Source organism: Lepus europaeus, unplaced genomic scaffold, assembly GCF_033115175.1.
Source record: "Lepus europaeus isolate LE1 unplaced genomic scaffold, mLepTim1.pri SCAFFOLD_3_1, whole genome shotgun sequence".
Taxonomy (NCBI): Eukaryota; Metazoa; Chordata; class Mammalia; order Lagomorpha; family Leporidae; genus Lepus; species Lepus europaeus.
In genome coordinates, this window is record NW_026909276.1 from 7,898,676 (window position 1) to 7,956,542 (window position 57,867).

General features: G+C 49.8%; 2 protein-coding genes and 1 pseudogene across 2 annotated transcripts; 2 read left to right on the forward strand and 1 right to left on the reverse strand.

Moving 5' to 3' along the window:
- Nucleotides 1-5,821: 5,821 nt before the first annotated feature.
- On the reverse strand, nt 5,822-7,457 carry LOC133755167 (ankyrin repeat and MYND domain-containing protein 2-like). Its single transcript, XM_062185411.1, has one exon. The coding sequence runs from the start codon at nt 7,455-7,457 to the stop codon at nt 6,495-6,497; it is 963 nt and encodes a 320-aa protein (XP_062041395.1). The 3' UTR covers nt 5,822-6,494.
- A 31,191-nt stretch (nt 7,458-38,648) lies between these two features.
- On the forward strand, nt 38,649-41,990 carry LOC133755308 (sodium-dependent neutral amino acid transporter B(0)AT1-like; the record flags this gene model as incomplete). Its single annotated transcript, XM_062185459.1, is given in 7 exon segments — nt 38,649-38,785; nt 38,845-39,001; nt 39,528-39,732; nt 39,816-39,944; nt 39,947-39,974; nt 41,325-41,487; nt 41,787-41,990. Coding segments are annotated over 7 exon segments (1,023 nt in total), but the record flags the coding sequence as incomplete, so codon positions are not given.
- Nucleotides 41,991-44,468: 2,478 nt separating this feature from the next.
- On the forward strand, nt 44,469-53,607 carry LOC133755168 (sodium-dependent neutral amino acid transporter B(0)AT3-like; annotated as a pseudogene).
- The last annotated feature ends 4,260 nt before the right edge of the window (nt 53,608-57,867 follow it).

Sequence of the window (57,867 nt, forward strand, 5' to 3'; positions counted from 1 at the left end):
ACTTTTTTTTAAAAAAAAGTTACTGTAAAACAGTATTCCCTGTTACCCAGGCAGCAGCCTCACGCATCCGTGTGTTCTATTCCTTGATTGCAGTAAGAGGCCACATGGCGTGACTGACCTGTATAGTTTAGTTTTCTGCAAGTGCCCTCTGCGGTGTGTAGCTGACAATGACATCATTAGTCCCCCATTCAGATTTCTCGCAGTAGCTGATAGGTTTGATTTCATATCTTCTTCCTTACTGTATATTTTACTACATTATATCTATTGTTTTCCGTGCTTTTCTTCTTTTCAGATTTCTTCCAGATTAATCAGGACATTCGTTTTTAACTAATTCTCTCTTCCTGTCTTCCTCTCAAGCAATAAAAAATTTTTATTTCATATTTAAAGATCAAAGTCTCTATGAATGTACATAAATTCAGGGTCACTTGGATTCCCTGAAGCTTTTTTTTTTATTAATTTATTTTATTCGAAAGGCAGAGTTACAGACAGAGAGATAGAGTGAGAGATCTTCCATCTGCTGGTCCACAAATGGCCACAACAACAGAGCTGGGCCAAAGCTAGGAGCCAGGAGCTTCTTCCAGGTCTCCCATGTGGATACAGGGGCTCAGGCATTTGTGCCATCCTCCACTGCTTTCCCAGGCCATTAGCAAGGAGCTGAATCAGAAGTGGAGCAGCTGGGACTCGAATTGGTGCCCATTTCTGCTGCCAGGGCTGCAGGCAGAGGCCTAACCTACTAGCCATAGTGCCAGCCCCCTGCCTGAAGCTTAAACACCATCACTCCCACTCTCTCCCTACCTTGGGAGACAGAATGTGTTTGGGTTCTCATATATTTTCCCATTCTTATCCTCTATATTTTGTTAATTAAATTAATAATTTATATGAGGATTCAAAAAGTTCATGGAAAAGAAAGTTTAAAGATAAGTTTATTTTGGTGCAAAAAAATTGTGTAGTGCAGTTTTTAAAAACAATATGCAGGCCAGCGCCGTGGCTTAACAGGCTAATCCTCCGCCTTGCGGCGCCGGCACACCGGGTTCTAGTCCCAGTTGGGGCGCCGGATTCTATCATGGTTGCCCCTCTTCCAGGCCAGCTCTCTGCTATCGCCCGGGAAGGCAGTGGAGTATGGCCCAAGTGCTTGGGCCCTGTACCTGCATGGGAGACTAGGAGAAGCACCTGGCTCCTGGCTTTAGATCAGCGAGATGTGCCTGCTGCAGTGGCCATTGGAGGGTGAACCAACGGCAAAAAGGAAGACCTTTCTCTCTCTCTCTCTCTCTCTCTCTCTCTGTCTCTCTCTCTCTCACTATCCACTCTGCCTGTAAAAAAAAATGCATTTCCCATGAACTTTTGGATACCCCCTCATTTAGGGAGTTTATAATTTTTTTGAAAACAACTCTAAAATTGGGGAAATTAAAATAGCACAGAGAATATCTGCAATTACCTTCACTGTGATTTGTCAATTATTATTAACATTTTACCCCATTAACTCTGTTATTGGCTTTCTTTTTTTTTCTTTTTTTAATTTAACAGATGTATACCAATTGTACATATTTGTGGGGTACTATATTTTGCTAGATATATATAATGTATAAAGTCCAATCTGGGTAAATCTATTTATCCTTTCAAGCATTTAACGTTTCTTTACTGTGAAATCATAAAAAAAAACCTATCTTCTAGTTCTTTTTAGAGAAATACACAGTAAATTAATATTATCTAACTTTACTCCTGTTTAGGTATAACCTAGTACCCCTCCCACCCTCTCTCTCTCTCTCTCTCTCTTTCTTTCTCTCTCTCTCTCTCTCTCCCTTTCTCTCTCCCTCTCTCTCTCTCGCACACACATACACACACATGTATACCATCTGAGGATAAATTACATGTGTGTAATTGTACTATCCCTCAACACTTCAGTGTGAACTTCCTAGGAAGAGTGACATTCTCTTACATAGTCACAGTGCGGTCATCAGTTTCCTAAGTCTACACTGGTAGAGTATTTTAATCTATGATCCATATTAATATTTTGTCCTTGGCCTACTGATGTCTTCTCATGTTCCCAAGTTCTCCTGCCTTAGTTGTCTGTTTCCAGTCTTCTGTAATCAGGAACTATACACAGCCTTTCTCTCTCTCTCTCTCTCTCTCTCTCTCTCTCTCTCTCTTTTTAGGATTTATTTTATTTTTTTGAAAGAGCTACAGAGAGAGGTAGAGACAGAGAGAGATATCTTCCATCCACTGGTTCACTCCCCAGTTGGCTGCAACGACTGGAGCTGGGCCAATGTGAAGCCAGGAGCTTCTTCCAGGTCTCCCACGTGGGTGCAGGGGCCCAAGGACTTGGGCCATCTTCTACTGATTTCCCAGGCCATAGCAGAGATCTGGATCAGAAGAGGAGCAGCCGGGACTTAGAACTGGTGCCTCTATGGGATGCCAGCACTTCAGGCCAGGGCTTTAACCCGCTGTGCCACAGCGCTGGCCCCACATAGCCTGCTAGCACATACACATTCTTCGAGAATACAGCTCCCCTGCCATCTTTACAGTTGGATGTTGTTTGATTCTGTGTGATTCAGTGCATGTCTTCTCACTCAAGCTCATCAAGGAGTGTTTTCCTCGGGGTGGCCCACTGGAGGCGCCAGGGAAATCTTTGTCCTCCCCTGGGAATATTAATGTTGATCATCTGATTTCTCTAGCATGATGGCTATGTTTTTCTCCCTTGCAATGAATGAGCAGTCTGTAGTGGTTTATCATGTTAACATGCACGTATATGCCAAGTTCCCTCCCAGATTTACACATTGATGCATCTTGTTTGACATAATCATTACTAATGATGTTTGCAAAATAATGGTTTCCCATCTCCATCGTTCCCAAGAGATTTGTCAGTCATCTCTTGCCATTCAACCAGAAGCAAGAACCTGCTGCCGTCTAACTCTCTCTCTCTCTCTCTCTCTCTCTCTCTCTCTCTCTCCTAAACAGTGGCTTTGGACTGGTGTCCTCTAAGCTCTTCTGGCCTGTCAGGTGGTGGCCCTGTGGGGATCCTGCTAGCTCTGGTTGAGTTGTTCCAGCAAGTTCAAGGTCACAGTGCCTGTGCTGTGGCTCTCTGAAGCGCCTCCTACAGACTGCAGTGACAATGACCTTCTTCAGGCCGTTTGCGGGGTTCGCTTTGCATTGCCGGTCTGTGGCTCACCAACCAGAGGGTTGATGTCTCCAGAGCTGCTCCCTTAAACTCAGGGTCAGTGATGCCTCATTATGCCTGAGTGGCCCTGGAAGCTGGGAGCCCCGCAGTCACGGTGCTGCCCTGGCTGTGGAGTCACCAGCCCTTGCTTCCCAAAGCGGCCGGAGGACCTGCAAAGAAGGCCTGGAAGCCTTAGGTCTCTGATGGACACAGAACCTCCGCTCCCGCCCACACCTGGGAACCCAGAATCTGCCTGCTCAGTTATGCAGGAAGTACATCCAGGGTCGCTGATCCCCCTTCCTTGTCCCTGAGCGTGACAAGGGCCAGGTCTCGGGATGGCTGAACCTCCGCTGAGTGCGCTCCATCGCAGCAGGGGCCTCAGGGTCCAGCCACTCCTCCCCACTAAGGAGCTGAGGAGCTGAGGAGCAGCCCGAGCCCCTTGCCCTGCAGGTCTTCGCCGGGAGCCTGAGGCACCAATGATCTCTATCCCTTACCCCATGTCCGCACCCCGGCAGTGAACAAAGCGCGTCCCTCGGCTCCATGCAGCCCGCGCTTTACTCGGGAGAGCGTAGCTCCATCCTGGGCACCAGCACGGAGCTCGGGGTCCCCGGTGCCTTGTCCCCTCCCGGGCCTTGTGCGCTGGCAGCGTCGGGGACTCCCGCGCAGGCGGTCAGAGCAGCGCTGCAGAGGCCACACACCTGGCTCTGCAAGGCGCAGGGGGCGCGGGCTACCAGGTGCTGTGGGGCCGGTAGGCGGAAAACTTGGGGTCCCTGGCGGCCAGCCCACGCGCATTCTGCCCTCGCGTGGCTGGCGGTCCTGTAGGGGACGCCCTGGATGCGGGAGGAGTCGGTGCCCCAGCCCCTCTTCTTGCCTCTTTCCCAGACTGCAGGTGTGCTAGGTGTTTTCCACTCCCTGCGTGTTCGGCAGGTGGAAAGGGAGCTCCTCCAGATTCCAGTGCCCAGCAGCCAAAGGTGGGTCAATGGGAAGCCAGGAGCCAGGAGCTTCATCCGGGTCTTCCATATGACTGCAGGGGCCCAAGCAGTTGAACCATCCTCCATTGCTTTCTCAAGCACACTAGCAGCGAGCTGGACCAGAAGTGGAACTGCCGGGACTCCAACCCAGTCCACATGGGATGCGGGCACTGCAGGCACCGTGTTAACTTGCTCCATGACAGCACCGGCCCCGCTAACTCAGTTACAGTTAAAGCTCCGGCAGGTCACTTACTTCCAACTCAGTTCCCATCTCTGAGACTGGGCTTGGGATTTAAAGATCAAACACATCCAAAATAATGTGATTAATAGCTCTTTGTCATGTTTAGAATTTGTTTCTACCTCCACAAGTGCAAGTTATGGAACCAAACTTCCCTTGCACATGAAACATAGGTTCTGCAGCTATAACTTGATGAGAGGTACAAAGTCAAGTGCCCTGCTGGAGCCGGATTTGCTGGATCTCTTGCTGTTCTCGGGACCTGGCCACTACAATGGTAGGGTGTTTTTAATATGCATGGAAGACAGTTAAAGTCACATGCTCTCTCACAGCAGACATAAGCCCCTTGCTTTTCTGGAGCTTAAACCTAAAACTGGATTATCTTTAAATGTGTAATTAAAACCTGTACGGCTTGGTAGAAAATAATGTGCTTAATGGGAACAAGAGAGAAACAATCTATAAATGCTGCTGCCTGATATCATGGAGACTTTTAAAACTTTCTATGAAACTGAACACATAGACTCATAAGTGCTACTTTTTCAACTGAAGCAAATCCCACAGGTTTGGCCAAAAAGAGAAGCCTGCAGGGCAAGCAGACACTGCGTCTCCAAACTGTGAGCTCTGCAACTTCCAACAGCAAAAGCAGAAGCATTGCTACAAATAACTGATTATAATTGTAATATTTTGTCTTAAAGAATGTGTGATACTTACTGCTATGAAAGTCATTCCAATCTCAAAGTAAAACATTTAGGCATGAATAGCTTTTTTTTTTTTTTTTTTTTTTTTTTTTTTTTTATCAGTAGGCACAATTTATTTTAAAATGAGCACGAAAGCAGCCTCGGAGACACAGCACTATCTTCAGACGTCACATTCTAACTCTGCTCAGACACCAGGTCGGCTACACGTGCATGGTGGCATCTTTTTTTTTTTTAATTAATTAATTAATTTATTTTTGACAGGCAGAGTGGACAGTGAGAGAGAGAGAGAGAGAGAGAGAGAGAGAGAAAGGTCTTCCTTTTGCCGTTGGTTCACCCTCCAATGGCCGCCGTGGCTGGCACGCTGCGGCCGGCGCACCGCGCTGATCTGATGGCAGGAGCCAGGTGCTTCTTCCTGGTCTCCCATGGGGTGCAGGGGCCAAGGACTTGGGCCATCCTCCACTGCACTCCCTGGCCACAGCAGAGAGCTGGCCTGGAAGAGGGGCAACCGGGATAGAATCCGGCACCCCGACCGGGACTAGAACCCAGTGTGCCGGCGCCGCAAGGCGGAGGATTAGCCTAGTGAGCCGCGGCGCTGGCTGGTGGCATCTTTTCTAAATGAGCTGTCAGTCAGTCTCTGGACGGGAGGATCCCCCTGAAAAGCTTGCAAGGAAGACAGAGTTGGGCAGAGTATGGCACAGGAATTGCTTTTACATTAATTGTGTACATACTGTTTAGTGCATTAGTTAATCAGAAGGTTCAGGAACAATTTTTTTTTTAAGCACATGCTGAGACATCCTGGTGAGGCCTTCTTTCTTTCTGAAGCATCTGACATTTCTGAAGGCCCCGATGCTAGGAGCCGCCTCAAGTTAGACTGCCCAGGATAATTTCCATGGAAACTAAAATTAGCTTGGCTGTGGCATTGACGCCTCCAGCTCTGCACTATCTCGCTGTGTCTTACAAAGTAGAACCTTGCTCCTGTGAGCGCTCTTTATGTGACCTTGATCCACATGTAAGTTACAGTTTTCCAATGTTCCATCTCAGGCTTAGTGCCTCTGCGTTTCCTGAAAACCTCCTCTCCCCCACGTCCACTCTGCTGGTCCCTTTGTTCCCTGAAGGTGACATTTTCATCTTACAGGGGATTTATTTTCCTTTGACAGCCACAGCTGGGGAGCCAGCCTCCAAAAGGGCCTAGACATGGTTTCTCTGGGTTTTGAAAGCAAATGTTTTCCATAGGGAATATCTGTTGTATCGTAGAACAGCCACGAAGCGGACGTGAGGATGAGGCCAACAGGCTACCAGAGAAAGCCTCTATTCTACGCAATGTGGAGTCCTGCCTGGGGCCATGCAGGTGTCATGGGCATCGAGGACACAGTCACAAGAGTTTCCGGGCTGCCAGCCAGGGTGCAGGCCATCCATGCAGACACCTGCGGTGCGTTTCACTCCTCAGACGCCTGTGGATCTGCGGGGGCATCCCGTCCGCCTTCCACCCCAGCCTCACTCGGGCGAGGCTCTTTCTCCCCGTCCACACAGTCCTTCAGACTGGGATCCTCCTGGGGGACTCCCGCTGCGGCTTCTGGCTGCTCTTCATCCACACAATTGGAATTGACGTCAAGTTTGCCATTGATCTCCTCTCGACTCTTCTCTTTGGCAGCTTCCGATTGTTGCTTCTCGTAGACGTCCTTCAGAGTCTTACAGATTTTCTTATGTGCAAACCAGTGTGTCTTCTGGCAGGTTTGATCACAGTAGATTACCATTTTGCACACTGAACACCGTTTACTTGCTCCTTTTTCTCCACAGGTGGTGCAAAATTCAACATCCACAAAACCCACCTGCCCGGTGATGGCTTGGGTGAGGATGGAGAATGCAGTGGGATGGGAGCCAATTTCCACAGGGGCGATGCTCCGCACCAGCTGCTGCAGGAGCGTGGCTTCGCAGTACGGGAACTTCCTGATGCTCTCTCTCACGACTTTCTCTTGATACACTGGGAAGCCATCAGCAGCGCGGCCCCTTAGCAAGCTCTTGATCAAGGTGTCCAGTTTGTTCTCTCCATCTTTTAGGAAGTTCATGCATTTCTGAAAGATGCAGCTGAGGTAGTGCATTTTCATGGCTAACACTTCGTTCATGTCTCTCTGCTTCATGCCCTTCTCACAGATCAGGTCCATCACTCTGTAGCACATTTTCAGGGCCTCTTCTTCCGCCAGCAGGGGGTTCTCATTCACCAGCATCACGATCTTGACAGGGTGAAGGTTCGTGGTGGTGATGACCTTATGCAGCGGGCCTGCCAACTTCAGGGGCAGCTTTGGCTCTTTATCCAGTCCCTGGGGCTTGGTGTAATAATCCAGTCTCTCTCGTGGGAAGAAATTGTTGATTATGGTCACACAGTCATGTTGAAAACGCATTTCTTAGGCGGCCATTGGGTTTGTTATTTATAAATAGGTTTTAACATTTTACGTCAGGTCTACACAAACCGGAAAGATCACTTTAACTTTATCCCACACATCTTTCTTGGACTTTCTGGGACTTCTTGCTTCTCCATCTGTCCCTCCACACGTGTCTTGGCGCAGTCACAGATGGTGGCCCCCGCTGAGCAGGCCCTCGCGTGTGGGCTGCCGAGTTCTCTGCTGACGACAGCCCTCTGAGGTCCACGATGAGACCAGGGCAGGGCGGGGCTCAGGAGGAGGCCCTGTGTCCACGGTGAGACCAGGGCAGGGCGGGGCTCAGGAGGAGGCCCTGTGTCCACGGTGAGACCAGGGCAGGGCGGGCTCAGGAGGAGGCCCTGTGTCCACGGTGAGACCAGGGCAGGGCGGGGCTCAGGAGGAGGCCCTGTGTCCACGGTGAGACCAGGGCAGGGCGGGCTCAGGAGGAGGCCCTGTGCCGCGGCCTGGGCTCCTTCTCCTCGCCGCACATAACCACAGTGCTTTCAGGCAGTTCCGCCCTGGCTGCCGACAGCGCGCCGAGCACACGGCTGTCGCGCGGCGACCAGCACAGTGGGGGACCCTGTGGCCGCTGTCCCCTCCAGCCCAGCTGTGTCCTTGTCGAGGTCTTTCCTTAGGAAGGCCCGGAGTCGGCACGTGGCTCCAGCAGGTGCCAGCCAGGGCTGACTCGGCTTTCCACGTGACTGCACGGTGAGGGACGGACAGGTGTCAGCCCGGAAGGCCCAGGGCCCTGACCTCCGAGGCTTCCAGGCTCCCTTCTGTGTGACAGACCCCAGGGGACCCGGCAGGCCTCCGCCGCGCCGTGAAGCCCCGCCCCCTCCCGGGCCTTAGGGACGGTTACGTCAGCAGTCTTCCTTTGCTTCAGTTCTGTTCGGTCTTTGAAACTGACAATCTTTAAAATGTGAATACTGTAACGATATGTTTCTTGGATTGTTGTCTTTAAGTGGATTTTTGTGAAGCAATTGATCTATCAAATCAAAAAAATTAAAAACAGAAACAAAAAAAATATATATATATGTTGTGTAAAAGTTAAGATATTTTGAAAAGTGATATGATAATACTCCTTAAAGTAAATAAACTTAAAAGACCGAGTTTAAACCATTGCTTAGAAAATATGGAATAAATGCATGCCAAAACAATACACAGATCTAGTTTTTCCACCACCCTGATTTTTTTTCTGAGTCTTTTTACAAAAACTACAATAACACAAATACTGTAGACTTCTATAATTCAAACAGCAAATAGCTCAATATGGACAACATCCATGTGCTACAGCTAATTTTAGACACCAACTGATGGCTTCAAACATGCTCTTTTAAAATAAGAATATGCCACTTCTCCAAATCTTAATTTGGTTAAGTTTTCTTTGTCAATAAATTAAAATGTATGTAATGTGCATATGTATATACAACATCAGAAGAGTGTATGTTGTGTATACACTTATCTGTTACACACACACATGCACACACACAAGTATCTACACAAATCCCTGAAGAGGATTCAAATGTTCTCTCTGATTTAAAAGGCCATTCCCTACTACAAAATTACATTCAACACCATTATGATCTCCTTTCTGCTATAGGTAATTTGCTACATTTATGCTGGATGTTACTAGAATCATGAACCAAGAATTATACAGTAATTTCTAACTCAAAGTAAATGAAATGGTCCTATTTAACATGCCACTGAAAATTATAATAGTGCCAGTGTAAAAATGAGCAAAGTTGGGGCAAAGAAATTGTTTCCTCTTTCTGACTCAGTGTTTAGGTAAAAGTATATTTTATAAGTGGAAAAAAAAAAACTCCATCTAGACCAATGATTATACTCTATCCAGTTAACACTAAATTGATGGATCCGAAAGGTCACAAGGTCACAACTCTGTGTCTTATTCTGCTTTTAAACAATCTCTAAGATCTTTTGCAGCCTTGTTTTGTAAAAACCTCCCTATGTTCAAATTAATGGTGGGAAAACAGAAAAAAATTGATATTATATTAAAAGTTGAGATGAGTCACTCTGGAAAAAAGTATAAAAAGAGTGGACAAAAGTGACCCCTTTGACAAATTCTGCTTCAAAAAAAAGGAATAATTTACAAAAGCAAAGTTTCTTCTTAACAAGAAACAATTTGACATCACACAATCACTGAACCAATAAATGTACTATTACATTCAACCAGAGAGACAAAGGTTCAGAGTATGAGAAACAACCAACCTTTTCAACACTCCAAATATGTGGGTATCAGTAATGAAGTTACATTAAAAAAGAAAAGCAAGTTCTCACTTGAGTACAGAGAAGAACCAAGTAACCCTGAGACAAATTCTGATGGGTAATAAAAATGAGACATGATCTGGAAACTGAGATTGAATTCTAAAGCCCCAGATTGGTGTGTGACACTGGCAATAACCACTATCAGTCACAATGGAAAGAGGCCTACAGGTATGCACTGAGTTATTCCCCCACCACTCACTTTTCCCCAGCCCATCTCTACACCAAAGCACCAAAAATTTGAATAAAAACTATTACTTATTGAAAAGCATTTAAAATTGCAATAAAAAACCCTTTAAAATCTTTTGTTCTTCTTGTTTTTAAATATTTATTTATTTATTTATTTATTTATTTTAAAGTAAGAGTTACTGAGACAGAGAAGCAGTGAAAGAGAGAGACAGAGAGGTCTTCCATCTGCTGGTTCACTTTCCAAATGGTCACATGGCTGGGGCTGGGCTAGACCGAAGCCAGTAGCCAGCAGCTTCCTCCAGGTTTTCTATGTGGGTGCAGGGGCCTAAGCACTAGGCCTTCTTTTACTGCTTTTCCAAGCAATTAAAGCAGTTGTTAGCAGGGAGTTAGACTGAAAGTGGAGCAGCTGGGTCTCAAAAAAGCACTCATATGGGATGCCAGCATTTTACCTGCTACACCACAGCCCTGGACCATTCCATCTTCCTTGTCAGGTAAAAAGATTGTGGCAATCTTCCTGTGATACCAGAGCTATCAGGATTTAGGAGGCATCAGCACATTTGCAGTCACCAACTGTGTTGACAAACTAGGTTTCAGAGAGCTCCAATTCTGGAAATAATGGAGGTAAAATGAAGTGGTAGAGAGCAACACAGATTCTCAAAAAAGGCAGGTTATCCCTCCAGTGATGGCCATACCTTCAATAACTTTCTAAGTACCGCTTCCTAGATCCTTGCCTGTCCTCAACCCACTCACATATCTCTTCTAAAAGCTTATACAAACTTTCCAACATCACACTATCTTTGATAGCTTATGGATTAGGTGAGGTATCATCACTTAAATCTTAAATCACTCTTGGCATTAGAGTGAATAATTAATAGCTTGGGCCATGCAAAGCTATGAACTTCACCCTTCTAGGATTTCCTTGCCTCTGCTGTGAAGAACTATTGAGAACATTTGGGCCAGAGGGATGTTCCTTCAGGTGAAATCCCTATTCATGGAACCCACTGCTTCACACACCATTAGCTACTTTGTTCTACTAAACAGGATCAGGGCCAGCGCTGTGGCACAGAGGGTTAACACCCTGGCCTAAAGTGCCAGTATCCCATATGTGTGCCGGTCCTAATCCTGGCTGCTCCACTTCTGATCCAGTTCTCTGCTATGGTCTGGGAAAGCAGTAGAAGATGGCCCAAGTCCTTGGGCCCCTGTACCCGCATGGGATACCCAGGGGAAGCTCCTGGCTCCTGGCTTCAGATCAGCACAGTGCCGGCTGTTGCAGCCAGTTGGGGAGTGAGCCATCAGATGGAAGACCTCTGCCTCTCCTCTCTCTGTGTAACTCTGACTTTCAAATAAAATTAAATAAATCTTTAAAAAAATTTTAAAAAATAAACTAAATGGGATCAGCATTCAGTTTCCTAACTATTCTCACAGAATCCATTGTCCTTGGAAAGTAGATTTTGTGTAAACAAGAGCATGGGCAGGATACACAGTGCAGCAATGGGCCAGAAACTTCATTACCTGAGAAGGCACCACAAAACCTACTACTGTCTAATAGTAAGGCAGCCTGCACACACTTCACAGTGAGTTCTCTGTGAATTTGGGGGTATTTCACTGGTATTGTTAATATCTTAGTACTACAATGGATAAAATAATGTCATCCAGGCCACTAAAAGGATTCCTCTGTGGCTGAGCTAGAAGTGAACTTATACCACAGGCCTCCCTGCTCCTCACACAATCTGTAGGCTCCCCTTTCTCCATTGTCATCTTGGATTGTCTATCCCATCTGTGGAGATTCTGGAACCACATCTGCACATGTGAAAGAACACACTGGCTTTCTGGTACAGCACCCACTACTGAGAACATGTGTCTCACTTTCTAGGGCTCCCTGTGGGCCTGTGAGGCCTCTACCTTATCCCCAACCTTCAGGGAAGCAGAATTCATTTACAGCTTGTGGAGCAGCATTGAGAGAAACACAGGGCCTAGAAAATCTTGGAAGAACAGGGCAGGGCTGAGAAGGATGGCACATGCTCAGAAGGAAATGGAAAGGCCTTCCGATGGTTCTGTACTAATGATGTCACAAGATGATGAGACTACCTTTCTCATAAGCCTCTGCACCCCTCCACTAAGAACAAGAAGAGTGGTATGTCTATTTGCCCACTATTCAGCCCTACTGCCTGGAGAATACATGTAATGCATTGAGATTGGTCTCTATCCAAGTGGAATTCTCATGATCAATTCTTAGCCTGACAAATTCACATTTGAAAGAAATGTGCTAGGAATGGAGAAATTTGAACATTGCTGTTTAATGATATTTGTCACTACTTTATTTCTATTTTTCTGTTAACTGTTTTGTAGGTATAGAACACACATCTAGGGGCTGGCACTGTGGCGTAGCAGGTAAAGCCAGTGCCTACAGTGTGGGTATCCCATATGGGTACCAGTTCGCAGCCCAGCTGCTCCACTTCCAATCCAGCTCTCTGCTGTGGCCTGGGAAAGCAGTGGAGGATGTCCCAGGTCCTTGGGCCCTTGCACCCATGTGGGAGACCCGGAATAAGCTCCTGGCTCCTTCCAGATGAGCGCAGCTCTGGCCATTGCAGCCAATTGGGAAGTGAACCAGTGAATGGAAGACCTCTCTTTCTCTCTCTGTGTAGCTTTGACTTTCAAATAAATAAATAAGTCTTTTTAAAAAAGAATATATATATATTTATTACAGATACTTAAAGCAGGAGGAAAGTCACCATGACTCTACATTAAGATACTTAAGCAACAAACTAATATTCTGTGGCAATACATATTTCACCCTTGAAAAAAGAGGCTTTCTCTAAAGTACTACAATAATTCATTACCTATCAATGAATCATATTTCTCAGTTGAGAAAACTATCCTAGTGCATATACTGGAATAAGATAGTGAGCCTTAAGGTGGATACACCTCAAAATCACTGCACAATCACAGATCTGCCATTTCCTGGAACCTAGGAAATCATAAGGCCTCTCTGTCCAACCCATACACCATCTATCTGACTACCTAATACATTTTCATTGTCTAACAGCTGAACCTGAACTTTTCCCTCCATTTGTGATTTTTGCCACCAATTAGGCAAGGAGATCAGTGCAAGGGTTTCAAGGCACTCCCACCCCTATTGCTGATCTCCTTCCAATAGAGATAAGCCTGTATTCTATAGCCAGAGTTGGTGTGGGTTTGAACAGGGATGTGAAGGCATACTCACTCTGAAACAACAATTAACCCCTTGTTGTTTCTATGCATAAGATATGGTTTTCCCTGTTCTCTGATCCTGCCTTTGTCCTTCAGTGATTGTCTTCTGCAAATTAAGAAACCTGCCTCAAAATGTTAAGCCTAGATCTCTCCATTTCGGATCAGAGTGGCAATTGCACCTGAATATATAGGTCTCAAAGTTGTATTCCTTGAAATAGAAAATGAATTTTCAGGAATCAAAGAATTAGCTTGAGGGCCAGCATTTTGGTGCACCAGGCTAAGCCACTCTGCAACAATGGCATACCATATGGTCACAAGTCTGAGTCCCAGATGCTCCCACTCCAACACCCTGCTAATGCACCTGAGAAAGCAGTGAAAGATAGCCCAAGTTCTTGGGCCTCTGCCATTCACATGGGAGATCTGGATGGAGTTCCAGACTCCTAGCTTTGGCCTGTCTCAACAGATGGAAGATCTCTCTTTCCCCCACTCTTTCTCTGTAACTCTGCATTTCAAATTAACAAATAAATCTTTTAAAACTTTTTAAAACAAACTAGTTTGTTCCATGAAGTAGCTCGTTGATTAGTCCTTTTCTAGTAATTACTGCTCCAGAATGGTGGTAGTCACACACCTCTGCCAGCAGGAGTTGTTCATACTATGATTGGAGATGTGGATTCTATGAGGAGTTCTAATAAGAGAAAAACTGGAAAGATCATATCCATTTATAGGTAGTTGACCTCAGGCACTCACTTCCTCTTTGTCTTACCTGTACCCTCTATGTAATGAGTAGAGCTCATGATTTTGGGCACTAACTCAGTGACAGGAGTTCTCTGATTTGTACCAAATGCAGAAGAATTAATAGTCCCTCATGTGATGATAAGGAAAATGATGACCCAACAGTAGGATTGACTAATTGAGAATACCATAAGGAATAAAAGCTGGAATAAGTCCTTTCTGACACATCACTAATAAAAATATTTAGGCGTATACCTGTGGTGTCTGACCATGCTTGGTTATCCATTAATTTAATTCATGAATATATTTTCAAAAAAGACATACAAGATAAGACTAATATCACCTTTCTCCACCATCCCCTGCCCCAAATCAATCATTGTATTTCATCCAGTTTCTATGCTGCCATCACTTTCTCACGCATTTATATCCATATCTACAAATAAATGTGCAGTACAGCTTACATAGGGGAAGTCACATTTTACATGAATTTGAATTTGAAATGCATTAAAAATGTTACTTAAAATTTTGATAATTCAGGGCCGGCGCAGTGGCTCACTAGGCTAATACTCCGCCTTGCGGCACCGGCACACTGGGTTCTAGTCCTGGTCGGGGCACTGGATTCTGTTCCGGTTGCCCCTCTTCCAGGCCAGCCCTCTGCTGTGGCCTGGGAGTGCAGTGGAGGATGGCCCAAGTGCTTGGGCCCTGCACCCATGGGAGACCAGGAGAAGCACCTGGCGGTGTGCCGGCTGCAGCGTGCTGGCCATAGCGGCCATTGGAGGGTGAACCAACAGCAAAGGAAGACCTTTCTCTCTGTCTCTCTCACTGTCCACTCTGCCTGTCAAAAAATAAAAATTAAAAAAAAATTGATAATTCAATACACCTGGTTAAAACTTTGTCAATATCATATCACATTCTTTTTTTTTTTTTTTGACAGGCAGTTAGACTGAGAGAGAGACACCGAGAGAAAGGTCTTCCTTCCGTTGGTTCACCCCCTAAAAGGCCACTATGGCTGGAGCTGTGCTGATCCGAAGACAGAAGCCAGGTGCTTCCTCCTGGTCTCCCATGCGGGGGCAGGGCCCAAGCACTTGGGGCATCCTCCACTGCCTTCCCAGGCCACAGAAGAGAGCTGGACTGGAAGCAGAGCAATATGGACAAAACCAGCACCCCAACCGGTACTAGAAACCAGAGTGCCAGTGCAGCAGGCGAAGGATTAGCCTAGTGAGCTGTGGCACTGGCCAATATCATATTCTTAAGCAGCAGAACTGAGGTATGAATATATTTCACTTACCATGAAATTCATCCATTAAGGATGTACATACAAGCCACCAGCTTCCAGTTATGTATAGCAATCACCACCATTACTTTTAGAATATTTTATCACCCCCAAAATACACAGGGATAGGCATTTGACCAAGTGGTTAAGATGCTACCTGGTTACATCCACATTCCAGAATGACTGGGTTTGAGTACCAGTTCCACACCTGATTTAATTCCAGCTTCCTACTAATGGGCACCCTGTGAGTACATCGCCCAGTGAGCAATAGCTTAAGTAGTTTTGACCCTTTGAGCCATATTGGAGACCTGGATTGAGTTCTAAGCTCCTTACTCCTGAGAAGTTGTGTGTTTTTTAAAATATTTATTTATTTATTTGAAAGGCAGAATTACAGAAAGGCAGAGGCAGAGGCAGAGAGAAGTCTTCCATCCGCTGGTTCACTTCCCAAATGGCCGCAATAGCTGGAGCTGGGCTGATCCAAAGCCAGGAGCCAGGAGCTTCTTCCAGGTCTGCCACATGGATGCAGGGACTGAAAGACTTGGGCCATCTGCTGCTGCTTTCCTAGGCACATTAGCAGGGAGCTGGATTCAAAGTGGAACAGCTGGGACTCGAACCATCACCCATATGGGACACCAGCACTGCAGGCAGTGGCTTTACTCGCTATGCAACAGTACCAGCACCTCCCTTGAAGTCTTTAATGAATTAATTAGAAAACAGTAAAAACAGAGAGAGACCTTCCCTCTTCTGGTTCACTTCCCATGGTGGGCTATATTACAACTAGGAGTCAGGAATTCTACCCACACTTCCCATATGATACAGCACTCTAATATGACATGTGGGCATCACCATCTGTGGGTTAACCTGCTGTGCTTCAATGTCCTGCAAACAAGCTCCCAGTTTTGACTTATCTCAGCCTCACCTATGGTGAACATTTGATTACTGAACCAGCAGATGGGAATATTCTCCATCTCTGCACTCAAATAAATGAAATTGAAAAATAATTGAGCACCCTTTTGCTACCTAGTGTCTATCCTCATTCCTCCAATCCAAAGCAACAACAAATGTGCTCTGATTATACAGATTTCCTGATTGGGGATGTTATATGTGATGGAAGCTGAGATCAAAGTGTTCTTTTGCTTAATATACAGCCTCCATCAGTCAAGTATGGTCTGTGCTTCACCTCTAGCTGAACTCACCCAAAACCTAATCTTGGCAACAGGGAACTAGGCACAGGAGTAAGAAGGATGTCTTCCTTTTGCCTAGAAGCTGGTAGGAGAGGGAGCCCTGAGTTCACACTTCCACTAAATGAGAACTGGGGGTGGTGGTTATTAGGTGGATTCAAATACAACTAACTCTCTATGCTCTTCAAATCTTGGATTTTCTTCAATAAATATCTCTTTATTTGTTGTATATCTTTAAGACCATTACTAGGAGTGGGTGTTGTGCCATAATAGGTTAAACCTCCAATTGCAGCACCAGCATCCCACATGGATGATCAGTTCCAACTGTTGGAAACCTGTATTCAAGAACATTTCTTAGTGTCTTCATAAATATTACTGACAATGATTTCAGGAAAGAATACAAAACTGTGAGGCTGGTACTGTGGTGTAGCAGGTAAAACTACCACTTGCAGTGCCGGAATCCCATATGGGTACTGGTTCCAGTCCAAGCTTCTCCACTTCTGATCCAGCTCTCTGCTATGGCCTGGTAAAGCAGTAGAAGATGGCCCAAGTGCTTGTGCCCCTGCACCTGCATAGGAGACCTGGAAGAAGGTCCAGTGATTACAACTGTGTTTTGTCAATGGTAGCACTCCATCAATTCTGTGAATTCCTTTTGATAAAGGATAGACAAGGATACCTTGGGCTAAAGGAGACAGATGAAAGGCTGTGCTCTCCCTTTACATTGTAGTGGTTTGGACTCAGTATTTTTAGAAGACATGGCTTAAAAGAGGTTCTTGTCTTCCTATAAGAAAAGAGTTTAAGACATGGGATGGAGTAGTGGCACACAATGCAGCAAGGTTTAATGAGGTAGTGCATGTGTCAGAACACATGAATCCCAGAGTGCCAGGTATACATTCAGACTTGGATTTATAAGGGTGTGGAATCTACTTTTTCCCCACAGTTTCTCCTCCCATTCCTCCAGTCTCTTCTGAACAAAGGGCTTCTTGGGTACAAAACTGGTGAAATTCCTCCCAAGGTTTTATTATCCAGTGTGAAACTGGGTAGTCCTCTTTACACTGGCAAGGACGATTATTCTCACTGCTTTCCTTGGGAGGGGAGTGAAGACTGGGACCACCTATAAGTTACTGGGGTGTGGGCTGCTTCAAAGCTATCCCTCAGGCTGCTCCATTCCTTTCTGCAGGTGCCTTGTTTTCCTTAGGTCCCTTCTATATTTCTATCTTTCCACCTAACAGTATTATAAAAGAACTCAAATATCTTTAGAAGAAGAATATCTGTTACAAACAAAAGCAGAGGAAATCGTCTGATTACACTGAACAATTAAATACATGAAAAAAAGCCATCATTAGAGTCAAGTGGCTTTTTATATAAGTATTTTGTCATGTCAGGCCATGACAGTGTCAAACTAAGGAGCATAAAGTAGCTTACAGAAGATACCTAGAAAATTGACAGAGGAAATAATTAATTAAACAGAAACTATTAAGAGGAGAAAATATATTTAGAAAAAGATTTCAAAATTAAAGATCAAGACACTTTGCAGACATTTACTACTATATCTATCTATATATTTTTAGAACCTTTATTGTTTTGATGTAGAGGAACAAATCCTTGCCCTATATCAGTGTACATAACAATGCCCAAGTTTTGGAAATCCATGTATATAATTTTCTTCTAATCTCATGCAAGATTTACCACAAACCTATAATATCCTATAACATTCCTTTCAGTTATTTGTTCTATATTGTTCCTCTGTCTCCTTGCAGGACATCAGCTGTTTCACTCAAAGTCAAATATTGCTTGTTTTTCCCTTATTCTGTATACAAAGAGAATTGAAAATGAATCTTTACATGAATGGAAGGGGAGAGGGAGCGGGAGGGGGGAGGGTTGCGGGCGGGAGGGAAGCTATGGGAGGGGCGAAGCCATTGTAACCCATGAGCTATACTTTGGAAATTTATATTCATTAAATAAAAGTTTAATAAAAAAAAAGAAATAGCTTTATTTACTAAGACACATCCTTGTGTCTGGAACTTCCTAAACATTTCTCTCCCTTCTGCTTACTGGTTCCTTAATTTACATTTTGCAATAATCTTTTGAAGCCTCTAAAGTAAGTATAAAACATTTCAAAGAACATATAAATTTTTAAAGATTTATTTATTTATTAGAAAGGCAGAGTTACAGAGAGTCAGAGGCAGAGGCAGTGAGAGAAAGGTCTTTCATCCGCTGGTTCACTCCCCATATGGCCACAACATCTGGAGCTGGGCAGATTCAAAGCCAGGAGACAGGAGCTTCTTCTAGGTCTCCCACAGGGGTGCAGGGGCACAAGCACTTGAGCCATTTGCTACTGCTTTCCCAACTGGTAACAGAGAGCTGGATTGGAAGTGGAGCAGCAGGGTCTTGTACTGGTGCCCATATGGGATGCTGGCATTGCCGACAGCAGTTTTACCCACTATGCCACAGCATTGGCTCCAGAAAATATAGTATTTTAACATAGTTACTTAAAAGTAATTAAAATGGTTTGTCATGTATCAACAGTTTATGAAAATATTTACTAAAAGGCCCAATGAATTTTGCATATTTTAAAAAACCAACAGTATACGAATTTGAAAATATTTATCTTTTGTGTTTACTAACTTATTTTAACAATTGTAGATTTTTTTAAGAAACTAAGATATTAAAAAGAAAAAGCATGGTTATAATTTGAAGTCATGTCTTGCCAAAGAACAATTCTAGAAACTAAGTTAGAGCCTGGCACTGTGGCATAGAGGGTAAAGCTACCTCCTGCAGTGCCAGCACCCCCCATATGGGTATTGTTTCGAATCCCAGCTGCTCCACTTCTGATCCATCTCTCTGCTAATGTGCCTGGGAAAGCAGTGGAGAATGATCCAAGTGCTTTGGACCCTGTGACCATGTGGAAGAACCAGAAGAAGATCCTGGCTCCTGGCTTTGGATAGAACCAGCTCTTGCCATTGCAGCGATTTGGGGAGTGAACCAGCAGATGGAAGATCTTCTCTCTCTCTGCCTCTTACTCTCTGTAACTCTACCTTTCAAGTAAATAAGTAAATCTTTAAAAACAAAAAGAAACTAAATTAAATTATACTTCTTACAAATGAAATAAGAACATTGTATCACACCTTTTATGCACTATTGTTCTTAGGTCAAAATTATACATTATTTTAAGGTATCTAAGAAAAACAAGTATACCATTTGCAAGCAAAATATACTAATGACTCTGAAAACATCTTTAGTTTGTTTTTACCAACAAATTTGAAACAATATAAGGTGTCATATAAGCCAAAATACATTTGGATTAATTTAATAGTTTTAATTTATGTGAGTCATCACTGATGTATGTCACAATAAATAGAGCTTGTCACAAATTCCTTTCTTATCTGGGCTCTTTTTTTGGTCAGCTCCTTGAAACTTAGTTTTTGTTAATTAGAGATGTGTAAATGTGTGGCTTGTCCCAAGGTCAGAAAGAAAGAAAGGAAAGTACAGTGCTGTTATATGTAAATGTAGAAAAAGAGTAGATGCCCTCCCCCGCTCAGTCTTAGGGGATCAGGTGCTCCCCTGAAAAGAGTTTCTTTTTTTATTATTTAGTGAATATAAATTTCCAAAGTACAGCTTATGGATTACAAAGGCTTCCCTCACCCCACAAATACCCCCCCATAACCCTCCCCTTTCCCAACCACTCTCCCCTTCCATTCCCATCAAGATTCATTTTCAATTCTCTTTATATATAGAAAATCAGTTTAGTATATATATATATAGATTTCAACAGTTTGCCCTCCCATAGCAACACAAAGTGAAAAAAATTCTGTTGGAGTACTAGTTATAGCATTAAATAACAGTGTACATCACATTAATGACAGAGATTCTGCAAGATAATTTTTTTTTAAAAAAAGATTGATTATTTTTCTATGTAATTTCCAATTTAACACCAAGGGTTTTTTACATTTTCAATTATCTTTATATACAGAAGATCGCTTCAGTATATACTAAGCAAAGATTTCATCAGTTTGCACCCACACATAACCACAAAGTGTAAGAATACTGTCTCAGTACTAGCTATATCATTACTTCACCTTCGACAACCTATTAAGGACAGATCCCACATGGGACGTAAGTACACAGTGACTCCTGATGTTGTCTTAACAATTTAACACTCTTGTTTATGGCATCAGTAATCTCCCCAGGCTATAGCCATGAGTTGCCGAGGCTATGGAAGCCTTTAGGGTTCGCCATCTTTGATCCCATTCCAACAAGGCCGTAGTCAAAGTGGAAGTTCTCTCCTCCCTTCAGAGAAAGGCACCTCCTACTTTGATGGCCCCGTTCTTTCCACTGGGATCACACTCGCTGAGATCCTTCATTTAGGTCTTCTTCTTCTTCATCTTTTTTTTTCCCCAGCGTGTCTTGGCTTTCCATGCCTAAAATACTGTCATAGGTTCTTCAGCCATATCCGATTGCCTTAAGGGCTGATTCTGAGGCCAGAGTGCTATTTAGGACATCTGTCATTCTATGAGTCTGCTGTGTCTCCCCCTTCCCATGTTGGATCCTTCTCTCCCTTTTTTTATCAGTTAGTATTAGCAGACATTAATCTTGCTTGTGTGATCCCTTTGACTCTTAGGCCTATCAGTGTGATCAGTTGTGAACTGAAATTGATCACCTGGGCTGGTGAGATGGCATTGGTACATGCCACCTTGATGGGATTGTATTGGAATCCCCTGGCACTTTTCTAACTCCATCATTTGGGGCAAATCCAATTGAGCATGCCCCCTATTATATATCTCCTCCCTCTCCTTTTCCCATTCTAATATTTAACTGAAATTACTTTTCAGTTAAGATTTAGACACCTCAGAATAATTGTGTGTTAATTACAGAGTTTACAAAAAAAAATACTAAAATGGATAAAGTGTTGCATTGTACATCAACAGTCAGCCTCATAGCTGATCAAGTCACTATTTCTCTTAGTGTCCATTACACTTCCACAGGTTACCCTTTGGTGTTCAGTTAGTTGTCACCGATCAGGGAAAACAAATGATATTTGTTTCTTTGGGACTGGCTTAATTCACTTAGCATGATGCTTTCCAGATTGCTCCATCTTGTTGCAAATGACTGGGTTTCATTGTTTTGACTGCTGTATAGTATTCCATAGAGTACATGTCCCATAGTTTCTTTATCCAGTCTACTGTTGATGTGCATTTGGGTTGGTTCCAGGTCTTAGCTATTGTGAATTGAGCTGCAATAAACATTAATGTGCAGATGGCTTTTTTGTTTGCCAATTTAATTTCTTTTGGGTAAATTCCAAGGAGTGGATGGCTGGGTTGTATGGTAGGGTTATGTTCAGGTTTCTGAGGAATCTTCAGACTGACTTCCATAGTGGCTTAACCAGTTTACATTCCCACCAACAGTGGGTTAGTGTCCCTTTTTCCCCACATGCTCTCCAGCATCTATTGTTGGTTGATTTCTGAATGTGGGCCATTCTCACCGGGGTGAGGTGAAACCTCATTGTGGTTTTGATTTGCATTTCCCTGATTGCTAGTGATCTTGAACATTTTTTCATGTGTCTGTTGGCCATTTGGATTTGCTCATTGAAAAGATGTCTGTTGAGGTCTTTGGCCCATCTCTTCAGTGGATTGTTTGTTTTAATGCTGTGGAGTTTCTTGATTTCTTTGTAGATTATGGTTATCAACCCTTTATCTGTTGCATAGTTTGCAAATATTTTTTCCCATTCTGTGGGTTACCTATTCACTTTCCTGAATGTTTCTTCTGCAGTACAGGAACTTCTAAATTTGATGCAATTCCAAATGTTAATTTTGGCTTTGACTGCCTGTGCTCCTGGGGTATTTTCCAAGAAGTCTTTACCTGTGCCTATATCTTGCAGGGTTTCCCCAATGCTCTCTAATAATTTGGTGGTGTCTGGTCATAGATTTAAGTTTTTGATCCATGTTGAGTGAATTTTTGTGTAAGGTGAAAGGTAGGGATCTTGCTTCATGATTCTGCACGTGGAAATCCAGTTTTCCCAGCACCATTTATTGAATAGACTGTCCTTACTCCAGGGATTGGTTTTGGATCCTTGATCAAATATGAGTTGGCTGTAGATGTTTGGGTTGATTTCTGTGTTTCTGTTCTGTTCCATTGGTCTATCCATCTGTTTCTGTACCAGTATCATGCTGTTTTGATAACAACTGCCCTGTAGTATGTCCTGAAATCTGGTATTGTGATGCCTCCAGCTTTGTTTTTGTTCTACAATATTTCTTTAGCTATTCGAGGTCTCCTGTGTCTCCATATGAATTTTGCATCATTTTTTCCAGATCTGAGAAGAATGTCTTTGGTATTTTCATTGGTATTGCATTGAATGTATAAATTGCTTTTGAGAGAATGGACATTCTCTTGATGTTGATTCTTCCAATTCAAGAGCATGAAAGATTCCTCGATTTTTTGATATCCTCTTCTATTTCCTTCCCTAAGGTTTTGTAATTTTCATCGTAGAGATCTTTTACATCCTTGGTTAAGTTTATTCCAAGGTATCTGATTGCTTTTGTAGCTATTGAGAATGGGATTGAACTTAGAAGTTCTTCCTCAGCCGTGGCATTGCCTGTGTATACAAAGGCTGTTGATTTTTGTGCATTGATTTTATATCCTGCTACTTTGCCAAACTCTTCTATGAGTTCCAATAGTCTTTTAGTAGAGTTCTTTGGGTCCCCTAAATAAAGAATCATATCGTCTGCAAACAGGGATAGTTTGAGTTCTTCCTTCCCAATTTGCATCCCTTTAATTTCTTTTTCTTGCTTAATAGCTCTGGCTAAGACTTCCAGAACTATATTGAATAGCAGTGGTGAGAGTGGGAATCCCTGTCTGGTACCAGATCTCAGTGGAAATGCTTCCAACTTTTCCCCGTTCAATAGGATACTGACCATAGGTTTTTCTTTTTTCTTTTTCTTTTTTTTTAACATTTATTTAATAAATATAAATTTCCAGTGTACAGCTTATGGATTACAATGGCTTCCCCCTCCCATAACTTCCCTCCCACCCACAACCCTCCCCTCTCCCGCTCCCTCTCCCCTTCCATTCACATCAAGATTCATTTTCAATTCTCTTTATATACAGAAGATCAATTTAGTATAAAGATTTCAACAGTTTGCACCCACATAGAAACACAAAGTGAAACATACTGTTTGAGTACTAGTTATAGCATTAAATCACAATGTACAGCACATTAAGGACAGAGATCCCACATGAGGAGCAACTGCACAGTGGCTCCTGTTGTTGACCCAACAAATTGACACTCTAGTTTATGGTGCCAGTAACCACCCTAGGCTGTCGTCATGAGTTGCCAAGGCTATGGAAGCCTTCCAAGTTTGCTGACTCTGATCATATTTAGACAAGGTCATAAAAGACAGAGTGAGGATAGTAACCAATGATCGTAAGAGTGGTATTTACCAGGTTTGAACAATTATACAGCATTAAGTGGGGAAGAGGACCATCAGTACACACAGGTTGAGAGTAGAGCCATTGGTGGTAGAGTAGAGGTTATGATTACAAAGGAATGAGGCCCAAGTGTGCTAGACAGGGTCTAGAACAAAGGACAGAGTCATTATTAGAGGAGCTAAGAAAGGTGCTGTCTAAGCTACAATTAAGTTTTCTGATTGAGAGGCAAATAGAACCTGATAGAAGGGGCTTGATAATAATCTGGTGGGCTTTAGGCCTTGTAAGATAAGAGGCCCAGACCTATCTATCTCTTCACATGGGGTATATACTAAGGGAGGTGTGAACCTCCTAGGGGAAGGCACTCTGTTTACTTTCATTCCTTGGCAGGGCTGGGAGGAGAGCTGGCCAGGTAAAGGCAGGTGGCATGTCTAACAAGAAATTTACAGTTCTGCCTGCAATGTTGCTGACCCTACTTGGCCATCCCCTCAGCTGCAGTGGTCACTTTGGAAGTTGGGCTGAGTGAAGGGCTTTTCAGCTTAGAGCCAATAAGATCTGTGGCTCTGACCTGGGCATCCTTCGACTCCAGGGCAGGTCCATTTCCAGTGATCCAACTCTTGGCAGAGCTGCCAGGGCTCTTCACAAGCTGACTTCTGCTGAAGCCCAGGCTTACCACATTGAAAGCCACTGCAGTGGACTGGCCTGTTGGGTCTGCTTGAGGGCAGATCACTGTACAGATCAGCCATTAATAGGCCTGCCACCCATTGCTTCTGATGCCTAGCTTTCTTTTCCTCCTGGTTTGTGTTAAAGCAGACCAGAGGATGCAAGTCAAGGGAGTGCCCATGTCCCATCTCTAATCTTCGGTGGCCTGAACTACAAGTCTATAGTCACAGGCATGTTCTGTAGTACTTTTTCTAAGGTAGACAATGCCCATGAGGAAAATTATATTCTCACTTTAAAACTTTCTTTCCCTTTGGTCTGAAAGGGAGGTTTTTTTCTACTTACTCTATACTTCGCTGATGGCGAAGTGAATCTAGCTATGAAATTATAATTTAAGTTCTTATTTTGGCTATGCTATTACAGAAAAATGTTAGCCATCCTTTTTATAAGGTCTAAAGATTAAATTGTACGTCCTACAGATTCCTTCATAATATAATTAGTTTCCTACCTTGAGGAGAATAGAGAAATGAAAGAACAAGTTGGGCTTAGAATAGAGAAATGAGGGAGCAAGTCCTAGATCGCTTGCTGACAATAGCAATATTACATGAATACTTAGCAAACCATTTCAACCATTAGATAACAACTTAAGAAAACATTTACCAGAAGGTCCAATGCCTTCTATAAATTTTAAGAATCATGTATTTGAAAATGCCTCTTAAATATCTAACATGGTGTAGTTTGTTTAACCAGTAAACTGAAGCACAACCATCTAAAATGTTTTTAGTTTCTTTCTACCAACAAGTTTAAAACATGACACACAGATTCAGGTCACACAAACTAAAATGTATCTTTGATTGATTTTAGCAGCTTGAATTTATGGACAATCTTATCTCTAAGCCATTTAAAATAAAACTCTTAATAAAATTTCCTATGTGGAAATACAATATGTACACACATATATCATAGCATAATAGACCAATATAGCAATTTTAATAATAGCTTTTAAAATCTTTAACTCTTTTTGTAGATTGCCAATTGATTTGAATTGCTTTTTGTTTTTAGATTACTTTAACACATTGCTTTAACAGAGCATCAGAGTTTAATTCTATGTCAAAGAGAAATTGAGCTTCCTGTGATCTTTTGCTGTGAGGTTTCCTTCCTTTACCTTCTTTCATATTGGTGACCATGTTTCTGTGTTTCTGTGTGTAACACATCTTTAAGCATCTTTTGCAGGGCAGGATGAGTGGCAGCAAATTCTTTCAGTTTCTGTTTGCTATGAAAAGTCTTAATTTCATCTTCATTCACAAATGAGAGCTTTGCAGGATATAATATTCTGGGCTGGCAGCTTTTCTCTCTTAGTACCTGGGCTATATCTCACCATTCCCTTCTAGCTTGTAGGGTTTCTGATGAGAAGTCTGCTGTGAGTCTAATTGGAGATCCTCTGAGAGTAATCTGACGTTTCTCTCTTGCACCTTTTAGAATCTTTTCTTTATGTTTCACTGTGGTGAGTTTGATTACAATGTGTCGTGGTGAGGATCTCTTTTGGTCATGTTTATTAGGGGTTCTATAAGCTTCCTGTACTGAGATGCCTTTGTCCTTCTCCAAACCTGGGAAATTTTCTGCTAGTATCTCACTGAAAATGCCTTCTAATCCTTTCTCCCTCTCCATGCCTTCAGGAACTCCTAGAACCTGAATATTAGGTTTTTTAATAGTATCCTGTAGATTCCTGACAATATTTTTTAGATTTCTAATTTCCTCTTCTTTTCTTTGGTTTGCCTGTTTCCTTTCCTGTTCTCTGTCTTCTAAGTCTGATATTCTCTCTTCTGCTTCGCCCATTCTGTTTTTAAGGCTCTCTAATGTATTTGTCATTTGATCTATTGAGTTCTTCATTTCATTGTGGTTGCTTGCCACTATAACAGTTTCATGTTCTACTAGTTGTTTCATTTCATTTTGATTCCTCCTTAATATTTCATTTTCACAAGAGAGATTTTCTATCTTGTCCATTAAGGATTTCTGTAGTTCAAGAATTTGTTTTTGAGAACTTCTTAATGTTCTTATCAATTTTTTGAGATCCGCTTCTTGCATTTCTTCGATCTCATCATCTTCATAATCTTGAAGAATTGGGGTGTCTTTTTCATTTGGGGGCGTCATAGTGTCTTCCTTGTTCTTGTTACCTCGGTTTTTGCGTTTGTTGTTTGGCATGTTGGAGATATTTGGTTTCTTCACTGTGGTGTTTTTTCTTGTTACACTATGGCTCTATATTAAGTGGACTGTCTGCTTTCAGTGGAGCCTTAGAGGCTTGAGATGAGTGTGGACTGAGAGCTGTGTTTGGTTCTTCAGGGTTGAGGGTGTGTCAAAGATGACACTCCCAGCTTAGGTGTGGTAAATCTCTCTCTCTTTTTTTTTTTTTGATTAAAAAGGGAAGTAATTCCGCACAGCTGAACGTAATTGGAGGTAGTTAGCAGGCAAATGATATACCCACAGGAGCCAGAGATTGGAAGCTCTTTCCCAAGGACCACACAGGGAATCTGTGCTGCCCTCAGTGTGGGCTCCAATTCTCCTGCAGTCTCCCACTGGGTTGCCAAGTTAGATGCTAATCTCCTGTTATTTCATCCCTGCCCCCAGAGTCAGGTTTTTCTGCTAGGCTCAGGGCTGGTACAGACCTGAGTTCACCCTGCTTATGACGTATGTCCAAAATGGCGCCTGCTCTTTGTCTTGCTCGCCTTTGAGGGGTGAGCAGAGAGAGAGAAACTCGTGTCCGTATCGGTCACTTTTTTTTTCCCCTCTCTCTTCTAGTTAGCCTGGTGAATTTTTCCCCACGGAGTTTCAAGCCTCGTTCCCTCTAGCCTCCTCTTTCCGCTTGCCCACTGGTGTCTCGGGCTATTGAGGTTCGGCTCACCTCGCGTTCCAGCGCTGGCGTGTTGAGTCTGCCACTGGTGTCCCGAACTTGGGCTCCCACGCTCTCCACGCAGGTCCACTGTGAATCACTAGTTTCGGAAGAGTTTCCGCTGCTGTTTCTTCCCCTACTCTTCCTTGACGCTGCAGTATCTCCACTTTTATTAACCTGTGTGTCTTGCTTTACTATCAATGTGCTCCCTTCCTATTCCGCCATCTTGCCGCTCCCCTGGCCATAGGTTTTTCATAAATCGCTTTGATTGTATTGAGGAAAGTTCCTTTTATACCCAGTTTGCTTAGGGTTTTCATCATGAAAGGGTGTTGTATTTTATCAAATGTTTTCTCTGCATCTATTGAGAGAATCATATGGTTTTTCTTCTGCAGTCTGTTAATGTGGTGTATCACGTTGATTGTTTTGCGAACATTGAACCATTCCTGCATACCAGGGATAAATCCCACTTGGGCTGGGTGGATGATCTTTCTAATGTGATGTTGCATTCTATTGGCCAGAATTTTATTGAGTATTTTTGCATCTATGTTCATCAGGGATATTGGTCTGTAATTCTCTTTCAATGCTGCATTTTTTTCCTGCTTAGGAATTAAGGTGATGCTGGCTTCATAGAAAGAGTTTGGGAGGATTTCCTCTTTTTCGATTGCCATGAATAGTTTGAGGAGAATTGGAGTTAGTTCTTCTTTAAATGTCTGGTAGAATTCAGCCGTGAATCCATCTGGGACTGGGCTTTTCTTTGTTGGGAGGGCCTTTATTACTGTTTCAATTTCTGTGTCAGTTATGTGTCTGTTTAGGTTTTCTATGTCTTCCTGGTTCAATTTAGGTAGGTTGTATGTGTCCAGGAATCTCTCCATTTCTGATAGATTTCCCTGTTTGCTGGCATACAAGTCCTTGTAGTAATTTCTGATGATTCTTTTTATTTCTGTGGTGTCTGTTGTTACATTTCCTTTTTCATCTCTAATTGTATTGATTTTGGTCTTTTCTCTTCTTTTTTTGTTAGTTGGGCCAATGGTGTGTCAATTTTGTTTATTTTTTCAAAAAACCAGCTCCTCATTTGGCTGATTTTTTGCAATGTTTTTTTGGATTCAATCCTGTTGATTTCTTCTCTCACTTTAATTATTTCTCTTCTCCTACTAGCTTTGGGTCTGGTTTGCTGCAGATTTTCTAGATCCTTGAGTTGACTTGAAAGCTCATCTTTTGGTGCCTTTCCAATTTCTTGATGTAGGCACCTATTGATATAAATTTTCCTCTTAACACTGCTTTTGCTGTATCCCATAGGTTTTGGTATGTTGTGCTGTTATCCTCATTTACTTCCAGAAAATTTTTGATTTCTCTTTTAATTTCTTCTATGACCCATTGTTCATTCAGGAGCATGTTGTTCAATCTCCATGTGTTTGCACGTGCTCTAGGGATTCCTGAGTTGCTAATTTCCAATTTCATTCCTTTGTGGTCTGAGAAGCTGCATGGTATGATTCTAATTCTTTTGAATTTGCTGAGACTTGCTTTATGGCCTAGTATGTGGTCAATCCTAGAGAAGGTTCCATGTACTGCTGAGAAGAATGTAAAATCTTGCTGTGTAGGATAAAAAGTTCTGTAGATATCTGTTTGGTGCATTTAAGCTATAGTGTCATTTAAATCTACTGTCTCCTTGTTGGTCTTCTGTCCTGATGTCTGTCTATCTCTGAGAGTAGGGTATTGAAGTCCCCCAGTACTATTGTATTGGGGTCTAAGTCTCCCTTTAATTCGCTTAACAAGTCTTTTAAATAAACCGGTGCCCTGTAATTAGGTGCATATACATTGATAATCATTATATCTTCCTGTTGAATGGATCCCTTAATCATTATATAGTGCCCCTCTTTGTCTCTCCTAATAGTTTTTGTGGTAAAATTTATGTTATCTGATATTAAGATGGCTACTCCCGCTCTTTTTTCATTTCTGTTGGCATGGTATATCTTTTTCCAGCCTTTCACTTTCAGTCTGTGTGCATCTTTGTTAGAAAGATGTGTTTCTTGTAAGCAGCAGATAGATGGGTTTTGTTCCTTAACCCAATCAGCCAATCGGTGTCTTTTAACTGGATTGTTCAGGCCTTTAACGTTTAATGTGACTATCGATGAGTAGTAACTTTGCCCTATCATTTTTGGGTTTCCTGTGATCTTTTGCTGTGAGGTTTCCTTCCTTTACCTTCTTTCATATTGGTGACCGTGTTTCTGTGTTTCTGCGTGTATCACATCTTTAAGCATCTTTTGCAGGGCTGGACGAGTGGTGACAAATTCTTTCAATTTCTGTTTGCTGTGAAAGGTCTTTATTGCACCTTCATTCACAAATGAGAGCTTTGCAGGATATAATATTCTGGGCTGGCAGTTTTTCTCTCTTAGTACCTGGGCTATATCTTGCCATTCTCTCCTAGCTTGTAGGGTTTCTGATGAGAAGTCAGCTGTGAGTCTAATTGGAGATCCTCTAAGAGTAATCTGGTGTTTCTCTCTTGCACATTTTAGGATCTTTATGTTTCACTGTGGTGAGTTTGATTACAATGTGTCGTGGTGAGGATCTCTTTTGGTCATGTTTATTAGGGGTCCTATAAGCTTCCTGTACTAAGATGCCTCTGTCCTTCTCCAAACCTGGGAAATTTTCTGCTAGTATCTCACTAAAAAGGCCTTCTAATCCTTTCTCCCTCTCCATGCCTTCAGGAACTCCTAGGACCCAATGTTCAGTTTTTTAATAGTATCCTGTAGATTCCCGACAATATTTTTTAGATTTCTAATTTCCTCTTCTTTTCTTTGGTTTGCCTGTTTCCTTTCCTGTTCTCTGTCTTCTAAGTCTGATATTCTCTCTTCTGCTTCACCCATTCTGTTTTTAAGGCTTTCTAATGTGTTTGTCATGTGATCTATTGAATTCTTCATTTCATTATGGTTTCTCTTCACTATCACTGTTTCTTGTTCTACTAGTTGTTTCATTTCATTTTGATTCCTCCTTTATATTTTATTTTCGCGAGAGAGATTTTCTATCTTGTCCATTAAGGATTTCTGTAGTTCAAGAATTTGTTTTTGCGAGCTTCTTAATGATCTTACCAATTTTTTGAGATCTGCTTCTTGCATTTCTTCTGTCTCCTCATCTTCATAATCTTGAATTGGGGTGTCTTTTTCATTTGGGGGCATTACAGTGTCTTGCCTGCTCTTGTTACCTTGGTTTCTACGTTTGTTTGGCATCTTGGAGAGTGCAGAGAGATGCTATTTTCCCAGCTGGTCCCCCCCCTTTTTTTTCCTTCCAGTCAGCCTGGTGTAGTTCCCCCTCCCCCCCCCCGTGTGAGCTCGGACCAAGGTCTAACCTTCGTGGCCAATGTCTCTGGTTACCTTTGCTTCCACCACCGTGGCTCAAATTTTGTGGGTGGGCTTCTGTAGCTGGGCTCGTTGTTTTCCCAACTCTAGTGGCCCCCGTGTCCGTGGCGCGGCTCGATGTGGGTCAGGTCAGCGTGGCGCGGCGTGGCTGGGCGCTGCTAGGTGCGGCTCAGCGCAGCTCCGTGCGGCTCGGCAGGGCTCGGCGCGGCGCGGCAGTGGGCCACCTTACTCTTCCCGTAGGTCCTCCGTGTCACATCCACTAGATCCGGAAGAGTTTCCTCTGCAGTTTTTTCCTCTGAGTCTCTTCTTAAGGGTGCAGTAACTCCACCCTTGTTAAAATTTCTTTTCCCAAACTGTTGTGTGTGCCCTCACTCTTCCGCAATCTTGGCTCCGCCCCTGAAAAGAGTTTCTTAACCCTGCTGTCTCCAATGAAGAAAGACCCCCAGAGAGTAACTCAGGGGCTGACATTCACTTCACACTACAAAAGACTTGGCCACTGTGGGAATCTTGGGTTATCACCTACAGGCAGTTTTGAAGCCCAGGACAAGGTGGAGATTGAAGGGTGTGTTGAGAAGACAGCATCCTGTAAAATTTCCCAGGGGAACCTAAAACAAAAGACATTCTGATAAAATGTCTACCGTTAAAATAAGTAAAAGGAGATGTGCAAAGATTTGAAAAAGTAATTTATTTTATTTATTTCAAATGTCTAGCGTGAGCGATCGAGAGATAGAGAGAGGGAGGGAGAGTACATTCATTCATTGGTTCATTCCCCAAATTCCTACAAGAACTGTTAGGTAGCAAGTCAGAAATTTAGCCTATGTGTGTATGAGAAAGGCCTGAATACCAACACCTACTGCAGAAGCTCCAGAAGCCCAGCATTTTGCACTTCAAATTCCTGCTCAGACACTGATAACCTCCCAGGTGGTCCCACCCCTTCCTCCAAGGAAAGCTCCTGGGAGAATTTCCTCTCCTCAGGACCAAAGGGGTTACCTGACCTGATAACATGGGGCAATAAAACCTAGGAAGCCCCCCTACTCTGGCCAGGTGCCAGCAAATCTGGGGGGGGGGGGGATTTGCTAATTTCCATCCAACAAGCTCTTCTTCCAGGACTCTCCATCCTTTGTCATGGAGGATGGGGGAAGTGGTTAAAAAGACTCCCATAAAAACCTAGGGAGTCCAAACAGACTGTGCACTCAGCTCTCTGCCTCTCTGCTGAGCCACCAGCCTGGCCTGTGCAGGTGTATTCTCTCCATTCAACCATGTAACCTCGCTCTCCCCCAGTCCGAGTGACTGGGTGCTCTCTCTCTGTCATCTGATGGATGCCCTATCCCTATCTCCAGTAAAGCCTTATCATTCCACTTTCTGTCTCATGCCCGAATTCTTTCTTGGGTGAAGACAAGAACTGCACAGCTTCCACAGCCTTCCCTCCAGTGACAGACTAGGGCTGTTCACAAACAGAAAAACAACTTTCAAAGAGTTACTGATTTTCCTGTAGAAAAATGACAAGATATATTTTAGCAAAGATGAGTGGGAAATGTTCTTGTTTTCATGAAAGAAAGAATTCAGATGTGGTACAGAAGAGTTGTAAGCAATGTAGCATATTTGTTGGGGTAGAATGGGGATGGACAGCTCTCCAGAAAGAATCTGAGAGGGTGCCCAGTTATTCAGACTGGAAAATCAAGGTTGCATAGATTAGTGTGGAGAATACAACTTATAGGCCAGACAGGTGGCTCAGCCAAGAATTGAGCACCGAGTCTGTATTCAGACTGGAGCTTATAAGGGAATGAGGTCCCATTATTTTTTCCTTTTTTCTTTTCTTAAAGATTATTTTATTTATTTGAAAGGCAGAATTACAAAGAGAGGAAAGATAGAGAGATCTTCCGTTTGCTGATTCACTCCCAAATGGCCACAAGGATGGGTGTGCTCCAGGTCACACCCAGGAGCCAGGAGCCAGGAGCTTTACCAGGTCTCTCATACAGGTTTGGAGGCACAAGGACTTGGACCATCTTCTGCTGCTTTCCCAGGTTGCATTAGCAGGAAGCTGGATTGGAAGTGGAGCAGCTGAGACCCAAACTGGTGCTCCTATTGGATGCTGGCATTACAGGAGGAAGCTTAACCTGCTACACCACAACACTGGTCCCTGGGGCCCAGTTCTTCCCACCACTTTTCTTTCTCCTTCCCTCTTCTGGGCAAAGGACTTGCCAGGTATGAAATAGGTAAACTAGCTCCCAAGGTTTTATTACTGAATGTTATTAGGTTGGTAGCCCAGATGGTACCAGGAGATTCATCTGGGGAGCTTATCTTGGGAGAAGGCTAGAACCACCAGTAATGTTATCAGGGTAGGAGCAGTATTCTGTGGTGGAAAACACTAGGCAGCTTCCAATGTGTGCTTCTGAGGCTGCTAAGGGCTGCTGCCTTGCCTCCCCTTCTATGGTGCCTTGTGTTCCTTAGGTCTCTCTTACATGCATAGGCTAATTGTTATTTCCTACCTAACACATTGGAGCTGAATGAAGTGTGTCATAGAGAAAAATAGTTGATAGTTTTGGAAGTATTAGGGGAGAAAGTGGCCAATTGGTAATGCGGAAAAAGATCTGGATATATAGGCATTTATTGCCAGACTTATTGCTATGGATTGATCATGTTTTGTCCACTATGACAGTCATTGGGAGATCAAATCCCAATAATGAGTTATTATGAAATAGTACTAGATGACATCTTATAATGTTATGGGCTAGGTTTAGGGCCTAAATTAATTTTCCAGGTTCTTGCCTTTAATTAGAGAATACTAAACACAGGCCCAAACACAGCATGGAATGTGATAAACTGTTTACAAAGTGAGAAACACACACCCAAAAGGGCTTAATTAGGAAGAATGGGGCCAAAGAAAAGGAATTACCATAGCCTGCTCTGCTCCTCCTGAGTCTAGGTGGAGGACAGAGAGCTTCTGTTCTTCCTAGCTTTTTATACTCTTAGAAAAATGGAAGTGTTGGGGCCCATGCTGTGGTGTAGTGGGTAAAGCTGCTGCCTGCAGTTGAAATTGGAGAAGATCCCCTAAAATCTACACTAAAAATGTGACCCTTAAGGTTCTGGGGTGCCACATGTGCTACCAGAATTTGGGGTGCCATACGATTTCATCATGGGCTTGTTACTACATCCCCAATATTAATAAGCCCAAGAGGGTTCTTGCCTATTATTTAGAGAAGAATTCTAAATATTGGCACAGATAAATGAGGCAGCAAGGTACATTTTAAGCTTTTATTTAGTGAGAAAGATGCATAGGAGAGTGAGAGCTTTATTTAAGAGAGAGAGGTAAATAGGGGTTCATACCGAGCACCAGGAACCAGCCATGTGGAAAAGCATCTAGGCCAGGAAGCCTGGAGCACATGGCCCAAAGGCCATGTGCCCTGGTGGCACAGGGCTACAGCCAGCACCCTCCTGGTAAAATCCAGGGAAGAAGAGAGGGCCAGGCCACACCATGTCCCATCTTTTAACCCACTTCCAAAGGCAAGTGGTTAATTAACCTGATTGGCTGGTGGGCACCCAAGTGTGGCCAGGTAGGGGAATGAGGCCACACACGGGCATGGTGAAGGCATCAGTTAGGGGCATGAGGTCACACAGGGGCTTGGTGAAGGCGTGGTCTTCCAGTTCACAAATCTAATCAATTTTAGCCTGTATGTCTGCCTACTTCACAGTGCTGGCATCCTATATGGGTGCCAATTCATATCCTGGCTGCTCCACTTCTGATCCAGCTCTCTGCTATGGCCTGGGAAAGCAGTAGAAGATGACCTAAGTCCTTGGGTCCCTGCACCTGCATGGGAGAGACCTGGAAGAAGCTCTCAGCTCCTGGCTTCAGATCGGCACAGCTCCGGCCATTGCAGCCAACTGGGGCATGAACCATCGGATGGAAGACTTCTCGTTTTCTCTCTGCCTCTCCTTCTCTCTCTGTATAACTCTGGCTTTCAAATAAATAAATGAAACTTTAAAAAAAAGAAAGAAAAATGGAAATGTTTACATGGTACAGCCCTCATGTCCTGGGTAAGAGGAGGTACTTCCTGGGGAGGGGTCCCCTGATTGACAGGAAGATAAATACGAAAACACAAAGTGAACTAGGTGTGACTTCCAGCTCATTAACTTAAAATTACCTATCTAATCTTCACCACATCAATAAGAGGTGATTAGGATAAGTCTTTTCATGTGATTAATGAGTTATTGCCAGAGGTCTGCTATAGAAATTACTTTGGGGGACTGGTTTTGTGGTATAATGGGTTAAATTGCAACCTGCAATGCCAGCAAGCCATATGGGTGACAGTTCAAGTACTGACCACTCCAATTCTGATCTAGTTCCTTGCTAATGTGAGGGTGGCAGGGGATGTCTCAAGTGCTTGCCTCCCTGCACCCATGTGGAGATGGGGATGGCATTCCAGACTCAGCATTGGCCTCATCCAGATCTGGTCATTTTGACCACTTGGGGCATGGACCAGTGGATAGAGGATCACTCTTTGTGTCTCTGTGTGTGTGTATCTCTTAACTCTTCCTCTCAAGTAAATGAATATATCTTTATTTAAATATTTTATTCATTTATTTGAGAGGCAGAGTTACAGATATAGAGAGGGAGAAACAGGGAGAAAGGTCTTCCATTCACTGGTTCACTCCCCATATGGCCACAATGACCAGAGATGCAGCAATCCAATGCCAGGATCTTCTTCCAAGGTCTCCCATGCGGGTGCAGGGGCCCAAGCACCTGGGCCATTTTCTACTGCTTTCCCAAGCTATAGCAGAGAGGTGAATGGGAAGAGGAGCAGCTGGGACATGAACCAGCATCCATATAGGATTCTAGCGCCACAGGCAGAGGCTTTGCTCCTTACTCTTCAGTGCCAGCCCAGCAAATATATTTTTAAAAAGTCACTTTGAATTGGCCTCTCCTACATTCTTTTTTTGGGCCACATAGCCTCTGTATCACATCTAGACCTCTGTCAAGAACACTGCAACCATAGACTGCTCCCAACCTTTGATTTGAGCCAAATAAAGATACTTTTTTATAACTTACACCATAACTCTATAGTATTGTATTATTAGCAACAAAAAACAGCATCAGACACTGAGGAAGGTCTATGCTAGGAGGATTGGGTTGTGGGCTTGATGACCTGTTTCCCAACTAAGAGTAATTAGGTCACCCCTGGAGAGAAAGGAGGGAGAGAGGACCCTATATGTCACAGCTTCTCTTCCATACATGATGAAGTCTGTATTCTCCCTGAGAATTTGCTCATCCTCACAACACAATTTGGCAAGATTGGCTCTAGGACTGAGCCAAGGAAACTAAATGCAGGGATGAGAGAGGATGCTCATAATCCCAGCTCACATCCTGAAAGCTTGAGGGGGTTGTTTCCACATATTCCCCATTTTTCAGCTTCTGAGGTGTTTGGGCATCCTTCTGATGGCTCCTGTGGTGAGGGGAATTCACAGAGCAGCAAAGGCTGAGCCACCAAGGGCCTCTCTTGGGAACAGACTAGAGAAGCTGTGTTTGGCAACACCAAGATCAAAGATCCCACATGGTACTGCAGTGTTGTCTCAGCATACCTGATTGGACAGTTTGTTCAGCTGGTGATTATGCATGACATCAGAAAAGATTCAACCAATCAGAATTGCCCTGGCATAGGGGTAGTCCTTTGGGCAGTTTCTGTTGGGGGACATTCAGCTCAAGTCTAACGCCACCTCATCTTCCTGGGGGCTGGCTCTTGACAGCAGCCTGTACTGTCATGTCCCTGATGATTCCACCTGAGATCCCTCAATCCCCACCATGTCTGTGATCCTGCTGGGATCTTGTGACCTAGAACTGAGCATCACAGTCACAATTCACTAACATTTACTAAATCTTGAGTCTTTCAGTTTCATCATATTCTTGGCATACTTCTCTTGTATGTCACTTCAGTATTTTTTAATTTGCTTCTAGTCTGTATCTTTTTCCTTTAAAATAGATTTCTATTTGTTTCTTAGTGATATATAGTAACCCCATTGATGGTATAAGTTGATCTTATACCCAGGATTCTTGCTTAGTTCTCTTATCAGTTTGTTTCAGGATTATCTCTGTATAGATAGTTTTGCCAATGTGGGAAATCTAGTAGTGTTTACAAATGAGTAAACTCACAGTGTCCCGGAGCTCAGGATGCACCTGGCTGTCCGGCACACGTGGCCGAGGGCTTTAGGCCATGGCCGGAAGGAGACCGGATAACTGCGGGGTGCCAAGGCAGGACCGGCCAGATTTAAGGCCTCCCCTGCTACAGCCCCGGTGGCACAGCGGCACGCCACGAAGGAGGCCGTCTCTGCCCAGCGAATGTGTTAACTCCGCGAGGAGCCAGTGAGGGGCAAGAGGCGGTTCCCGAGGGAGTGGCGGGAGACTTGACCGACACCCACTCACCTCATGAGATGTGCGGAGAAACGCTGGACCGAGAGTTCATTGCGGGTACAGGGGGAAAACAACTCCAGGGGAGCAGCTGAACGTCTGTGGCCACGGCGGTCGGGAGGCAGAGGCCTCTCCCCACACGTGGGTGCTGGGTGCCCATGCTCCTCACACTCGGTTCCTGGGGTGCACCGAGTGGCAGATGAGGGCACAGGCCCGGCAGGTGCTCTGTGGCGGCTCCCCCGGATCTGCCCAGGCTTGGAGCAAGCTGCAGACCATGGCATTGGGAGCGCCAGAGCTGGGGCCAGGTCGGGGAGGCCAGCGCTGGAGACCAGGATGCTTCCAAAGAACCCTGGCTGACCTGGCATGCTGGCGGTGTGACTCGGTGCAGCCCGAACAAGTGGTTAAGTGGCCACAGGGAGAGACGTGTTCTAGAACGTTGATAACACAGAAGTTCATTTCCACCACTGCCATGTGGCACAGGGTCAGGGAGGCCTCTGCTTCCTGCCCCTGGGTGCTGCCTTCAGCGCGGGCCAAGGTGATCCTGTTCCGCGTCCCACCGGGTGTCAGGTGTGGGGCCACCTTTGGTGTCCAGGCTTTTGGCTGTGTGGTTTGCTGCGTGCCTCCTTCCCAGTGAAGCCCCCAGCTGAAAGGGGGCCACCTTGGCCTGCCCGGGGCCTGGGAGGCACCTGTGGACTCCAGGTGGGGGCTCACCTGTGCAGGCCATTCTCGCAGCCCACTGGACATGTGTGAGCTGTGATGGCCTGAGGTCTCCACTCAGGGTCGTCCCAGCCTCAGGCTGACTCATGCCAGTGGGGACTTCTCCTTCAAGTTCACATACAACCCGACAAACTGAACATTTTGGTCCATCTCCTGTTCCTGCCCAGCCCTGAATTCCTGTAATTTCAGAATGAGGTCAATGTCATCCACATTCAGAGGTCACTTCCCAGAAGTCTCAGGCCAGAGCTCCCAGGGATGGCTGGGAGCGTCCCCTTGGGTGAATAGGGTGGGGGAAGTGAGGAACCTGAGATGGGGGGACCTCGGCCTTGGGGAGGCAGAGCTGGCTGCAGACCGTGCCGTGTGCAGTAGGGGCAGCGGGTGGGGCCACGTGCAGCTGCCTCTGCCACCTTCTCCAGGGCTCTATCTCCCCAGCCCAAAGCTGGGTGCCCACCTGTCACTGACTCCCAGGCCCCACCCCAGGCAGCCCTGCTCTGCTTCCTGTCTCTCTGGGATCCTCCTGCGAGCAAGGGCTACAAGCACCCTTTGGCATCCACTAATGTCACTGAGGCCCAGCTGGGACTTGAACCCAGGGCTCTCCTGCTCCAGAACCAGGGGTGACAGCTGCTCCGGGGGCCCCAGAGCCAGCAGGCTGTGGTGGGGGAGGCGTGAAAGGCAAGGGCCAAGGGTCCCCGCTCTGGGCTCCCACACTGGGCACAGCCCTCTGGCCCTCTGAGTCCTTAGCACCCGCACCTGCTCAGAGGGGCACAGGTGGGCTGCCGCCCAGCCCACTTCCCAGCAGGCCCTGGGCCCTCAGTCCTGGCCCCAGCAGTGGTGCCTCTGCTGACCTCCGCCCCGTGGGGTGACACCACTCTTGCCACACCAACAATTGCGAGATGGACTCGGTGGTCATCTCCATCAATGGCTACACGTCTGTGTACGCGGCCATAGTGATCTACTCCATCGTCGGCTTCCACACCACCCAGCGCTACGACGACTGCTTCAGCAAGTGAGTGGTCCCGCCCCCGTCACGCCCCACGCATGGCATCATCCTGGCTCTGCTCCAAGGAACATCCTGCACCTCATGAACGCCTTTGACCTGCCGGAGGGCAAGGTGACCCAGGAGAACTTCGCGGAGATGCAGCGCTGGTGGAATGCCATGGACCCCACGGCCTACGCCCAGCTCACGTTCCAGAGCTGCGACATGAACTCCTTCCTCTTGGAGGCAGGTACCGGCACCCCGGCAAGCAGGAGGCAGAAGTGCCCCCGCCGGCCCCTCAGGTTGCACCTGGGGCTGCCATCAACTTCCCTTTGGTCGCCACGATGCTGGCTGTGGCACATCCTGCTGCTGCTCGGCTCCCCACGCACTGCCTCCTCTCTGTTTGGGAGCCCCCAGGTTGTGGGGGTGTCACCACTTCTGGGCCGGCGGCTCCCACAGTGCAGAGCTTGGTGCCAGGATATGGCATCACCCATTGTCAGCTGTGTGTCACCTCCTGGGCCCCAGGTGGCTGCCGGCGTTGCCCATCCCAGCCCAGGCGCCCTCAGCTGCTCCTTGCTCTGCCGGGGCCAGGCGCCATGCACCCTCACCTCCTGGCCCACAGATCCGCTTTACCCGTGTATCTGGAGCCAACAGGCTGCCTAGGATCAGCCTCATTCTCGCTTGGTGTGGTTCAGTGGGATGTGCGCTGACAGGGTGACAGTGTGGCCGTCAGGGACCGACAGGCCCTGGGTGACTGGGTGCCATCGTGCAGGGTATGGAGGGCACAGGCCTGGCCTTCATTGTCTTCACAGAGGCCATCACCAAGATGCCGGTGTCGCCACTGTGGTCCATGCTGTTCTTCTTCATGCTCTTCTGCCTGAGCCTGTCGTCCATGTTTGGGAACATGGAGGGCGTGGCCATGCCACTGCAGGACCTCAAGCTCATCCCTGCCAAGTGCCCTAAGGAGCTGCTCACAGGTGCTTGTGCCATGGGGGGCCCAGCTGTGTCCCCTTCCCACTGGGTCACAGGTTGGGACCCGCTCGGCTCTGTTTCCCTGTAGGCCTCATCTGCCTTGGGACCTACCTCCTGGCCCTCATCTTCACACTGAACTCTGGCCAATACTGGCTCTCCCTGCTGGACAGATATGAGGGCTCCATCCCCCTGCTCATCATTGTATTCTGCTAGATGTTCGGATCCTCTATGTGTATGGCATTGACAGGTACGAGGGAGGAGGCAGCAGGGAGCTGGGCTGGGGCCAGCCTCAGGGGGTGCAGGGCAGACAGCAGAGAAGCAGCCCTGAGTCCCAGGAGGGGGCTCTGCAGGGCCCCCCAGGGGGCAGTCCATGCCCCTCTGGCTTCCAGATCCTCCTACACCTAGCTGTGCAGAGCGAGCACTGACAGCAGCATTGGGAGACTGCCCAGAACTTGGGGTGTATGAGCATGGAGGCCACAGCAAGAGCAGGCCCTCTGCCACATGGCCGAGCAAGAGTCTTGGTCTGGGTCCCCCACAGCAGCCTGGGTGCAGATACAGCAGAGGAACGAGGGGTGGGTGGGCAGTGGGGCTGGGGTCCTCAGCCCAGGGTACCTATGTTGTAGTGGGGGGCTGTTATCTCCCTGGAGCTCCAGGCCTTTCCAGAGGGAGGGCCTTCAGCCCCCACTTGGCCAGACATCTGGGCACTCACCTTGCTGGGTGGGGTGGCCACCAGACAGCAGCCTGAGAAGCTATAAAGGCAAGCTGCTTCTGAGAACCGGTGTGCAGGCACAGGTGTACAGCTATAGGTGAGCAGGCCAGGTGTGTGAAGGCCAGGCATTTGCAGGCCTGGTGTACAGGTACAGGCATGCAGAGGCACAGGTGTGCAGGCACAGGTGTGTGCAGGCCAGGTGTGTGTAGGCCAGGCATGCAGAGGCCAGGTGTACAGGTACAGGTGTGCAGAGGCACAGGTGTGTACAGGTACAGGCGTGCAGAGGTACAGGTGTGCAGGCACAGGTGTGTGGAGGCCAGGTGTGCAGAGGCCAGGTGTGCAGGGGAAGATGTGTACAGGCACAGGTGTGTGCAGGCCAGGTGTGAAGAGGCCAGGTGCACAGGTACAAGTGTGCAGGCACAGGTGTGCACAAGCCAAGTGTGCAGAGTCCTGGTATACAGGTACAGGTGTGCAGGCACAGGTGTGTGGAGGTACAGGTGTGTGCAGACCAGGAGTGTAGAGGCCAGTTGTACAGGCACAGGCGTGCAGAGGTACAGGTGTGAAGTTACAGGTGTGCAGGCACAGGTGTGCAGAGTCCAGGTGTGTGCAGATATAGGTATGCCCAGGTGTGTACAGGCCAAGTGTGCAGCAGCCATGTGTGCAGGTACAGGTGTGCAGCTGAGGGGCAGGCCAAGGTACACAGGGTTGGCCACGCTCTGGTAACATGCAGTGTGGGTTTGGCCGTGCGCATGGCCCCACAACTGTGCAGCTGTGCTTGGCACTGTACATGTCCACACGTCCATCTGTGAAAGGCCCGGAGTACAGGGCAAGGCAGGCAGTCAGTGTCTCACCCAGGTCAGTCGACACCGTCCCAGCCTCTGTCTCCAGGTTCAACAAAGACATTGAATTCATGATTGGGCACAAGCCCAACATCTTCTGGCAGCTGATGTGGTGGGTTGTCAGCCCCCAGATCATGCTGGTCATCTTCCAATTCTACTTCATGGTCAAAGTCAGCAAGGAGCTGACCTACAGTGTCTGGGACCCCAGCTACGTGAGTGCCTAGGGCCACCCATGCCAGAAGGGTCACAGGTCGGGGCGGGGGCCCTGCATGTGCTCAGGGGAGGGTTGCAGTTTGGGGTGGAGGCCATATGTGTGCTCAGGGCAGGGTCGAAGGTCAGGGTGGAGGCCATGCATGTGCTCAGTGGAGGGTCACAGTTCAGGGTAGAGGCCCTATGTGTGCTCAGGCGAGGGTTGCAGGTCAGGGCGGAGGCCATTAGTATGCTCAGGGGAGGGTCGCAGGTCAGGGCAGAGGCCCTGCATGTGCTCACCTCTGGCCTGGTTCTCCCCCAGGAGGAGTTCCACAAATCCCAGCAGGTGAGGTACCTGCCCTGGGTGTACATGGTGGTGGTGGTCGTGGCCTGCATGCCCAGCCTCATCATCCCCTGCTTTGCCATCTACAAGCTCATCAGGGGCCACTGCCAGCAGCCAGGGGACCAGCAGGGCCTGGTCAGCATGCAGTCCACGGCTTCCATGAATGGGGACCTCAAGTACTGAGGGGCCCAGCCCTAGGCTGCGTGTGTCTGTGTGAGTGCACGCATGCACACATTTATGTGTATGTGTGAGCATTGCATATGTGTGTGCACTAGCTTGAATGTGTAGACATGTATGTTGTACATGTGTATATTCATTCATGTGTATGTGATGTTTCTCCATATGCATACATGTCTATGCATATGTGTGTACATGTGAGTTATGTCAGCATTGTGTGCATGCCTAGATATGTATGTATTGTGTGCATATATGCCTGTGTGCATACATGTACATGTTTTATGGGTGTGTACATATGCATGTGTATGTGTGTATGTGCATCTGTACATATGTAGCTGTATATTTTGTGCACACGTGGACATGTGCATCATGCTTACACGTATACGCACACTGCTTGTATGCACGTACATGTTTGTGCATATCCAGGTGCACACATATTCACATACATGTGTGCATCTGTGTTTACATGTTCATGGCACACATGTGTACCATGTGGGCCCAGTCTCCTTGTCATGAACACGGTACAGCATGCCACACAGCCCTGGGTATGTCCCTCAAAGTCAAGAGCTGAGGGGTGGGGAGGCTGCACCTGCTGCACCCCAGGTTGCCATGGACAGCCGTGGAGCCTGGAGCGTGGGCTGCTGACTTGGCCCCTACAGCCATTCTCATTTCCCAGTCCCCTCCCTGTGCCCTCCCCTTAGCTACAGACCCTTGATCTAGAGACCCCCGAGGTCAGGGTTTGGGCCTTTTTACCAGAAGCCCATTGAGCCTGTGGTGACACGGCCACACACCCCCCATGCCCTGGCCCTGCCGCCCCTGGCTTAATGAATACTCACCATTTAACCATTGCTTCTGCCTGCCATGGACAGACACCCTGAGTGCAGCTCAGTGCAGCCCAGCCGGAGGAAGACATCAGCTGTTTTCTTACAGGGACATTAACTGTGAATTTTTAGCCAGATGTTGGGAGAGAGGGTTACAGGGGAACTTGGCCCTGGCCCCTGCCAAGGACACTGCATGCCTCCTGGCCCCCCTGGAGCCCAGGGCTGTGTCAGGGTGGATGGCCCTGGAACTTGGCACCAACCTCAGCCCCATGCAAGCTGTGCCTGTGGCGTCTGCTTCCACAATGTCCACCTCCACATTCCGCAGAAAAGCCTGGGTGCTTCCCTTCAAGTGGACTTTCTAGAATTCTCACAAGTTGGGCTGGGATGCTGGGGGATCCCCTTCCTCCCAGAAACCCTGGCAACAAACTCCAGTTCTGCAGTTCAAGCTACCCGGCACACTGCAGACATGGAGCAGGGCGGAGCTTGGACATGTTCTGACCACTCAACACTCACCTCTCCACTGCCCTGCAGTGCCCCTGGCACAGCCCAGCCAGGTGTGCCATCCAGGAGGCTGGTGGTTGTGTGACACCTCCGGAACACAGTGCTGCTGCTTGGCATCCTTGTCAATGTGACAGACAGGCAGGTTCATGGACATCAAGTGTCCCCATTTAAATAAACCACTGCATCCACTGTTCTCAAGTGTGCATCCAGACGGGCGAGTGTGTCCCCAGGGACAGTATGGCTGATGGTCAGCTCCACTTCCCTGTGGGCTGCAATCAGGATGCTGTCCACAAAGCCATGTGCTGTGGCGGGGACAGGCTGGGCATTGGGCAGGACTGTCTGTCTCCCAAAGGCCCTGTCCCTGCTGTGCTCAGTGGAGGTCATCCCAGGGACTCCTATAGCTCTGGGGAGGGTGTGGGCTCCACTCTGAGGCCCCCAGGCTGGGTTAGGGAGCAGGTGCAGCCCCTGGTACAGGCCACATAGGACTGGCCAGGAAGCCATGTTCAGACTCCCGAGGTGTCAGGAGATAGGTGTGGCCTGAGGACTAAGCCCCCTCCTATGCTGCCCCAGAAGCAGGGAAACCACAGCCACCACAGCCACATGTGGCCAGGCAACAGCCTTTATCTGCTGACCCTGTCGGGAACTGCATGGCATGGGGAGGTCAGGGGCTGCCAGGGTCCTGGGTGGAGGGTGGGGGTCCCTGGTGATGGATGTTCTGGGTCTTAAGGTGTCCACATTCTCCACTCAGCTTCACAGGATGTGGCCACCTTGGCAAACTGAGGGTGGGGGAGGGGAGTGGGGACCTCTGACCCTGTCACCAATGAGCATGAGTCTGCACTACCTCAACATCAAAACACTTGTTACAGATAAATAACTAAAAGCCAACTCACCATGCCCCTGAGCGTCCCCAAAAGGAGCACATGGCTGTCGTGGGGACAGCTCTCTCTGTGGTGGTACCAGCCTACAGCTGACATTGGACATGCTCATGGGAAAGGGGCCAGGGATGTGGGCATGGCCAGGCCCCAGGTTACCAATTAACAGGGCTCCACCAGCTTTCCTTTAAATAAACCGGAGGATGTGACGGAGGGGATGCTTAGGCTCTAGGCCAGCAGAGGGTGCAGGTGCAGTGTGGTCTGGATGCTCCCAGAGACACTGGACCGCTATGGCCCAGGACCTTGGCCCAGACCCAGCCTTGGGTGTGTGGGAGGATGAGAGGCCCCAGTGGGACAACAAGCTCCAGTACCTGCTCAGCTGCGTGGGGTTTGCTGTGGGGCTGGGGAACATCTGAAGGTGCCAGACCCACAGTGGAGGTGAGCCCACCAGCCACATGCGGGTACCCAAGGGACTGGCCTTCCCCACCTCTGATCTCTGGGCAGCACCACTGTCCCAAAAAGCCAGACATGTGGGGCCCCAGGAAGAGCCCAGCCTTGGCATCTGAGCCCTGGGGACTTCAGGGGCCTGCCCATGGGGTCCCAGGCCAGCATGCAGCTCCATTCCCAGTGGCGCTGCCCCTCGGTGTAGAGCCAGTCTCTAGGGGGTGATCACCCTGGTGTCCACGTTCATGGGGGTTGGCATCTCCCAAGGCTCCTTGCAGGGTGACAGGAGTCCCAGGCTCACCAGCAGTCACAACACACGGATGCACCTGTGCGGCCCACACGTGTGCACCAGCCAGGGGCTGCTGCCCTCAGGTCTGTCATTGCCCAGGTGCCCCCATGTGATGGGCTGGCCTGGGACGCCCAACCCTCTCCAGTGAGGAACCTGGGGAGATTCCCCCAGGGGCCAGGGCCTCGGGGACGCAGAGGTCGGGGGACGGGGCTTCTCATCAGTGATGCAGGTGAGGGAAGAGTGGCTGCCCCAACGTGCTGCTATGGCACCTGTTTCCAGATGCGGCAAGCATGACCAAACATGCCAGAACATTCTGTCTTCTTACTCCCTGTTCCTCCCCGGTCTGCACTGATGGGTGGTCTCACCCCAGCCACTCAGTGCCCATCACCCATCACTCAGAATTTTGTAGAGTGCTCCCACATCTTGCACAGCCACACTCACCCTCCTCACTCCTGGGCAGTTTCAGGGTCTTCTGAGCTTGTGGCCCTTCCTCATCCTCACGCCAGCTCCTGTTCCAGGTGTCTGCTTGTCCGCTCCACCTGTTTACACTGGCTGTGCCCACTCTACCTGTCCACACTGGCTGTACACACTCTGCCTGTCCACATTGGTGATATATACACTATCCACACTAGCCATGCCCACACTGCCTGTCCACACTGTATACACTGTCAACACTGGCTGCACACACTCTGCATGTCCACACTGGGCATGCCCACTCTGCCTGTCCACACTGGCCACTTACACACTTTCCACACTAGCTGTGCACACTCCTGTCTACACTGACCACACACACTCCACCTATCCACACTGGCCACATAGATGGCCTCTGAGTCTGCCCCACAGTGCTGCCTGGCTGGTTTATTCTCCCACGAGGCTGAGCATGCAGCCAGCAGCTATGCGAACCACACGCAGCCAGAACCCAGGCCAGCCGCTGGCAGCACACCAGGCGCCCTGATAGGGAGCAGAGGGTGGCTGCCCCTGACCCCTGTGTCCTGACAGGGGCCTTTCTCATCCCCCTACTTCATCACCATGGTCTTTGAGGGGATCCCACTCTTCCACATCAAGCTCGCCATCGGCCAGCACCTGCACACGGGCAGCATTGGGGTGTGGACGGCCATCTCCCCCTACTTGGGCAGCATAGGCAGGCCACCCCCTTCTAGGCTCCCCAGGAGGACCTGCTCTGCATGTGGGTGGCACCGCTCCTCCCCTGCTGTGTGACACTTTGTCCTCACTGTCTGCAGGGCCGGGCTGCTTCACGATGTCCTTCCTGGTCAGCCTGTACTACAACACTATCCTCACCTGGGTGCTGTGGTACTTCCTCAACTCCTTCCAGCACCCATTGCCCTGGAGCTGCTGCCTGCTGGAAGGCAACAGGATGGGTGAGGGCATGGCCAGTGTGGACAGGTGACCTCTCCTGTTCACTGGTCCCCGCTGGACCCAGGAGCCACCCAGATCCCCATCTGCTCACACACCAGGCCCTGAGCCTCCCTTCCCCATCTCAGCCTCAGAGGGAGGTGAGAGAGCATGGCTGGGCTGGAGGTTGGGGGCCGCTTCAGTGCAGGGCAGCCATGCTGGTGCCCATGGCCCTTCTGGCTTTTGGGGCAGAGCGTGCACTGGGCCCCGGGCCCTGTGGCCGGCCCATGATGGGGCCGCTGGCTACATGGTTTGTGGCAGAGTGCCAGGGCAGCAGCGCCATGAGCTACTTCTGGTACCAGCAGATGCTGGACATCACTGCTGACATCAGCGACAGTGGCACTGTCCAGTGGTGGCTGCTCATCTGCTTGGTCATCTGCTGGGCTGTGGTGTATCTGTGCATCATCAGAGGCATTGAGACCACTGGGAAGGTGAAAGCAGCTTCCTCTGGCTCTGAGGCCCCCTCCCCATGCTGCCAGTGTTGGCTCGGCATGGGGGGGGGCAGGCACACTTAGGGCCCCACGGGCAGCTTCTCATCCTGATGACAGTCTCTGCCCTGAACCACACTCTGTGCCAAGGCAGCCATGCTGGCTCTCTTCTGGCAGCCACCGTGACTTCTCCCTGCCCCTCCATCTCAGTGGACAGTGCCTCTCGTAGCCACTGTTCCACTGGGTCTGGCCTGAGGAGCCCCCAATCAGCCAGCGTCTCCCTGGTGGCTCAGGTTTGCCTCTGCCTCCTCCAGATGTTCCCCATCTGGTCTCCTTCCTCTGCTCTTTATGCCTCCACTCTGCCTCCTGTGCAGCGGAGGCACTGTCAGGCTTCTGACTCTCGCTGGATCCTAGAGCTTCACCAGGGAGGAGGGCGCATGTAGCTCACGGTCTGGAGGTTCAGGCTCCAAGATGGGTAGCGCCTTCAGTTCAGGCAGCTGGGCAGCTGCAGGGTGGTGGTGAGGGACCACCCCAGGGGCAGAGACACAGGGGGCTCACAGCTCTCAGAACCCGTGCTCCTGCTGGAACCACCCCTCGAAACCCTGCCGTGACATCCCTGGGCCCCACCAAGTCAACAATGCATGGGGTCTGCACCCAAATCCCCTGGCCAAGGCCATGCGCCCACTGGCTGGTACCGGATCTCAGGGCCTGTCACAGGCCGTCTTCAGGTGACACACGTGCCCCATGTGCAGTGGCCTGCATGCACTGTCCTCCAGGAACAGCCCCCCCCCTTCCCTTCTACTCCTCTCCAAGCCTTGGCCATGTTCTTATACTTACTTAAAACATGTGATAAAGAGCAGACACTGGTTTCTCTCACAGGCAACTGGCTTCTCAGGGCCTTCCCTTGGGGCCGCTGGGGCACACGGGTGGGGGGTCTTGAACACTCATGGCATGGCCAGGGCTCCTCACACCCCCTGCCCCAGGGTGGCCCACACAATCCAGCAGCCACCAGCCTGACCCTTTTCCCACGAGGCTCAGAGGACAGAGCCAGTGACCAGACCCTGTGGCTCTCACAGATCATTCTGTTAGGAATGCGCTGGGGGGCCCTGTGGCTTTGGTCTGTGTGGGGATGTGGGGCCGGCCCTGGCCCACCGCTGACTGGGAGCCACCAGGACAGGGGAAAGAGGGGGCTGGGCTGAGAGCCTGAGGTGTACACAGGAGGACCTAAGGCAGGATGAGGGGCAGCCTCGGGTGGGGGGAGGGGGCCTGCCTGTCCCAAGTGCTGATGCCCACCTTAGCAGACCCACGGGGCCTGTGTGACCATACACCTTCAGAGCTTGACCCAAAGCGCCATGCCTGTGTGGTACCTTGGGCCACGTGAGTGGTCACAATGGGGCAAGGCCCCTGCCTCGCTCCTGCAGGGCCACTGTGCATCTGACCTGGCATCTCCCCCAGGTCATCTACTTCACGGCCCTGTTCCCTTACTTGGTGCTAACCATCTTCCTTTTCAGAGGCCTGATGCTGCCCGGTGTCACGCACGGGCTCCGCTACCTTTTCACCCCCAACATAAGTGGAGGGGTGGCAGGGGGCACCCAGTGGACAAGGGAGGAGGGCCTCGGGGTCTCAGCAGGGTTGGGGCAAAGACTTTGGTCTGGGGTGTGTGGATTGGTGCACCTGCAGGAAGTCCAGGTGCTGACAAGGTGGGAGCGTGGTGGGGGGGCTGGCAGGAATCAGCTGTCACCTGGGGCAGAAGTGTCCAGCAGGTGTGGCACACAGGACCAAGGGGCTTCTACTCAAGAGCCTGCAGCACTTCTAGACCATTCCATTGTTCCAGGATCCCAAGTGGGTTTCCAGGGCTGCTGACCGCCACCAGGAGTCGGTTGCACACCTGGGCATGAGGCTGTCTGCCCAGACACCCAGCAGTGGGCAAATGGGGCAGTGGGTGCAAACACCCCTGCCCAGGGGCCTCACATGGCCAAAGCCACACATGGGAGAGGGCAGGGAGCATACCCGGGTCAGAGTCAGCTCAGATCTGGTTCTAGGCCCCACCACTGAGTGCCAGCCACACTTTGCCATGGGTCTGATGAAGCCACAGTTTGCTGGCTGCATCACAGAACAGGGGAGCCTTGTCAGCTGCCAGGCCAAGCAATCTCTCTCCTGGCACAAAGTCCTGAACAGTTCTTGGAATCTGTACAGGTCACACCTGGTTATGGTGTGACCCAAAAGGGCCAGGGAACATTCTGGAACAGCATCTGCTGTGTTCATGTTCCAGATGCAGATTCTCCAGAACCTGTGGGTGTGGCTGGATGCAGCCACCCAGATCTTCTCCCTGTCCCTGGCCTTCAGTGGACACATAGCCTTTGCCAGCTACAACCCACCCAGGTGGGCAGCTGCCCTAGCTTGCTTGGCACCCTGGCAATGCGGTGCCAGCCAGCTGGGGCTGAGATGGGGATGGTGCTGTGGGACCTGCTGGCCTGGGATGGGCCCCACCTAGCTTGTCTGTTCCAGGGGCTGCTGTGTGTGCCCAGTCTGACTGTGGCCTAGGGCAGGTCTGGGGCCCACAGGGTGCTGAGTACAGCTCTGAGCCTTTCCACAAACAGTCAAGGAGTGGAGCAAGGCAGTAGGGAGGGGCCCAGGCTCAGTGGGTGGGGGCCCTTCCGAGGCCCTGAGTGCCCCCTTGTGCAGGAACAACTGTGAGGACGCCATGGTCATCTCCCTGGTGATGACCTCCCTGTATGCCTCTGTTGCCATCTTCTCCATCATGGGCTTCAAGGCCACCACAGATCACAGGCAGTGCCTGGACCGGTGAGGCCAGGCCACGCCATGGGCAGGGGTGGGGCAGGCACGCCAGTGTTCCCAAGGACTCTCACTGGAAAAAGGGTCTTAGATGAAACTCGGGTGTGAATGGAGCTGAGGTCACCCTGGGGATTGTGGGCCCCGAGTAGGGGACAGCCACAGGGGGCAGGAGAGGTGCCCTCTGGAGCCTCTGGGGGGATGCCACCTGACCCCGTGTGCCCGGGGCCTCTAGGATCACATGCACTATGCATGTCTCTGCTCTGAGACATGCATAGTGCACAGCCCTATGGCAGCCCCAGGAAGCCTATGCTGCCTGAATGACCCTGAGGCCCTCCGCCCGGCCATCCAGACACGTCTCATTCAGTGTGTTGGGTGGGCTGCAGCCTCTGGCACAGGGAGCTCTGCCCCTGCAGAGTACGCATACCCGGAGGGGGCTTCAGGCACCCAGTGGGTGGGGCAGAACCCCACGGGTCCTGCTGAACCCGTCAGCACCCAGGACGGCCCCCACATGCAGAGCCAATGGGTGGCATCTGTGCCGACCCCACACCATTCAGAGGGAGGAGGCAGAGGACAGGCCAGCCATGGCCAGTGAGGCAGGAGCCGATGCCCCAGGAACACTGTGTGAGCATGTGTGTGCTTCACATGTGTGTGTGTGCTTCATGTGCACCTCATTTGTGCCTCACATGTGGGTGCCTCACCTCAGCACCACCCTTACCAGTGCAGGAGGGGCTTCTCCAGCTCCTTCACCTGGATCCCAAGGACAGGGTCCTGTCATGTCTCAGCCAGACTCCTGGGGTTCCATGGAGCATAGCAAGTGGTGGCCATGCTGCACTGTGCAAAGCTGCTTCTCTATGTTCCAGGGCTCCCACTCCCAGGGTCTCTGCCGACTCTGGGTTAGAGGGTGCTGGGTTGGGGTTCCCACTCCCGGGGTCTCTGCCAACACTGGTGAGGGAGTGCTGGGCTGGGGCTCCCATTCCGGAGGCCGTACCCCACACTGGGGGTGCTGGGCTGGGCTGGGCACCTGGGGCATCAGGATGAGGCTTGCGCTTCCTGCCCTGGCTGTACTTAGCCCTGCTCTGCATGGCTGTGTGAGACCCTGCATCATACAAGGCACCAATACCCCCACACTGAGTGTGGTCAATGGCACCATCACTCATGCCTGGCACCCACCTGACATGTGGCTTCCTCTGTGAGGCACATCCCAGCCTCCCGCACTTAGGACACCTGATGTGGGGCCTTCTGAGCAGCCTGACCAGCTGCTGACAGAACACAGCAAACCTGTGGAAGACATGCACTTGAGCGACCCAGGAAGCTGACATGGGAGGGTTGGGCTTCGCTGGGCCCCTGGCTGGGAGACTCAATGCCCAGATCAGAGCTCAGTGGACTGTGCAGGAGGGCGACAGGAGCAACTGTGTGGACAGCGAGCCCCAAGGCTGACCTCGGGAGCCGCGCGATGCCGAGTGTGGGTGGATGGGGGCTCTCAGGTCATGGGGCGGGGGTTCCCAGCCCCAGAGTGCCTGACCCTCAAGTCCTGAAAATGGGGGGCTGGGCCCCTCAGCTGAGCTGCAGAAACTGATGCCCCTGTGCCAGCCTGGGGCATGCAGGATGAGGCCACCCCCTCCTGGAGCAGGAGTGCATGCAGGTCACCCTCAGGAACATAGGGGTGGCCAGGCCAGGCCCCCAGGGTGCTGTGAGCCCTGTGCCTGGACGTATCTGCTGGCCTGGGCAGTGGTGGCAGCACAGGCCCCACAGTCTTACCCCGTGTCCCCGCAGAAACATCCTGGGCCTCTTCGACGAGTTCGACTTCCCAGAGCAGCACATCTCCAGGGCCAGTGACGAGGCCGTCCTCACGCAGCTCAACGCTACACAGCCAGAGAGGCTGGCCCTGCTGCCCCAAGGGTCTGCCACCTGGACAAGGTAGTGCACACAGGGCTGCCGGGGCCACCCCAGGCGTTGGGTCAGGCCACAGGGCTGCGAGCCTGCCAGAGTACAGTGGAGCCCTTGTCCAGTGGGGTGGCTTCAGGGCCAGGCTGATGGGCAGCCAGGCACAGATCCTGGCCCCAGGCACCTAGAGCCTCCCAGAGGGATGGTGGGCATGGTATCCCTACAGGCGCATCTGTCGCCTGCACAAGTGGCCCACCATGGGTTCCCGATTGCAGAGCACCTGGAGCCTCCCGGAGAGGCGGTGGGCACAGTGTCCATGCAGGTACATCAGTGGCCTGCTCCCATGGCCCACCATGGGTTCCTGGGTTGCAGAGCACCTGGCAGTGGGTGCAGCGTCCATGCAGGCACTCACGTAGCCCACCACGGCTTCCGGTTGCAGAGTGCCTGGAGCCTCCAGGAGGGGCGGTGGGCATGGCATCCATGCAGGCGCTCACATGGCCTGCACCCATGGCACACCACAGGCTCCGAGTTGCAGAATGCCTCGGGCCCAGTCTGGCCTTCATCATATTCACGGAGGCCATGCTGCACATTCCGGGGGCGCCCGTGTGGGCCGTGCTCTTCTTCAGGATACTCTTTACCCTGGGGCTCTCGGCCATGTTCAGCAACATGGAGGGGATCATCACGCTGCTCCTGGACATGGGGGTCATCCCCACGGGGATCCCCAAGGAGGCCCTCACAGGTGAGTGCACAGCTCAGTCATAGGGATGCCTGCTGCCTCCCATACAGAGTTCAGGGGCCCTGGGCTAGCCTGCTCCCCTAGGACAGCCCAGCGGCTCCGGGCAGGACACAGGTGGACCTGGCCTGACCGTGGCCTGCTGAGGCCAAGCTCTCACCCACCTCTGGCAGGCGGGGCAGGGTGGGGGAAAGGGGCAGGTGCAGGCCTCCCACCCAGAACCTGCACCCCAGGGCTGGCCTGTCTGGCCTGCCTGCTCTCGGCCACCTGCTTCATGTTGCAGTCCAGAAGTTACTGTCTCGAGATCTTCAACAGCTATGCAGCCTCCCTAAACCTCATAGTCTCCGCCTTCTTCGAGGTGGTGAGGGTCATCTACACCTACAGCCTGTGGCAGTGAGCTGAGGTCCACGGGGAACCTGGGGGGTGGGGAGGGCCCCGCAGTGCTGCTGAGCCCAGTGTCTGTGCAGGTTCTCTGATGACATTGTGTAGATAATGGGGCCGTGGCCAGGCCTCTACTGACAGGCGCTGCGGCTCGTGGCCAGCCCCCTGCTCCTCCTGAGTGCCTTCCTGGCCTACCTCATCCTGCTGGCCCAGAGGATGCCAAGCTACCAGGCCTGGAACCCTCAGCACGTAGGTCCTCCCATGGGGATCAAGGGGCCACAGTGACCCGCAGGGCAACCCTGGTAGGACTAGAGCCTCTCAAGGGCCTCAGAGCAGTGTCCAGACCCTGGAGACATCGGTCCTTCCAGCCCACACTTTCCACTTGTTGTGGGGACAGGCAGCCAGGGAAGCAACAATTCCAGTGTCTGGGAGAGGTTGGGAGGTAGACTGGAGAAGGGTCACTCCCTGCCTGGTCCACACAGGGGACCATGCAACACCTGGCCTGGGCCGCCCCTCCCAGAGTGAGCACCAGAACCCCTCAGGGTCCGCCTGGGGGAAGTGAGAATTTTCTGCTTTATCCCTGGGGTCTCAGACCACACCTCACCTGTCCACAAGTGTTGGAGGCCAGTGGGTGGGGACCACGTGCCCCTGCCTGCCCTGAGGGCTTCCACCCAGAGGGAGCCTCAAGCCCCAGCTCCCTCATCCCTGAACACCCACCCAGGATGCTGCCCTCCTGTAGTCCCAGGGAGGAGCTGGGGCTGCCTCCGTGCACAGGTGGTCGGGTCAGCCTCGCTCTGCCCAAGGCCTGGGGTCTGGGGCCCAGGGTCTGCCCCCTCCAGGCTGAGCTCTCTCTCTTGCACCCCCTGCAGGAGCAGTTCCCCTCCAGGCAGGAGAAACTCTACCCTGGCTGGGTGCAAGCCATATGCATGCTCCTGTCCCTGCTGCCTGCTCTGTGGGTCCCGGGCGTTGCACTGGCCCAGCTGGTGGCCAAGTGCAGGAGGCAGCAGCAGGTCACATGGCTGGACAGGAGCCTGAGGCTGCAAGACAGCAGGGCCCACTAAGGGGCAGGGATAGCCGTGGGTGACCTCATCACACCCTCCCACCGACTCTGCAGGACCCTTGGCTCCCCACGTCTTAGGCCTGCTCTATCCAGGGTCCACTCTGCTCTCAAATGGGAGGCAGAGTCCACCCAGTGGCACACCCAGGTCCTGGCTGCCATAGGAGACCCTCTGCGTCAGTGCTGCCCACACAGCCTCAAGCTGTGGCGATGGACAAAGGGCAGGTGTGCTGATGGCAGGCCAGGCCCTGCACAGCTTCCCTGTCAGGAATCCAGCCCCAGGCTGACCCCCAAGTCCAGCTCAGGATAGGGGGAAGAGGTCATCTGCACACACGTGAGGGGGACGCACAGGTGCTGGGAGCCCAGCCAGGGAGGACTCTGGTAGACACTGCCAGGGTCAGCGCCCATGCTCAAGGGCAGAGGCTGCTGAAGTCAGAGTTCCTACTGTGGGGCCTCTCGGCCATTCCCTCCCGGTCACCAGCCGCCCTCCCCCACCAAGCACCCAGGCAGTCAGCCCACACCTGCCCACCCCACCCCCACTTCCTTCTGACCACAGACCCCAGCCTCACACTGCCAGACCAGTACCCACAGAGCCCCTAGCCTTTTCCCGGTGCCCTGAAGAAACACACAGCTGGCCACACTGCCTGAGGCACCTGGCAAGGCATGTGTGTGTTATCACCTAAGGAACATCTGTGCTGGGAGCAGCTCTTGCCACCACGAGTGTGACCAAGGCCCGGCTGCAGAAGAGCTGAGAGCTAAACACCCCCTCAGCCCCAGAGCTCCGTGCACATCTGAGCCCACAGTGGGGAAGGCTGGCACTTAGCCCTCCATCATGATACCCCCTCCCCACGCCATGCTGAGACAGGTGGCGGTGAGCATGGGGTGTCACACAGGGGAGCCCATACCACAGGTGGTATCCAAGAGTTCAGCCCTGTCTTGCTAGCTTGTACATCACTGCTGACAGCAGCTCTGAGCAGACAGCCAAGGGGACAGGAGCTCGCGGGACCCACAGGCATCTGCCCACTCTCAGTTCTGCCCTGTGGTGTCCCTTTGGCTAGCCCCCCCTATATGCTGTAGAGACCTCGTGGTTCATGACCTGCCCTCTGCACAATGGACAGTGCAGGCAGGGCCCCCACAGGGCTGGGAAGTGAGGGCAACACTATCCCAACACTGCTGTTGTGGCCTGCAAACCCTACCACTGCCCTGAACGGCTCCAGGCCTGCCCTTCCTGACCACACCTCGCCTGGCCACCCTGTGTCCAGGAGCTTGGTCTGGAGGGGCCCTCAGGGGCTGGCAGTGGTGGTGTCGGAGCCCTGGTTCAGTGGCCAAGAGGGAAGGGGTGGGGCGTGGGGACAGAGACCCAGTGGACATCCAGCCTCCAGAAAACTCAGCCATGGATGTGTGGACAAATGGACACTCATGTGAATGTGGACATGGCCCAGGGGCTGCAGAGGGCAATGGTTGACCAGCATGACACCCCCATGGGCATGAGCCTTCCATGTGAAATCCCTGACTGGCAGGGGCTAGCACAGGAGCAGATGCTGCCCTTATGTGGCCAGAACAGAGAAGTCCACAGAGGGGCTCCTGGACACCCCTCATGGACACCGTGTTCATGGGCAACAGCCGGCAGGGGCAGACAGGGCCACCACCACCACAAGGTCACCCGATGGGGGACTACAGTTAGCACGACCAGCAGGGGGCGCTGGGGAGCAGGGCATAGCCATCTTGCTTTTTGGGGGGCGCTATCCCTCACAGTAACAGCAGCCCCCACAGGTGAGACCAGTGAGCCAGCCCCCTGGGGGTTCCGCCCCTGTCAGGAGCTGCTCACTGCGAAGGCCAGAGCTCGGGCAGCAAAGAGGCTGATGCTGTTTCACCTGTGGGGATCCCGTGTCCGCAAAGTGGTCACTCAACACTGCATCCCCTGTAGGCACTGGATGGAGTCCTGGCTGCCCTGTTCCCACCCAGCTCCCTAATGGCCCTGGAAGACAGCAGAGGATGCCCAAGCACCTGGGCCCCTGCTACCCATGTGGGAGACCCGGATGGAGCTCCTGGCTCAATGTTGGCCAAGGCAGCCACCAGGGGAACAGATGAATGGGAGCTCTCTTCCCCTCCCTGTTGCTCTTAAATGAACCAATATATCTGTGAATTATGAAAGCTCAGCTTTTCCAAGGTTCGGCACTCAGTGAAGCCTGAGAACCTGAGTGACAGTACAGCAGGGGCTGGGGTTCCCCATGGGCACATCGGCTTAGTCACCAGGATGGTCTGTGGTCACCATGGGCACGTTGGCTTAGTCAACTGGACAGTCTGGGGTCCCTGTGGGCATGTCGGCTTAGTCACCAGGACAGTCTGGGGTCACCGTGGGCATGTCGGCTTAGTCACCAGGACAGTCTGTGGTCACCATGGGCATGTTGGCTTAGTCAACTGGACAGTCTGGGGTCCCTGTGGGCATGTTGGCTTAGTCACCAGGACAGTCTGGGGTCCCCCGGGCACGTTGCCTTAGTCACCAGAGTCTAGGGTCCCCTGGGCACGTTGGATTAGTCACCAGAATGGTCTGGGGTCCCCCTGAGCAAGTCAGTTTAGTCACCAGGATGGTTTGGGGTCCCCTGGGCACATCAGCTTAGTCACCAGGAAGGTCTGGGGACCCCTGGGCACATCAGCTCAGTCACCAGGACAGTCTAGGTTCCCCTGGGCACATCTGCTTAGTCACCTGGATGGTCTGGGGTGCCCTGGGCACGTCGGCTCAGTCACCAGGACAGTCTAGGTTCCCCCGGGCACATCTGCTTAGTCACCTGGATGGTCTGGGGTGCCCTGGGCACGTCGGCTCAGTCACCAGGACAGTCTAGGTTCCCCTGGGCACATCGGCTTAGTCACCTGGATGGTCTGGGGTGCCCTGGGCATGTCGGCTTAGTCACCATAGTCTGAAGTCCACTGGGCACGTCGGCTTAGTCACCAGGATGGTCTGGAGTCCCCTGGGCACGTCAGCTTAGTCACCTGGGTGGTCTGGGGTGCCCTGGGCACGTTGGCTCAGTCACCAGGACAGTCTAGGTTCCCCTGGGCACATCGGCTTAGTCACCTGGATGGTCTGGGCTGCCCTGGGCATGTCGGCTTAGTCACCATAGTCTGGAGTCCACTGGGCATGTCAGCTTAGTCACCAGGATGGTCTGGAGTCCACTGGGCACGTCGGATTAGTCACCAGGATGGTCTGGAGTCTTCCTGGGCACATCAGCTCAGTCACCAGGACAGTCTAGGTTCCCCTGGGCACATCGGCTTAGTCACCTGGATGGTCTGGGCTGCCTTGGGCATGTCGGCTTTGTCACCATAGTCTGGAGTCCCCTGAGCATGTCAGTTTAGTCACCAGGACGGTCTGGAGTCTTCCTGGGCACATCAGTTCAGTCACCAGGACAGTCTGGGGTCCCCTGGGCATGTCGGCTTAGTCACCAGGAAGGTCTGGGGTCCCCATGGGCACATCGGCTTAGTCACCAGAATGGTCTGGAGTCTTCCTGGGCATGTTGGCTTAGTCACCAGGACAGTCTGGGGTCCCCCTGGGCATATCAGCTTAGTCACCATGACATCTTTTGAATGCAGCAGCAAGGGGGCACATCCCATGCCATAAAACCTGGCACGAGGCACCAGGAGCCCTGTCCAAGGTCCATGTCTGTGACCCCATCTGTGATATCCCGTTAGGTTCTGGAATTGCTCACAGCAGCTGAAATGTCACACAGGTGCCTGCTCTGCCAGGCTTCAGGCTGCCCAAGCCACACCTGTGGCTGAGGCCACTCCTTCACCAAGATCCCCCCCACAACACTGCCCTTCCTGCTCTCAGTAGGGTCCTCAGGTCACATCAGGCCCCCTGTATGCTGGGGCCTGCCTGGGGAAGGGGGCTCCCTACTCATCCTTGTCAGGCACTAGGCAGTGCCACACTGACAGATACGTGGCTCCAGCACGTGAACAAGACTCCCCCACAGCGGCCACGTGTCCTGCCCTGCCATCTGAGGACAGGAGGGGAGTCCACACACACTGTGCCAGACACTGGCTCCAGAGGACCACTGCAGGGATGGAGGCAGGGACGGGGCAAGGGGAGGCCTGGGCGGAGCTGCACAGTGAACACCTTGGCTCAGGGACGCTCAGCCTGGACTTTGGATGAGGGGGTGGGTGGCTTGCTGCTCCCAGGTACATGTGGGTCAGTGCCCTGGGGTCTCCCCTCACTCAAGCTGGGCAGCTTAACCAAGCACACAGCACAGGGATTCCCTCGGCAGCCCTGGGT

Excerpts from the sequence above, each read along its gene's own strand:
- LOC133755167 (XM_062185411.1), bottom strand. The coding sequence starts at position 7,457 with ATGCGTTTTCAACATGACTGTGTGACCATAATCAACAATTTCTTCCCA.